At 39.2% G+C, this 50,485-nt stretch overlaps 2 protein-coding genes across 5 annotated transcripts; both read right to left on the bottom strand.

Annotated features, from left to right (window-relative positions):
* Positions 1-4,437: 4,437 nt before the first annotated feature.
* Positions 4,438-39,978, bottom strand: LOC127466734 (cytochrome b5 reductase 4). Of its 4 annotated transcripts, XM_051777951.1 has the most exons (17): positions 39,839-39,931; positions 39,148-39,200; positions 38,570-38,723; positions 35,666-35,766; positions 33,545-33,629; positions 29,460-29,501; positions 27,046-27,100; positions 25,622-25,679; positions 25,424-25,517; positions 24,803-24,835; positions 23,917-24,039; positions 14,296-14,436; positions 12,979-13,131; positions 12,226-12,376; positions 7,742-7,828; positions 6,212-6,376; positions 4,438-5,295 (listed from the first exon to the last, which is right to left on the bottom strand). In XM_051777951.1, exons 2-17 carry the CDS (start codon positions 39,190-39,192, stop codon positions 5,241-5,243), a joined length of 1,542 nt encoding a protein of 513 aa, XP_051633911.1. In that variant the 5' UTR covers positions 39,193-39,200; positions 39,839-39,931; the 3' UTR covers positions 4,438-5,240. The 4 variants fall into 4 exon arrangements, with proteins under 4 accessions (XP_051633911.1, XP_051633909.1, XP_051633910.1 ...); XM_051777949.1 differs by lacking the exon at positions 39,148-39,200 and having other exon boundaries at positions 39,839-39,978; XM_051777952.1 differs by lacking the exons at positions 39,148-39,200; positions 39,839-39,931 and adding an exon at positions 39,637-39,751 and having other exon boundaries at positions 4,439-5,295.
* A 444-nt stretch (positions 39,979-40,422) lies between these two features.
* Positions 40,423-43,871, bottom strand: RIPPLY2 (ripply transcriptional repressor 2). Its single transcript, XM_051777994.1, has 3 exons — positions 43,297-43,871; positions 43,093-43,157; positions 40,423-41,359 (listed from the first exon to the last, which is right to left on the bottom strand). Exons 1-3 carry the CDS (start codon positions 43,627-43,629, stop codon positions 41,194-41,196), a joined length of 564 nt encoding a protein of 187 aa, XP_051633954.1. The 5' UTR covers positions 43,630-43,871; the 3' UTR covers positions 40,423-41,193.
* Between the last annotated feature and the right edge of the window lie 6,614 nt (positions 43,872-50,485).

Below are 50,485 nucleotides of genomic sequence, written 5' to 3'. Positions count from 1 at the left end.
GACTGCAGACCACCACTCTCAACCAGACTGCAACCACCACTCTCGACTAGACTGCAACCACCACTCTTGACCAGACTGCACCAGCACTCTCACCAACAGGTTTTTCCCCTCTCCTTTTACTTTGGACTCAGGGGGCCCAACAAACACCACTCTGTTCATGCCCCAGGGTGCTGGGTTATATATTTGGGTTTTGTGGGTTAAAACCAATTGTTTGTCTGTATAATCGTACTTATTGTATTATTTTATTAAATTGTTATTCTGACTTAAAATCTCTCTTTTTGAGTTGGGTTCATTTCCTCTGCTGGTTTACCTTTAAACCAGCACAGTAAGTGATTCAAACTTCTTTTTTAAATCTACAATGACTAGATCTTCCTTGCCTCTTCTCACTGCATTTGAAATGCATTCCGTATTTCAAATAGGAGAAAATATTTCCAACAGGACCCTGTTTTCTATCTCCAGATGCAAATATAGGTAGGATTGCCAGATGGTACATTTCAATTAGAAACATTTGCAAGTTGGTGACAAAAACCAGACATTCCTGTTTGACCTCTACAAGCCCAATCATCAATAACAGAATCTATAAATCCCCTGGGAAGCTACAAAACACACAATGCAAGTGCATTTCTCATGGTTAAATGCAGAAAGATATGCAAGCTGGGAGGAAGATTCTGCCATTTTAAAGGCTTAAGGCCATCATCTGCATCCTAGAGTCCTCTCCACTCCCTTCTGGGGCATCCAGCACCTGCTACTGGCAGATGCCAGATGCTCAGACTTAGCAGTCAACACAGACTCAACATTTTCTACACCTACTAGAATTTCTTACCTGTGTTGCCACAGCAACTCAGCATGTCCAGTTTGTGTGAAGACATTAGTCTGTTTCCATGGGAACTAAGCACCCAGGCCTGCCCTGAAACTTCTGCTGGCAAAACATGAAATTTGTCCAATAACAGGAAAATCAAAAAATGAAAGGCAGGTAGTTAACTGAGAGAATCTGTATTGCATACAACTGTGTGGCAAAACAGCCAGGGAATATTTACTCTGGCCCATGACTAAGTAAATTTGGATTCTGACTAGAGTGTTAATCCACTGATCACACACTCCAAGACAGATCTGTAAAAACATGAATTGAGGGTTTTTTCCTTCGGTGATTGGCAATTTTAATATTTATATCTGCTCAAGAAGTTGAAAGGGCAGAGATACAGAGAATTTGGAGTTTTTTCAATCTAAATTTCTCCAGACTAGCCTAGAAAATGACATAACCCCTCCTACAAGTAGATTTAAATATCTGTAGAAAGGAATAAAATGAAGCAGGATTATTCTTGCTGATGATTGTGTGAAAACAGTTATTTTAATAAGACCACTTAAAGTAATATCAGGAAAATCATAAAACTATTAATCCTTTAGCAGTGAATATATATATATTTAATAAAAATATACAGGAAAAACCTGAAGACAGTTAAAAAAAATTAAGACCTACACCTGCTTTCACAGCACTTTATAACTATTGTCACAGAAAGACTCCAAAGGATACAGCCAAAGGATGTAAAATGCACAGGATTTTTCCAGACACTTGGAAAAACCTCTACTTCAGTTCCAGTCAGATATTGTTGCATTACATCACCAGTGATCAAAGACCTAAATAGTGAGACAGGAGATTTAGGCAGTGAACTGGGCTTCAGATGTATAGCAAACATCTCAGCAGAAAGTCCACTTTGGAACTTGGAAAAGAGTGTCCCTCCACTTAACTCCACTACAGATATCAAATTATTGCTGCTCGCAATTACTGTCTTGGATGTGATCTGGATTTCAATTGATGCAAAAAGATACTTAAACAGGTATTTTCTCAATTGAAAAAATAGAATTCCACACTAAAGGAGGTTGTCCTGAAGCACTCTAGAAGGAATCCCCATAGAGATATCATCCTTGACAAAGTCAGAGCAATGAGGACTGTGCGTAGAATCAAAAATATTCTCCTTTTCCCACACCATGCAGCTGGAAGAACCATCTTACAGATCTATCTGCAAGAGAAGAATGAGACATTGTAATTTAATGTGCAGATTTTGTGGGTTTAACTTCCACACATCTGTGTGGAGGGTTAAGGTTTTCGTTTGGTTATGGTTGGTTGTTTTCAAAACAGCAAAATTAGGGTGCAACAGGCAGATTTATTTCCAAGATACTGACAATATACCTTGTGAGGGAGGAGATCAAACTTTATTTCAGCTGCACGCAGCATAAACCACTGAAGAGGTTACCAATGCACTAAGTCTGTGACCATGACAAGGTGGGTGTTACACAGGTCTGTAAGGCAGGAATTTTCCTAAAAAAAGGTTAGTATGATAAAAGATACACCTACATGGTGGTTTCCATGGCTTCTCCCAAATATCAGTTTTGCTTAGGAAAAAAATGCATGCGAGGAGACAATGAACACTGTTCTGTTCTTGTCCCAGGGGACTGGGTTATACATCTGTCTTTGTGGATTAAAATCAGTTTTTCTCTGTATCATTGCATCTATTGTCATTTACTTTTAGTAAATTGTAACTGACTTATAATCTCTCTAGAGTTGGGTCCATTTCTCCCACTGGTTTACTTTTAAACCAGCACAAGGTCCCTTCCAACCCAAGCCATTCTATGATTCTACGATCATCCCAAAGGAAAGTAAAAATGGTCACTCACTATTTAACATGTCACACCTCAGGATCATCAGCCTTTTTCTCTCCCCCTGTGTAACTGTGTCCTCGCAGCACACTGGTCCAAGTGACAACTTCATGTTGATTCATGGATGATATCATGCAGGAATCTCCAGCCTGTTCCCTTAACCAGGCCAGATTTAGATATTCCATTTTTATTACAAACAGAAACACTTCTGAATTCAGTGCTTGTTAGTGACTGACAATGAACGAATCAGAAGCTAACTAGGAGCAGCAGTCATTCAAAAGTTTTCAAAGGTAAAACATTTGCATATTCAGACCTCCAAGGATGTATCTTTTGCATGTCAGTCGTCATTTGCTCTTCATCAGTAACATCAGCATCTCAGTATCATTCAGGTTTTGAGTAGGAATATTTTTAGGAAAAAATAATAAAAGTCAAAAGTGTTTTCTTTTTCCAGCATATCACTGATGCTTCTGCTCTGAGGAAGAGAAACCTGTTCAGAACTTCATAGTAGAAATATCCACAAATATGGCATTGCAAAATTATAACTGAAAATGACTAAATTATGACAATACCACCATCTCTTCTGAAATAATGTTGGTGTTTTGTGTCACTGAGACCCCACGAAACCCCCACGACATGTAAATCAGGTTTAACCCCTTAAAAACAGTCCAGTTCAGCTGCAGCCATCAGCATCTTGCCATGGCTTTTTAATCTTCCCTTGGTCACAAAACTGGTAACTTGATCACAATCCAGTCACCAGAGACCCCAGTGGTGCTTCCTCAGCCCCTTCTGTGGGCACTGGGATTTGGGGAGTCTCTAATGCCATTTCAGTGCTGGGTTGCTGAGGTACCACCTCAAATGCTGTGTCCAGTTCTGGGCCCTCACTGCAAGAGAGATGTTGAGGGGCTGCAGAGTGTCCAGAGAAGGGAACAGAGCTGGGAAAGGGGTTGGGGCAGCTGAGTGAGCTGGGAGGGCTCAGCTTGGAGAAAAGGAGGCTCAGGGGGGACCTTCTCGCTCTCTGCAACTCTCTGATAGGAAGGTGGAGCCAGGTGGGGCTCAGGCTCTGCTCCAAGAGAACAAGGGACAGGATGAGAAGAAAACTGCTTCAAGTTGTCAGGTTGGATATTGGGAAAATATCTTCACTGAAAGGGTTGTCAGGCATTAGAAGGGGCTGCCCAGGGAGGTGGTGGAGTCCTTATCCCTGGAGGTGTCCAAGGAACGACTGGACGTGGCACTCAGTGCTCTGGGTTGGCTGACAAGGTGGGCATCGGTCACAGGTTGGACTTGAAGATCTTGGAGGTATTTTCCAACCTTAATGATTCTGTGATTCTGTGAACTTGTTACCTATAGGCAACGACTGACAACAAGATCCTTTTCTAACTTCAAGTCCAATAAACATGGGGCACTGAAGCGATGACAGATCAGTTTAGCATAGCCAGTCACTGTCAGATAGCTATTTAACCTTTCTAAAGGGTTTCATTAAAACATTTTTCTTGAATGCTGAAGTATTAATGACACAGCTACAAGTCTGGCTGCTTAGGAGGAAGAAATACCCATTCAACACAACAGGAAGACAAAGAGTCCTGCATGTCATACAAAACAATGCCCACAGATATTACTGACAACATCTAGAAGGGGAAGAGCTGCTTTACTGCTTTTTTCTCCAAACTGCAATTAGACAGCAGATTATTTTCTCACAATAATACACTTTTAATAATGGAGTAAAAACCACACTGATTTAAATAAAATAACCTCATGTAATACTAGTGCAACCAGTCAAATACTTATATATATTTCTATGGTCCTGACCCTGGTACCTGTGGGCTATAAGCTGTTTTTACCCTCAGAATGTCTGATGCCAAGGGTTGCCCAATACCAGTGAGGTTACATGGGAAGTTTTGTGGGAGACCAAGACTCTGTGTCTCTGTTTTGAGTTCCCAGATGGTGTACCAAGCTTGTGGAAACCCTTCTGTATGACATTATAAACTGAAAATACAAAAAAAAATTACAAAATGCATAAAGTAATGTAAAATTATTATTTTTTTATTATTTGATGTAAATTTTATATTTTACCAAAGGTACTTTTATTCTTTGTTTACAAAGCCAAAAATGTATCTGGATCACTTGCAAGTCAAATAGAGACATCAGATGAAAAAGAACATTTTTCAATGACCAGTTACCTGAGTTACAGTGCAATATTTAATTTCAGACAGTATTGCTCTTAAGACATTTTACAGTAAGAAATAATAAGCTTTATCAAGTCAAAACCTAAATCAGCACTTTTCATAAATTCAAGAATTCTCATAAACCAACAACATGAAATATCTTATGTAATGTATAGTATAATTTTTTGCTTGCCTCTACAATAAATTAATACCCTGGATGACTTAAGTATTGCAAAAATATTTACAAAAAGAAGATAAAACACAGTATAAATTTTTTTCAAAGGTATAATTCTTCCGAGAAACAGTTTGGTACCAAGAATGAAATTTCAAGTCTTACAAAATTGCTTCTCACTTATTTAAATTCATGAAGGTAAATAAATAACACTGAATTATACAAACAAACATTGATATCCTCATATGGGTTTATGCAGTAAAAGCATGTATCTCTTCTTGGGAGTATCCAAGATTCTTCAGATATCTGAAAGTCACAAATCAAGTTGGCAATATTAATATTTGGAACCTAAAACCCACCGCAGTCAGCACCATCTTGTTTTTATTCAAACATGCACCATGACATTTACCCCCGCAAATATATTTAGGAAACAATGCCCAGGAGCTGAGATATACTACAGTAACTTTTTGGATCCTGAAAACAATTTCTAAAAATAAATACAGACATAATTTGAATTATCTCAGATTTCTCAAGAGGCAGCATTATTATTGGCTGATTCCACCCTCCATTAAATCCACCTTAACTTCACTAGGACTTCAGAAATGCAAGTGATGCAACCATATTGGTTCAATATTTTGAAGGTGGGCAAGAGAAAGTTAGCAGACATATTTATCTCTAAAAATGCATACAGAATAAGAAAAGTATTAGGTACGGCCATAAACAAATGCAGTGATTAAAAAAATAAGCAAGAGAAATGTTTGTATAGAACAATTGTTTTGAACTTTACTTCCCTAGCTTAATTTGTCAAGCTAACACCAACACAGAAAGCTTATTTCCTGTTACTGCAACTTTTCTATGAACATCAAATTAAAAGCAGCATTTAAACCTTGGGGAAAACCAGTCACTGTGAAAGGGATGCTCTTACAAAGTTTTGGACAACTTACTGGAACTCATGAAAATTACATATTTCTGATACTTACTTAGCTACACACTAAATATAAACACATTCCTCAAGTATGATACCAGGTGATTTTTTTAAATTCCTTTTTTTTATAAATTCTTTTTTTTTGTTTACATCTTAAAACATTTTTAAAGTTTTCTTTCAAAGCAGAAAATGTAAGGCCATTTTTGAAAGTCTACCAAATCAGAAACACTATATCTAAGTAGGTGATCAAATTTTTTAAAATTCTTTGCTTTCTAGTTCATCATTCAAAATACTCACTGTACTCCTTGTTCTGTAAAAGGTGTTGGACCACAGATGCAGATAAGCACTTTGGAGTCTTTTCTGCTTCTTTTCACAAACTCAGAGAGAAGAGACGAAGAAATGTTCCCCTGTTTACCCACCCAGTCCTTTGTTGGTTGTGAAAGAATGAACTGAACCTCAAACCTGGTAAGCAGAAGAATATTTCATAAATATTGCCTCTGATTAGAAATCTGCTACACAAAATGCTATTGATCAAGACATGGATGACTTTACATAGTGTCATTACGTGACACTATGATTACTTTCCTGTTCTGCTCAGCTCCCCACTGCAGTATCAGATCTGAGAGATATTTAAGTTGTTCCTATCGATCAAGTCAGTCAAATTGCCTCTAATATTGCATATTTAATTATTTAAACAAATCTTTCAATGTTAAAAATGCCAGCTGCATATTTCACCTTTCAAAAAAAAGGTGAAAACCAACCAACCAACCAAAACCCCAAAACAACAACAACGAAACCAGCTGGGACCAATTAAGATACCAAAGCACAGATTTTACTGTGAAAATGCCAGCACAATTTAATTAATGAGAAACTATTATAAGTGGTTTCAAAAACTCACTAACAGAATAGTAAAAAAACAAGCACTTGTATATCTGAGGCTCTTACTGAAAGGGAGAAAGGGTTTTTACTGTAAATTTGCACAATGTCTAGACTATGGAGCTTTGAAAGTGCCAGACATCACAAGGGTATGAAGTATTGATTTTTCACTTCAGTGTTGTGAAAGAACAAGTGGTTTCAACCAAGAAACAATTCAACTAACAATTAGGTAAGCATAAACAAAACATACTTTTATCATGTAAAATCTAATCAATGACAATTTATCTAGTGATAACAGCAAGGAAACTGAAATTAAAAGGTAATCTGATAATCCTGTGTTTCCTGACAAAACTATGGTCTGCTAAATTAAATTGACATTACATGGGTACTAGTGCATTTTAATCCACAATTAAAATGTAATTGAGAGAAAAATGCAACAATTAGTAAGGAAAAATGAAAGTAATAAGCCTATTTAAACTTTGAATTTCTACATAAATATTTTCCCAACAAGTGACACCAAAAAGACTTTTCAAGATTTCTCTAAATTCAGAGTGGGGTACACTATCCTCTATCACTTCTATGCCTCTTTTGCATATCTGTGTTTTCTATTGTTAAGGCTAAGGCAAATTTTCTTCACCATCAAAAACTTCTCAGTCTTAAAAAATCACTTCATCTAACATGTAACTAACCAATAACCATCTACTAAACACTGTCCAATGAAATCCCTGGCTTTCTCTGGGAACCTACAGAACATAATGACATAATCTCTGCTATGCATCTGTGACCAATACAACTCCTTCCCCTCCCTAAGTCTCATTATATCCTTAGCTAAGAACTTACGGAATCAGAATCTGTCCTTGTGCCAAAGCTGTACAGTTAGTCTAAGTCCCAAGACTTGTTCTCCTATAGACTAAGATGGTACAAGTTGTTCTCCATAAGACTTTTAAATACCTTTCATCTTTAAGAGCTAATTGCTCTAGTTCATTTCTCCAAAGTATGTCATCTTCTGTTTTGTTGAAGAAGATCAGCTTCGCTGTCCTTAAAAAAAAAAAAAAGAAAATTTAACTGCAGACTGTTTCTGTATTTGAAACATGTTAAACAATCAGAACTTATTGTATCATACAGAAACCTTTTACTTACATTTTTTATTTCTTTGGTTTTTTGCAACTCTTCAATCCTCAAATCTTTTTGCCACTAACCCAATATAATGTCTTTCTTGCTGTAACTGAAAGTCTGTTGGACTAGTGGCCTTTCTTCTAAATGCCACAACCCTGCCTGCATTTGCACCCTCTAGTTCAGGAATTCCTGTCCTAAGAAAAATAAAGTCTCTTAAAGTTACTAAGACCTGTCTGAAATTACAATAAAACTTGTCAAGTTTTATCTAGTGGTTTCTCATTGTTTGAGCACTACACTTAATAGCTGGTATATGAACTCTGTACACCTTCTTAATATTACACACACCAGCTTGTAGAGGTGAAACTGGAATTAGGAAGGTTATATCAATATTAATTTTATAAAGATGAAATGTTAACACAGAGAAGAAAATTAACGCATAACTTCAAGAGCTAACTACAGCTCTGTACCAGGTCCAACCCTTAGCCCTGCATAGGACCATCCCCAAGAGTCACACCATGTGCCTCACAGTATCATCTAAATGCTTCTTGAACTCTGTCAGGGTTGGTGCTGTGACCACTTCCCCAGTACCCAACCACCTTCTGGGTGAAGAACCTTTTCCTAATATCCAACGTAAATCTTTTCTGACACAACTTCAGGCCATCCCCTTGGGTCCTGTCACTGGTCACCACAGAGAAGAGATCAGTGCCTGCCCTTCCTCTTCCACTCACAAGGAAGTTCTAGACTGCAATGAGGTCTCCCCTCAGTGTCCTCTTCTCGGGACTGAACAGACCAAGTGACCTCAGCCGCTCCTCATACAGCTTCCCCTCAAGGCCCTTCCCCATCTTCAATGCCCTCCACTGGATGCTCTATAAGAGCTTAATATCTTTCTTATATTGGGGTGCCTAAAACTGCACACAATATTCAAGGTGAGGCTGCACCAACACATAAGACAGATGATGTACTGTTAAATGCAAGTGGTTCCTGAATTAATCCCAGAGGGCTTGCTTTTTCTACTCAGGCACAGCTCTGCACAGAGAGAGCACGTTGCTGTGCTGCCAGAAGCAGTAAGCTTGGTGCCCTACTTGCAGGAAGCCAGAGCACTGGGATGCATGCAGAACCACCAGCGTACCTGTCAGCTAAGCTTGCTGGTCTTGCACATCACACAGTCCTGCAATTCCAGTTCCACAACATGGCACTCCACTACCCAGTGTACCATTTACAAGCCAAGCTTGATTCTAAGAGACTAGTGCTAGACACAGTATGTTTACATGATCCTGCACAGGAACTATTAATTCCTATCACCTCCTGCTCTATACTTTGCAGAGAGCAATCTTTCACACGTACTTTCACACATCTTTCACATATGCTAGGGCTTCTGCAGAGAGTTCATGACCTCCAGCTGTTCTTCAACTGCAGGTTAGAAGCCTATGTTCTCCCAGTTTGAAGAAACCACATGTTTCTGATTTCTAACCTTTTTCCCCCTTTGCAAGCACTTCAAGATACCAGCAAAACTCTTATAAGCTACATCAGACACCATCTTGTATTTGAGAAACATTTCATTTTCTGCCGTCAAAATACAAAAACTCATAAACATATAAAATACATATGTTGTATATAATACACATCACCTGTAGTGTTACTGAGAGAAACAAGTTCCAGATGCATTACAACTCAAAGTGAGATACAGTGAACAAGATTTGAGAACACTTGCATGGCATAAAACAAAACAGCCCCAAATCAGCTACACTGTATCCTCACTGGGGCCCTCTGAAAACCCAGAAAACAAAGCTGACTACAGGAAAGAATGCAGTGCTCTAAATGCCTGCATGGTGCACCACAGCATCAAGGGTTACACAGGTGGGGAAAAAGTCAATACAAAGTGCATAGGAAAATCATGCATTTTGTTCATTGGGTACAAAGGTACAAATTGGTTGAGACACCCTTACTGATACTTCCCAGTGTAGACAAATATGTCTGCTGCAGTGCTGCTCAGTACTCGGCACTACCAAGAGAACAGAAAACCCAGCTAAAATGAAGAGACATGATCCTCACCAGTAAAGAAAAGCTGGTTGAGACAATGCTGACCAAAGTTTAGATAACAAATTAGAAAGTTCATCAGCTCTTTGGAAGGAAATAGGGTGAATCTGGCATACTGGAAGCTACTTCAAGGGACGTAGATTTTAATAAAGTAAAAAAAATTGGTATGTGAGGTCCTATAGAAAGCTGTACAGAGAGGAGTTAGAGACCCTTATAGGATTTTAGGAAAAAGAGGAGGTAGAAAGTTACAAAATCACCTTCCAAACAAGAATGATGATGAAAGTGGGATACTATACTAAAAGTGAATATGAGGACAGAGTGGTAATTTAGGAATGAAAAGCTGGAGACAAGGGAAGATGCAACTATCAAGGAGAATCAATAAATGACTACAAGCATCTCATACTCGAGAAGAGCATTAGCCCTCCATCTAGTGTTTAGTGCCTTTTTAAAGAAATGTACCTATTAACTGATAACTGATTGCAGTTATACACCATCAGTAAAAAAGGAGCAAAAAAACCTCATCTTAAAAAGAAAGCGTAGAGGACCGCTATTCTTTTTTAATTAATACTTTGGCCAAATACAATTTGGCCTGTAAGAGAGGAAACAAGTCATTATGACTTCAGGATCATTATCCTTCACAAAAGGATAATGCAGGCAAGAAGAGAACAAATTGTTTTCCCCATTTACCATAGGCAAGAAATAGCAGACTTAAAAGATAATAGGGAAACTTTAACTAGACAGTAAGAATGAAAATCCATTGATCCTAGCCCATTGCATAACAGCAAATGCTGCTTAGGGAGGCTGCAGATTCTCCAGCACTCACACTGCAGCCCCAGAAGTTCAGCAGCACTCGCACAGCACTCCAGACAGAGGCTGCTTTGGCACCCACAGGTGACAAGTCAATCACTGCATAGATTATTCCTCAGCTTTCTGCAATTCATGTTCCTGCAAGTGCAATCCAAGCTTAGGACAACAGTACTTTGCTAAATAAGATAATTCTATGCAAATCATATTTATGTTGTTTACATATACATGTATCTCATACATATAAATGTACATATATTAAAGACACTCTTGTAATATTTTCCCAAAAAAGAAAATGATGGTTAAAGAGCACATATAAGGCCAAGAAACTAAATTGCCCAGAACAGTCAGAAAAACAAATGTTTAAGTGTCTGCATATAACCAGAATCTGTACCAGATAAAGTCATTCACCTAACAAGCCTCCACAGCAAGAAGGAAAAATTTGTTTACTTTGAATTGACTAGTAAAGGAAACAGATGCTGCTGCATCCTAAACTAACATTGAATTCCCATAAGAAGTCATGCTGAAAAGTGTAAAAACTGTGCTTCCCAAGCATTTTGTCAGATGATAGATTTACCCTTTGGATTGGCAAGGCCAGCCAGCCACCTGCTATTTGCTACTGACAATACAGGACGCTTTGGAAGAGCTAGACAGTACACAATCTCTCTGCTCACAAAAAATACGTCATTGCTGAAATATAAACAATATAAGAACAGAGTCTCGATTTAGGGTTTGTTTGTTTTTTTAGAAACAAACTTCTGCAGTGCATCTCATCCTTTTTAGCTTTAGCATGAAGATTAGTGTCCAATTAATATCTCTATGCTGTTTCAAAAGCAGAAGTACTAGTTCTGGGGTTCTGAACGAAGGACATAACAACCTGTTCCCTTACCACGTAAAAGTAATGCTTTCTTCTGTAGATTTTACAAGCAGAGTATAGAATGCATATGCAATACACACCTTTCTATGCATTTGAATACACTTAATGCTCTGCTTATAGAAGTGGTACTTTTTTTAAAACTGGAGCTCATCCGGTAACAATGTGTTACTGTCGCTTAGCAGGTGAAAACAATATGCTAGCTATTCAAATATATCAGAGAGAAGTTATAAGTAAACAGTTTTAGCCCTTCTCAGTCCAAAAAACAATACCTACATTGAAATATTTCAATACTAAAAAGAGACTGAAATGGAAAGCTAGTTAAAAAAAACCTCCTCCAAGTCTTTACCCAGTGAGCTCATTTGTACCACAACTAAAATCCAAAATGCAGATCAGCCCATTATGTTGAGGGTAGCCAATAACCAAATATGTGCAAATTGCCTAAGTTTCTGACACTCTTCCCTTAAGCATGCCAGTTCTTGGCATAAGTTGAAGACAAATGCTTTCATACCATTTTATTTTGTTAGTTGTTTTATTAACACTGAGGTTTGCCCATTATGTTTCTTCCTTCTGACTTGGGTTAAATCACAAGAATCGTACATACCTGAGACAACTAACTTCAGTCAGAGCAAAGTTCAGTAGTTTAACCATTGGTGTGAAGCCTGTGCCTCCTGCCAGTAAAATGAGATCTTCTGAAGCTTGAACTTGTGACTTCTTGAAGTTGCCTTCAGGATTGCTGACAGAAACATAGTCTCCTTTATTAAAAAAAAAATGAAAAAAGAAAAACATTAATTAGATGAAAACAAGTTAATCAGTATTCTGATTTTTTAAAGGCTATGTCATATTGCCTTCATCTTTGTAGTATTAAGGTTCATTTCAGAAAGGTACTATTCACTTCACGTAAGAATCACTCTTGTTAAAAGAAGAGATATACAATTAAAAAGTTTTGTCTTGATGGATTTTACAAGATATGAGTACACAAACATTTCCGAAGTCAGTATTAAAAATCTGCCTCTGTATCTGAAATGAAAAAGGAAGTGCATCTTAAGTCCCATAAAACAGACCTAGCTTTCTTTATGTGAAAGTACAAAAACTTGTTCTCAGAGCATCAGGCATCAAAGTGATCAACTCTAATGTGTGATAGTTCACACAGATCAGTCAGGAGAGCTTTATGTAATGGACAACTCCTAGTTACAGTGAGGATAAGACTGTACATTTAGGGAATGGAAAACAAGGATTAAAAAAAGTTGTAAGTATGTCCCAATGTATAAGTAGGTAAATGATAAGAACATCAAAATACTCAAGCAGTGAATCTTTAAAGATAAGGCAAACACAAAAAACCCCACCATATACTTACCAATTTGTAGGTGGTCAAGTGCCTGTGTGAACAGCCCACAGGAATAAATTTTAATCATTAAATATATATGCCCACCATCATGGTGAGATGTTTCTTGGAAATCCAATGGCAAAAAAGGCAATACAGGTGTGTATGGTTTTACTGCCTCTGTCCCTAGAGAGTAGACCAAAAGATAGGTGAAATAATATGAAAAGCACTCTAAATCCAGCTACTACAAACAAATACCAAAATAAACAATGAGTAAATAAATAATCTGTATATCCCATAAAAATAACACCATCTCATACTTGCTTTTATGCAAGTATATTATTTTCCACTGCACCAGAATTGGAAGCCTTCTACTCCCAATTAAAAATTTCAGGTAACTGCACAACATGTTATTTCTGTGCTATCTAGCAATTCAGAACACCAGATTAAAAGATCTTCAGTCATCCCTGAAGAACCTGAAAATCTAAACAATTTCATTTATTTTCATTTATTTCAAGAACTTGATTTTTTCTAAATTTAAACAGCAGAGTTTTAGTACTGTACAGTTATATTTTCTTGCAGTATAATTTCAAAAATCCATTGTATAATGATAGAAAGAAAGATCACAAGAGTTGGACACCAGCAAAGCATTAGGCAGGGAGGAGGAGGAGGACAAAACAGTTCTCAATTAATGGATATTTAATAATTCTTCTGAGAAATCTCTCTACCATGCATATTGCAATCCAAGTATAGTGACCAGTATAATCATTAACATACATATTTTAAAAAGTACTTTAAAAAAAATAAACCAGATATTTCTTTGGCCTTTCATTTCCTTAAGTCCACCTTTTACAAAATTTTGATGAATAGCACATAAACATGCTTTTCAAGATACATTTGTCTCACAGCCTTGTGTTATCATTAATATTGTGCAACTGGAGTATAAAGTAGTGCTACCATGACTACTATAAATCCCTCAGAAGAAGGGGAAAAAAAAAGAAAAATTGCAACAACACCCTCCTCATTTCAAAAAATTAAAAGGAACTGACTAATGACACATAACATGTATGATAAGTTTTCCCCCTTCAAAGATGAACAGCACTACTTCAGTAGAGAGAATGTTCTAAAGAGAGAGTTGAAAGCAGAGACAATAAGGTCAACAGTAAATGCCAGCCACCTCAATAGTTAGCTTTCCATCAATATTAATCCAGTCAGTTCATTATTAAGCACTGATTGTGATTCTGGAAGCAGAGACTTTCTAACTACGGCAAGGGAATTTGTGGCCGTGGACTTGGCATTCTCTCAAGACTATGAAAAGGAATCCATTACTACATTCTCAATTTTTCTTACCTGTAATAATTTGTTTGAGGTAAACATGTTGTCCAGTGGGAATACGGAGATGTGTGCCCTTTGGCAACATAAAGCAGAAGAGCTTGGTGTCATGGGTAACTTCTGTCTTAGAAACCAACTTGCATTTTCTGTAGAACAGTTCTATAAACATGATTTTACTTGTTAGTAAAGTCTCAATCTGTCTTTTTTTCTTATATATCTTTCAGTAAGAGATAGAGAAATATATGTATTTCAGTATATACAATTATAAAAACACTATAGATGCTTCTTGTATAATTACTTAAAATTATTTTTACAGTTTTGGACTAAGGACTCATTTATAGCCTTACTTTGGGCCTCTGAGTTATCAGCAATGACTGGGAAGAAGTAGAAAAGCATCAGAAACTGGCAGAAAACAGAACCCCTTGTACTACACTGTAGCTGCACTGAATTCACCTTGTAACTACAGCACGAGTACATGTATGCAGACCAAAACCAGCTGGCGTAACACAAATGAAATATAAGCCAGCAGAGCACCACAGTCCTTAGCAACAGACTATCCAAACCCACCCAGCATCTCAGATATTTATTGGCCTGACCATCCCATACTGTTGCACTTTGACTGTTATTAGCACAAGAAGAATTTCTGATACAGCTTTGCACAATTTTTCAGGTACACAATTCCAATGCTTAAACGCTTATACATGAAATAAAATGAAATGAACATCTGTGCCTACATAGGCAAGAAACACTTCAGCATTATCAGTAAATATTTTAAACATGAATTGGTGCCTTTTGGCTAACTAGGAATTATGAACTCCAGTTATATGTTCACATGCTCACTTAAATCAACTACAAGGTCTTATGTACAGCATAAATTTTTGTTAACACAGCTGTTTTGGGGGCGAGGACATTGGTTTCAAATACAGTACTTTTCAACCTGTGCATCAACTAAATGTCTGGCAAAAAGTAACTGAAAAAAGAAAGCATTTAAAATAAATAAATAAAAGCACTATGTAAGGTTTGCATTTCAGACTGCCTCTCTTATAACAGAGATAATAATCCATCATTTATACTGGAAACAACCTCTGTGGCAAAGTACTCAGTGTAAGGCTGGCCAGCCCTGCACCCATTTTAACTAAGCAGCCATCCTGAGCTCTGTAATCTGCATCATTACAGCACTTGGGGGTCTAAGGGAGGATTTGAAAGCACAACAAAGTAGAGGGCTATGTCCTGTTGATTACAGCCAGAGACTGCAGAACATTAAGCTGGGATGAAGCAGCAAGGAAGAAGTACTTCAAAGAACAAAGGGCATGGATGTTTTCCTTCTGGAAATAAAAAATGCTTACAAAGGTTAATTTCACAACAAATGCTAAATAAAGGAAAGTATTTCTCAACTCTCAACTATAATATAGAGGAGGCCTACAGGGAAGCCAGAGAGGGATTCTTTGTCAAGAACTGATGAAACGATAGGACAAGGAATAATAGATACAAACTGAAGGAGGGGAAATTTAGGTTAGATATTAGGAAGGCAGAGGCAAGAGTAGAAAGTACCAGCTACTATAGGAGATCAGGTTCGAGGCCATCTAAGAAACCTGAAGGTGCACAAGTCCATGGAACCTGACGAGATGCATCCTTGGATTCTGAAGGAACTCGCAGAGGAAGTGGCCAGCCACTGCCCATCCATGTGGCACTCTGGTAAAGTTCCCACTGACTGGAAAATGTGAAGCGTAACCACTGTGTCTGGCAAGATCACAGAGCAGATACTCCTGGAAGTTATGCATGGAAGATAAGGAGGTAACTTGTGACAGTAAACATGGCTTCACTACAGGCACAGATGTTCATTTTATTTTATGTACATGGCGTAAATCCTGATGTCCTTCAAAATTCTTTCTTGAGTCAACACAATGACTCTTCTTAAGTGAGTCTTGCCTGACAGAAGGTTTATGCAATTTTCCAGTGAAGTCTCCCTTAAATACAAGACAAAATGTAAAGGAAATTCTAGGCATTGCTGCAGCTCCAGCAACCACTGACATTGCTTCCTTGCTCTTACTTCCAAGAGCACCAGAGAGAAGCCCAAGTCAGTAAGCCTGGCTGATCTTTATGCTTAACTAGGGCTACAATTCACAGACACTGATCACTGGACTTAAAAAAAACAACACCAAAACCAACCACCAACCAAAAAAGGTTAGAGGGGTTCGCAGTAAGCTAGCCTGTCCATTCTCCTTCACCAGTGTTCCTCAAGAGTCATTTAAGGACCACTTTGAGTACTTCAGTAATTTCATGTAATGAATTATCATTTTCCAAGTCATTTATCTGTACTGCAGTTTCCTTAGTCCAGGATTATTACCCCAAACATTTTGCTCTTTCCAGATATTCTGGATTAAAAACAGAGCTAAAGAGTTTGCTGGAGACTAGTTACAGAGTACTCTGTGACAGTGCAGTCAACTGCTGCCTGAAGGAACAGCTATCACTACCAACATTCCCTTCTTCAATAAGTGCAGGATCATAACTTGTCAATTCAACCACAACAGAAACCAAATAATTTTAAACAGGGGACAGCTTTCAAACAAACAATAGTTATCCACCAATTGTTTAAAAGTTAAGGATTTAAACAGTATGTTCTAGCTCAGCCATGCTTCTTTCTAATTGACTTTATTTCCAAGGGTATAAATACTCTGCTAGAACAGTCAAACATCTAAATACATGCAGTTATGCCTGAAATATACACTCAGATTACTAAATTTCAGCTGCACATGCACTTTGGCAATGGACTAAATTAGCAGCAAATTCCTTACGTACCAGTATTGCCACAGTGGATGACCATGGCATTTTTATGCATACACTTGTTTTCTTAAATTATTCAAATATCTACTAATGAGTTTATCCACTAAAAATGCCTGCACAGACACAATGTAAAGCCTCTGATATGGAATAAATCTTCTTGATTAAGATTTTCTCACACCTTTCATTTAACATCCTACAAATTCCTTATTTTGAATGAGCAAACATTTCAGATGAATCAAAAGAATGCCTAAAGCTCTGAAAAAATTGAAGTCAATAATTCCATTTCATACCAATCTTGAAGTAAAGCATCTCTCCAGCTATATAAATATTATTAAAAGGTTTTTTGAAATTAGAAAAATAATACACTGTAAGATTGCAAAATACAGTATACAAATAAATACGCCAAGATTGCTGTCAGTTCTGCAGACTTAAGAATTGCTTAAAAGAATGTGTGAAGTTGGTAATATAGCTGTAGTGGGTTGACCCTGGCTGGACACCAGGTACCCACTAAAGCCGCTCTCTCACTCCCCTTTGCAACTGGACAGAGGAGAGAAAAAAACCAGCCAAGGATTCATGAGCTGAGATAAGAGCTGGGAAAGGTCAGTTACTGATCACCTTCACGGGCAAAACAGACTCAAAGCTGGGATACTAATTAAATTTATTACTACACAGGATCAGAGCAAAAGAGCGAGAAGTAAAATAATCTTAAAAACACCTTCCCCCCACCCCTCCTTCCTTCCATGTTCTCCCTCCTCCCCCCCAGCAGTGCACGGGACGGAGAATGGGGGTTACGGTCAGTTCTTGTTTCTGCCACTGCTCAGAGAGAGGTGGAGGTGTCCTTCCCCTGCTCCTGTGGGGTCTCTCCCATGGGAGTCAGTCCTTGATGGACCTCTCCAGCGTGAGTCCATCCCTTGGGCAGTAGTTCTTCCCAAACTGCTGTCCTGTGGGTCACTCCTCCATGGGGTGCAGTCCTTCATGAATGAGCTGTACTGATGTGGGTCCCACACAGGGGCCACAAGTCCTACCTGGGAAAAACTCGTGCCAGCATGGGCTCCTTTCTCCACGGGCTGCAGGTCCCTGGCAGGACCCTGATCCATCTTGGGCCTCCCACAGGGTCACAGTCTCTTTCATGCATCCACCTGCTCCAGCATGGGCTTCTCCATGGGCTGCAGGTGGGTCTCTACACCCTGATGGTCCTCCATGGGCTGCAGAGGCATAGCTGCTCCACCATGGTCTGCACCACAGGCTGCAGGGGCCTCATTTCTGGCACCTGGAGCACCTCCTCCCCCTCCTTCCGCACTGGTGTCTGCACTGTTGTTCCCATGTTCTCACTCAGCTCTTCCCTGGCTGGAATTTTTTACTGTGCGATAACTTTTTTTTCTTAAATATGTTATCACGGAGGCGTTACTATCACTCTTGATTGGATTGGCCTTGGCCAGCAGCAGGAAGCCCATCCTGGAGCCTGCTGGCATTGGCTCCACCAGACAGGGGAAGCTTCTAGCAGCTTCTAACAGAAGGCACCCCTGTAGCCCCCCCTGCTACCAAAACTCAGCCACAGAAGGCCACTACAATAGCCCATAATACTGATCATCTAATATGCTTACAGATATTTGGGAGTGGAGAGAAGCTAAAAAAATGATTCATTAACTGTTTCCTGAAAATTTTTTGACCTTTACAACCTGACTAATTCCAGCCTTTTCCATATAAATAACCTTTGCCTCCCTGTTTTTCTTTTTATTTTGCCATACAGAACTTTTGTCCTGATTCACTCAATCTCACCTTTAAAAACAGAGACCTGCCTAGGTCTAAGTAAACTTCTAGTTTAGTTTGTAGCCTTTGCTGTATTAACTAAAATTAGTTCATTATCAGTGTGTTGTGGTTTAACCCTAACTCTATCCCTGCCAAAACTAGAACACAGTGGTTTCAATAAAATCTGGAGTCACAAGCAAAAACAAGTGGCAATGCAGAAAAGCCTTTCAACAAGAGAATACCAACCCCTGAACACTTGCTTTAATCAGGCCATGAAGCCAAGTTAACTGCCAGATGCAAAGACACATGATTTGGTACTATACATAAACAAAAGGTATTCTTCTCTCAATTTTGTAGCACAATGAAGCATCCAGAAGCAAATCGTAATTTTCAAAGTGGAGAAAGTAACTACTGATGAGGTTAGCTTGATCAAGCTTTCTGCAGACATCAAGTGCCAGCATCACAGCGCCTGATCTCAGAGAAGCACTCCCGCAGCTCCCTCCTAGCAAAGCTTTGCCACAAAAATCCAATATTATCACAGGGCAGAGACATCACCCTTCAAACTGAACCTCTTCCTCTGCTGGAATCAAGAAATGCAGCACATTGATTCATAGGCATACAAATTTAATTTTACTAACAAAACTGCTGCACAGATAATGATACCTTTTGGAGAGTATTAGCCTTTTGCCTGTGTTCTTCCTTGTCATGAAAGGGAGTTTAATTTAAGCATTTCTCCTTGAATTATGTTTTTTGCTTTTCTTCAATGCTAAAAATTCAAAGACAATTCTTATTTCTTACTTGTTAGTCATAATGCTAGGAATGCTAAAGCAGCAATATTAGCCTGTTCGCTTGGAATAGAGTTTCAAACTATAAAAGCCGAATCCCTCCGCTGCCCCTCCCTCTCAAGTAGAGGATTTCCACCCCACTCCCAGCAAGCATGTATCACTCAACAGAGTCCATCAGCCAGATGAACATTAATCCTTACTTTGTTCAGGTTATTACATTACAGAGCCTCAGGTACTATTAGTGCCAACATAATGGAGATTAGACCACACAGCTGAAGGAAGGTGGCTGCCCACCACTCCTGGCAGCAGCCTAGTCTTGGAGTTAAGACAACAATGAACCCTTACTGCTAACCATCAATTTGTCAGTATTCTCAAATGCTTCAGTTAATTACTAGATATCACAAGCTAGTTCCTATTATCCAAAAAGGCCAGCCATTCTCTTCCCAGATGGTCTCTCTCCCCTCCCAAAATAAGGTTTCCACTGAATCATCATCTGCTAAACCTTCCCTAATTATGCAGCAAATAGCACCCTGTCACAACACAAGTCTTGCTGATATACATTAAGTGCTGCATCAGCATTCTGTTTCCTTCTGGTACTTTCAACAAAAAAAGGTTTATGATCTTTCACTTAACGTGGACTAAAACCACTCCATGAAAGAAAGAAATTACATCCTATTTCAGCCCTCGGAGGTAACAGCACCTTGCTTCTTTACTGAACACCCTACGCATCTGCCAATAGTTGCACCCTCTTTAAGAAAGCAGAAGTTAGTTATGTTCCAAAACAAGGATTTGATTAAAAGTTCAAAATCATTTTCAGAATTATTCTCCATGAGGAAACCCCCCCCACACACACACATCCAAAGTCACCCGTACTAACATCATTTTTCACTTTCATATGGCTACTGCTTTTGTATGCATGCCCCCTCACAAGTCGGCTTTCATATCTTATTTCCAAGAAAAGGCACCTGAAAGAAAATCATGTCAATACCTATGAGAAAACCTGCACTCTATTACTGTGCTGTGTGCTAATTTGGTCTTTTGGCATTTGGTTTGGGGTTTTGTTTCTTGGTTGTTCTTTTTGGTTTTGTTTCTTGGTTGTTCGTTTTGGTTTTGTTTTTTCTGTTTGTTTGGTTTTTAAATACTACTTTTAAATTTCACAGGATGCCAGCATGGTGACCACTAGTTTTTGTTTATGCTTTTAATGACCAGTTTCATGATAGCTAGCAAAGAGTAATGACACTAACTTTCCTACACTGACAAGCTAATTATATTGAATTGTGTTTTCTATGCAATACTGTGGGAGTATAAATAATTATTCCTCCAGAAAAGCAAGCACTTCCTTCTTAAGGAGTAGAAGTGGTATTGACTATTTTTCTCAATCTCCTGATACATCCTAAGATACAGTGTAGTTCACTCAAATTGCATTAATTTTTCTTAAAAAATTCCTCTCACCTTTGAGGAAATTCAACAATTTTGTTCTTTCCTTCCAATTAACTAAGACACACTGGCCAAAATGTTAGTATAAATTCAGTGGAAATTTGAGACTACATAGGCAATTTACCTGAGAGTAGGACTTTCCCAGCTTAAGGGGAAAAAAGGAGAGGTTTATGCTAATTGTTTCTTCATAACATAAAGTTATCATAAGCTTCCAGTACCATCTCTGCATTATGTCATTGTCCCTGAAGAAAAGCTTCATCGCTTTTTTGTAGAATTTAGACTTAACTGTTTCAAAAATAAAGATTAAATAATTTTGAAGTGTAGGGGTTTATGCACAGAGGTCACCCATCCCTCCTTTACAAACTCATTCATGAATGCTGTCATGTGAACAAGTTATAACAACATAAAATCAAGGAAAGTTTTCAAGTCTTAATCCTGTTTTTCAGCCTTTCTTTCTGTGCTTTGAATAAAAAGGAAATATTTGAAATGGTCAATACAATGGAAATACTGGAGAAAAACTCAAAGATAAGAAAACCCTGAGGAATTAAATATCAGTGCTCCCATAAGCACTTACTATTCACAGCCTCAGAACAACCTTACCACCAAACTGGAAGCGTGCAAACATTGCAGGTAAAATGATTACTTTTCTTAGAAAATGTAAGCTACCAAAAAACCTACAAATAAACAAAACTCAAATAAAATAAACAAAAAACATGTATAACAAGATAATATAACCACTTTCAATTCTATTCCCAGATTTTCAGAAGTGGAAGTTATCAGTTACACTGCCTTCAAACAAGACGCACATCCATCAAAAATAAAAGGTAATGCTGAGAATAAGCAGAGGAAGATACATAAATCCAAGTGAAAAAGAATCTGAGTATTTAAGGCAGCATATCTGTGCTACCCTATATATAGTGCCATATAGAAATACCAGATAAAAAGTTTTTTGTAAAATTATTTTTTTTAGTTATTAATTACTTATTCTGTGCTCACACTGAACAAGGTATGACTTTCTTCAGTCATAACATTATTTTGCTTCCACAGAAGCAGAAGCAAATATGAAAATTCTGCAATTTAGTGTAAGGGAGCACAATTCTAAGCAGAAAAGGAGACTGTCTACTTAACACTAAACTGAATAAATAGAAGCTACAACATGTAGATTTTATGGCTGAGCTGAAAGCACAGGACTGGAATGAAGAAAAGACATGAAGGCCAGAACATTCTTCACCTATACACCTTCTGGCATGCTCAATTTTAAATTTGGAGGTTTTAAAATTAAAAAACTGCAGAATAAAAGTTTCTGGAGTAGGTATTAAAAAGCCATAGATATCACTTTATTTGGTGGATTCATCACCTTTTTAATCAGGGAAGTGAGGAAACAGGTTCAGCAAGCCCTTTAACTTAAGTTTTCTGAAGATTCAATTTAAGCTGATGTGAACTCAGTCACTGATACATAATAAACTATATTATAAATTATATAAAAAGTCTTATACCTTATAACTGTATCTTATACCTTATAACAGTCCTCTGCATTACAGGACAAATACTATGTTGGAGATTGACTTCTTAGGAAAAAAGTGCAAAATAAATAATCTAGAAAGCACTGGTTATAAATGCTCAATATGCACTTTTGTCAGTTGCATCCAATCATCCACACCTTCCTCATTTGCAAAGCCACCCTATTCTGTGGCTCTTGTTCTTTCAGATTATTTTCTCTTTTTTTTTTCGAAAAGCGATAAGGCAGGAGAAAATGAGCAATGGACAGTGGACAATATATTAGGTCAGTCCGTAAGCCCTTAAATACAGAGGATTATACTGAAAAATCTAATGCTAAAGGGGATGACTTAACAGTTTCTGAAACTCTCATATGGAAAATTATATTCTACATAAGCTAAAGGTTGCTAGAGAGATATGCTTTTATGCAGTCTTCCTTTTTGTAACACAGTAATCTCTTGATGTTGAAGGCCTACATAGCATAACTGAGAGGCAGTAGGAGGTGTACGACATGGTGATCAACACGTAATTAGCTCTTAAAAAGGTACAGCTTTGCTTTCACACATAAATCGAGCAGACTAATATCAAACAGTCCATTTCTGAGCATTATTAGACAGAGGGCCAAGAAGGCTTTTGAGAAGCTGGGCAATTTGCAATAATATCAGGAGCATGCTTATACTAGACAATGTAATTGTGCAGAAATTTTTAATTTAGGTGAGAAGAATCAAAACCACACTGATCACTGTAATATATTTTGATGCTGCGTCAAGTTCATACTATTCTGTTACCACAAACTACACTCATATATAACATCTACTGCTTCTTGCAGACACATCAGCTTATTCAGAGCTGGCTTTAATACCTACAGGTGCCTTGAAGTCAATAGATCAACTTACAAAGATGTAGTGTGATGGAACAACATTACATTGAAAGATGTTACTATATCTATAGAAAAAACTGGAAGTGAAGGAAAACCTTCGCTACAGTTACTTCCATAATGATTGATACAAATCTGTGCACTGTCCCTCAGGGTCTTTTCACACGGACAGAGAGGACATTAAGCACACAGGCAGCCATGAGGTGGAACAATACTCAAGCAGTCTTCACCTTACATTATTAGGTTCTTCCAGTCTTTCCACAAGCCTGAAAGACCTTCAACTCCTATGTGGGACAAAATGAACCACCGAACCAAAGCAAGGCAAAACAACACCTCTAAGTTGAATCCTTTCAAGGAGAACTCCTGAGTAGCTTTCAACAAGATTAGACATCAATCATGAATGAATTGAAGGTACAACTACAGCAATAGAAAATCCTGAAAGAAACCAAATGACTAACAAGCTCCAAGAAGTCAGAAAACAACTGGTAACTTGGCCATGAAATTGCTTACCTCTGTCTGTGCGTTTGATAAATGTATTATGACACCCCCAGGGCTGTCCCAGCATTTTCCAATGAATGTTATCCTTTTTCTTTAAGATAATTTCTACTTTTCCTATTTTTTCAGCAATATTTACTGGAAGAGAAAAGGTTTCACATTGTTACTTTTAGTTACGCTTCGTAAAAAAAAAATTCATTCCTTGGTTACAACTAAATTTTAGAAGAATTTAGAAGAAATTTCTCAAGACACATGTAGTTAATCCACTAAATTAGAATATCAAATTAAATATACTTCTACCTATCACTCTATAATGTTTTTGAGTGCAATTAAAACAACAAGCACTAATTTAATATGCATAATTAATATACTTTATTTGCTAAATAGATTGTGGAACTAGGACAGCTTCACAGCCCATCTGGTCAAGAAAAATGCTCATGAACACAGAGTCCTCATGTACTGGAAATTGGTAACTACCACTACTTAATACTTTCTTTTCAAGGCCATTTGAATGAATAATTAAATACAAGAAAATCCCAGTCTCAGCAAAGAACATTTTACAAATACACAACAGAACTAACTTCTAACTATTTTAACATTTAATCATATTCAGAGGGATCAGAGCACTATCAGCTTATACTTTCACAGCGCCAAATGCCATCATTTAAAAAAAAAATTATTCATTGTTATGGTATGGTTTGATTGACTGTGTCAGGACCTGGTGGTAAGCAAAACTGTAAAGTATCCAAAGAGTCAGAAAAATAAACTAAAGTTCCACATTCTGATATTAGAATCATAGAATATCGTGACTTGGAAGGGACCCACAAGGATCACTGAAGTTCAACTCCTGACTGGACTATCCTAGAAGAGATACAGAAGCGCTGCAAGAGACAGAAATTACCAGCCACTTCTTCTGAAACTGCATGATCCAAGTCTGAAATAAAGACAAACAAATTCTGTGTCAAGCAATAATAAAATTATATTCCAGTCATCATATATACATATATAGACACACACTTATGTATACACCTACACTGTAAGTCTACGAATATTGAGTGAATTAATGAGCCTAGAAACCTATGCATCTTTATTTGGCCTTGAAATTTTACTCATGACTTCTACAGGCCTCATACATAAAGGCACCATTTTTCCCATTACTTTTAACAACGGCTCATTTAACGCTACTAATCTTCATTTATGTAAATTATTGCACTTGTCCTTTTGAATAAGACCATTTTAATAACCATAAAAAACACACTTGAAGAAAAATTTTACACAACTTTAAAATTGATTTCTTACTTCACTTTAGTCCACATGTAAAACATTTAGTACATACTTAACAAATGAAGATGTGAGTTGATACACAATGTAATTAATTCACATCAAGGTACTTTAATCATCTTAAATGAAAAAGGAATAAAATATTAAGTAGTACACGTAAAATGTGTATGGTCTAATGAAAGGGTTTGAATAAAGTAGAATGAAACTTCAGTATTTTCAACCGCAAAGTTACAATACCTACCAACTTCTACAAGATATGAGTAGTCATCCATGATGATCTCTCCCCTTAATCGTTTATCTTGACAGTCAACTATCACCAACTCTTCATTTATATCCTTTCACAGTCAAGGGGGAAAAAAAACCACAACAATTTTTATGAAGTTCTTCCAGAATTCAAGCTAGATCACAACTGGATTTTGTAATCCTCCTTTTCACTTACCTTCTGCTTAGTATATATGACAACGGTGATCAAACTATCTGTTTGGAACCAATCATAACTGTAAAACAAAAAATTCAATAACAAAAAAAATATATAATTTCTTTGGGCATATCAAAACATATTTAAATTCAAGTCTTCAAGAAGAGCATCTTTCATGAATTTACAAGCCAAATACATGACTTACTATTTTTGAAGAGGTAAGTCCAAAGCCAGTAATTTTGAAAACATTACTAATGTAACATCTAATTATGCATCCTGATAGTTAGCAAATTGAAGTTAAAATTATATGTCATTAGTTTTACTTAAAAAGCATATGCACCCTCTTTGCAGTATATGAACCTTTCTTAGGAGATGATTAAAATCTTGACTCCAGACAAAAGCATTAAATAAGCAGAGTGGCTTCCAAGAGTTAAAGATCTGACGCACATACCACAAAACCATCTCCCTTCATCTCCCTGAATCTAGATTTTACATTCATTCCTATGTTCCCATGCTGTCCAAATCTCGTAATAAATCCAGGTAAAGTAAAAAAAAAGGAAAGCCTTCAGATGCTAATTATTTGTATGGCTTTACACTTGCCAGGAAGTAACTTCTATCTACTGTTTAGACTACTGGACCAGAAAAGCAGGCAGAGAGGGAGGATGATCCCTCCGGCAAACATTCCTGACAGCCAATACATTCTAGGTTGCACAGCTTCCAGTCACATCCAGAATATGCCAGACACACGTGGGAAGAAAGGCAGCAAGGTTTGGGGAGCACTTCAGAAGATAAACCACATTCCAGTTGCTTACAAGCCACAACATTTTCTGACTGCATGTAACTAGCCCAGAGATCACACACTCACAGGAGATTTTCGTGTCAAGTGAGAAACTGAACCTTGTTGACTCAAGGCATCACGGAGTAAAATGACACCTCAGTGACAACAGTAGGCATATCACAATGAGATTTTAGGGCCTGCTTCGCTTTGCATATTGTAGAAACTTGAATACAGCTATCACATTTTACTATATTCCAGCTTGAAATGAAGCACATTTTCAAGGCATGGCTATTTGTACATCTATGGACAAATTAACTAAAGTCAAAAAAAGTAATCAGCCCAGTTGGAATCATTTTCTAGAAGTTTCCTCAAGAAGCAAACCTAAGGAGTCTGCAAATATAAGTCATACACTTTTATACAATGCAAGGAGGTGCAAGTGTTAGACATCAACTGAGCAGGCCAAGAATAATCATTTGCCTATATGACCTTTGGCAAGTTGTTTAAACATAAACCTCAACTTTCCTACTTCTGAGAGGATGGTAATGACATATACTCATTTAGCTGAAACACTGAGAGCTAACCATCGAAGAAGTTGCCTGCATGTACTAAGAATTGCACAGAATTTTTAAATAGAATGCTCAACGGCCAATGAAAGACAAAGGCTTACCTTGGAGTTAAGTCTTTAGCGGAAGAAGCTAGTACTTTCTTCTCAGGAAGCATACCTACAAAGAGCAGACAGTCAATAAAATGGCTGCTGGGATGCTTGCTTAATAGAAATACTTATCAGGTATATCTGGGGTTTGGTTTTATTTTTTTTTAATTGCATGTTCTAAATATCCCTGAACAATATTCAATGGCTTTATTTCCACAGGCAGCCAAAAATAACCATACTTTATTTTACTTTACTAAAAAATACTTTTTAAATTTAGTTTTTATTCAGTATTTTCTCTTGGAGATTAGGGTCCTAGAAAATGAAATTCTACTTCAGAAATTAAGAGTTCCATACAACACAGTACCTGTGTCTGCAGCCCTTCTGGTACATGTGGCTTGATCTCAGTTTCACCTGTAACTACCCTGTGCTTTTACACTTTGTGATAGTGAAGCACAAGGTTATCTGAACAAATTCCCTTTAACAGAACTATTTGTTTATACAATTCAGATGAGTAAATTCAATTTGGGATGTCTGATCTAACCTAATTCACAAGTAAAACTTCATGTCAGTCAGTTAAGCAAAGATATCAACCTTAATCTTTCAACTTAGCACTTTCCTAGGAATTTTCACAGAATTCAGCTACTCTAAGTATTAAACTTCACAAAACAGTCTGAAAAGGCCTTTGCTAGGAGGCAACAGTTGATCAGTCTTTCAAAAGTCAACTGTACTAATCTCTGGCATGATAGAAACTGAAAATATTTGGCAAACACTTGAGCACAGAGACAGATAAAAGCAACTGCAACCCTTCATCAGTTTTAACACAAAGAAGTTAAATAGAATAATGATGGAGGAAGCTGCAGACTGAACAGCTGGTAAGTGCTGGTTCCAAGCCCATTCAAAGGCAAACCTTGCAAACTTGAAATGGCTATGCATAAAATAATTAGCACCTGAATTCTCAGTTACCCAGATTACTATCTTCTAATTGCCAGTAAGTTTTGTAGTATGACTACAACCTTAAACACGGTGATTGAGTGGCTTCACCATGTGGGAAGTAGATAAAAACAGAGAGCCACTCCGGTCCAATCTGTTGAAAATATTTGATCATCCAGATGGGAGAATTAACCCAAAGCAATTAAAACTCAGTCAAATTACTTATTCTTTGATCCTTAATTAGTCCTGAGTACACACCATCTGCAGCTGCCAAGGAAGCTAAATGGCAGAGCAGTCAGATCATTGCAAAAGAAAACCAATCACCTAATGATAAAAGCCTTCTCAAAGGCTAAGCCTTTCTTGAGGACATACATCATATGCTTAGGTTGGCCCCCACAGATAACAGGAATTCATGGTCATACACACTCCAGTTTGCTTTTGCAGGTCAACAGAAATATATAAGCAGCCACAATAAAATAGAACATTCTGGCAAACAAAGTTATTTATGAATTATTCTGAAATACTGTAAGATGCTACATGAAAACAAGAATTAACAATTTAATAAAAAGACAATGATTCAGGTGATCAATTAAGCAAAGTGCTGTACTGGTCATGGTGATCAGAAAGGAAAGCTGGTGGTGAAGCCAAAGGCTGATGGCAGGTATGAAAGAGTTTAAGGCAACCAGATGAACAGTAGAAATACAATTCCGCATCTCAAGGGAGCAAACTTCAGCTTGTTCTAGGAATTGCTTTGCACAGTCCCATGGGACAGCAAGCGTAATGACAAAGGTTCCCATATTATCCTCATAGCCACACTGGAAACAGCTGGGTTTGACAGGAGGATTACAACCTCGATAGAAAATTAGTAGAACTGACAGTCACAAAAGGTGTGATCAGCATGCAAAGTCCCACTAGGGGCTGGTTACTGTTGGCATTCCCTAGGGAACAGGGAATGCTGATACTGTTTCATACTGTCATTAGCCACCTACAGGGAACCTGTCCTACATTCAGGAAGTACATGAGCAATAACAACTCGTGGAAAGCAGCCAAACCATGCAAGGTTATGGCTACCATTCAAAGGGACACAAACAGACTGAAGCAATGGACTGACAAAAGCTCCATGAAGCTCAAAAGAAAATGCACAATTTTGCACCTTGAAAGAATAAAAAGAAATTGATGCAACCAAAAAAATGGGAGACCTGACAGGAAACAGGATAGAAAAGACCTTTGCAGAAAATCTTCCAAGCACTTTGCAGACAAGCTGAACTTACTTGTTCATCTCTTACCTCCCTTATCTACTCTACCGCAGTCTTACAATACTTCCAGACATGGAACTCACAATACCTGATTAGGATTTTGCCTTTTGAAATTTCCACGGTTCACTGGAGCCTCAGCATTTGATTCAAATACAGAGAGAAGTCTGGATAAACACTGCTCATTCAATAATATTCAAATAAGTTTAAGATTCATTCCCTATTTTGCTCCAGGTGAATACTTACCATTGAGCTGCTTCTTCCCTTCAGACAGAGTAGAAGAAATCTCTAAAAGCATTAAGAAAAAGCAACAAGCATGACAGTTAAGAAGTTACAGCACAGTACTTGCACACATCATGCCGAAGAAATTAGCCAAACTAAGAATCTCCAAATAAACCTTCCAAAACATTAACAGATTGACCAGGACACTTCAGATATCAGGAAGTGACAAATAAATGCAGCACTGATTACCATTCCAAAAGATTATGTCTAACTGAAAAACCAGTATGTTACAAATGCCAGAAGCTGCACAGCACTGAAAGACAAACATCAAAGATTTTTGTTTGTTCAAAACAAACATCACAGATTATGTTGTACAACTATAAACTTCACAGCTACAAGTTTACTGAATCTGTTAAGAATTCCAATGACACTTGCCTCATGACATCACATAGTAGAATGTGAATCTGACCATCCCAACCCTTGGAAATGTAAACCCAATCCTTGGCAGAAACACAGGAAAATGAATATCTTTCTATAAGCTTTTTCTGCCAAATGATTTTATTTGTCAAGGTAGTATCTGAATTCTTCATTAAATCTACAGTTTGCAGCAACTATTAAAAAAAAATTCAAAAAAACACTAGCAGAAAAAAAAAGTACCAAATGGATGATTCACAGTGTCAATTTATATACAAGGTGCTCAACTCTATCAGAAAGGCACCGCAGCCCCATATCCTTTGGTTCACAGCAAATCTGTGGGGAAACTAGCCCTCTAGATACCCCTAGGCCCCTTTCTGACCTTCTCTACATTGCACATCTCATAATGTCCCAATATGAAGGTCCATTTCATATTCTTTCCTATGACAGCCAGGTTTGGGGAAGGGAGAGAAACAAATGTGTTCTTCCTGCTCCCTTTTACAAAAACCAAAGTGGGAATGTTTCTCGTATGTTCTTCCAAATCCTTCCCAGTGCTCTGCGTCACACCAGCCAGTGTTAGAGGAAAAATGCTAGACAGAAGTTAAGGAAGGTTCCTAGAACAAAGCATCAAGCATAGAGCATTGCAAAATTATTTGAGAGACGATCAAGAATTGCCTTCATTAGCGGCTTTCATGTTGTGCCATTATAAAGTAAAAAGAAAACTCTCCACAAATTCTTGGTTGAGGCAATATTTGTCTGCAAATTCTGCTATACACTACTTTAAGCTTTCTGCCAGGATAGCAAGTCATTCACAAAAACTTGTTTCTAATGAAAGGTAATTTTTTGCATTCAGAAGTCTACTCTCATTTCACTACATTATAACAGTGCACTGAAACTGGCATTACAATTTTAAGGACTGCGTGAGGCATATTGAAGGCAGAGCCCTACCTCTCTTCCTTGGATGACACCACAGCTCTCAGTCTAATTTCACTGAATTAACAATAACACAACATGTATTCTGATTCCCAAGCTAAGTAATCACTGAAGCAATACAGGGATGTATACTGACGTGTCTATGCAAAACATTAGCAATATTAAAAAATACCAGACAAGAAACTGCGCTAATGTTTACAGCTGAGTGCCCTGAAGAGAAGGCAAGCAGTTTAATTCTGCACAGGTTTGCTGAGAGAGATTCTGAAATCATCTCTTACATACCTGGGTACTGTGCTGGCCTTCTCAGCATGTACAAACGCTACATGTTTCAGTGCACAGATCCACTGTAACACTATAGAAGCAACACTTCAGAATTTCCTGTCAGTCACTACCATAGCATAAAGCAGCATTCCCAAAATACAAGTCGGCAAAATCACTATCACCAGTATTTTCAAAAAACTCTTCTTAAAAAACCTCAATTGTGTAAAGACAAGCTTCAGTTTTCTCAAGCAGTTCAGTGAGCAAATCATCACAACATCTTCCAGAAAAACCCACCACAACATAGGAAACAAAACCTAAGCTGAACGACAAATCTTCCAGCAACACTCCAACAAAACTACATCTACCTTCCTAGCTCTGTATTGGGACTGCACCAAGCATCAAATACCAATGTTTGCCCTATTAGCAAACACTCACCCTCTGTCACAAAAAGAAAGTAATGCAATCCTTAATTTGAAGTTTTGTGTTCCCTCTATACTTAATTTAATCCTATATTCAAAAACATGCACCTTAACTTAGTAACTTATTCAAATGCAAACTTTGCAGAATATGGTCTTCTGGAAGGATGTGAGACTAGAATTATTGCTGGCTAATAGTGAAGTTAGCCAATCACATTTTTTGATAATTCAACAGAGGAAGAGGAATAAAATAAACTTTGAGAATTTTACTGTGAAGAATTTCAGAAAGTCCAGGAGAGCGTCCAGGAAAGGTAATGAAACTGGTGATGGATTTAGAGAGTAAGTCATATGAGGAGCAGCTGAAGAAGCTGGGGTTGTTTAGCCTGGAGAAAAGGAGGCTAAAGGGTGACATTATCACTCTCTACAACTACCTGAAAGGAGGCTGTAGCCAGGTGGGAGTTGGCCTCTTCTCCCAGGCAACTCGTGACAGGGTAACAGGAAATGGCCTCAAGCTGCATCAGGGGAGGTTCTGGTTGGACATCAGGAAGAACTCCGTCATGGAAAGGGCTGTTAAGCATTTGAATGAATTGCCAAGGGAAGTGGTGCAGTTACCATCCCTGGAAGTGTTCAAGAAACGACTGGATGTGGCACTCAGTGCCATGGTCTAGTTGACAAGGTGGTGATCGGTCAAAGATTGGACTAGACCTTGGAGGTCTTTTCCAACCTAAGTGATTCTGTGCTTCTGTAATCAGTTTCTTAATTAATGAAATTACATTTTTTCAAAAGGCTAAAAGACACACAGGCAATAGAACTGGTTTTATATAGTTGGCAACCTTTATCCTGTAAATTTTACTACAGCAAAATGGAGAGAAAAGTCCTATTAAAGAGCAAAGCAGAAAAAAGGAACAGCAGAAAATGGACTGTCATAGCTGGCAGGGGAAAAGACGTGTTTATGTTTTACTGACTGGCTATCACAAGAATTCCTTCCAGTTGCAGAAAAGTTAGATTAATGAAATCAGAAAAATTCAGGTTTACTTTTAAATTTCTAACTCAGCTGATAAAGTAGCAGTAATGTATGTGTAATGCCTCAACTCCATGAGGCATTTATGCTGTCCAGGCTTCTCCATACTTTGTAGCATTTAACTCAAAAGTTTAACACTGGAATTAGCTACTAAGCATCACGGAGATGGAAAATACTATTGCCCTTCATATACAGATCAAACTCAACCTAACTGCTAAGGGGATGTGACCTAAGCACTAAGCAAGTATGCAGTGCACTTTGTCAGAAGCTGAAGAGCTACAGGATGGCTGAATTTGTGAACTAAAGGATGCCACAAAATTGGAGAAAAATAGTTGCAACCATTAATTCTTCTATGTTTTCACAGCAGCTTTGCTAAGGGTCAGTATTGAGTAACAGTGTCTGCTTCCCAGATAGTAGGAAGTTTTTGGCTGTGGCCTACAAACCAAAAGAAAAACTGCAAATTAAAGTCTCTGGAAACTATCACCAGCATTTTAAGACAATATACTACATTTCTTGCTGTCCTGGCTCAGAAGAGTTTGTTGTATCAGCAAAAGTTTCTCTAATTAAATTCAAACTAAAGGACCCAATGAAGTGTTCTGGAAAGGATAACTGCCCATAAAGTGTATTCAAATATGCCAATATATATGCAACTTGCCAGACATATGTCTACTGCTGAAATCATGAGATTGAAAATATTGACTGTTATTTCAAGATGAGAGCTGCCTATGACAGTTTGTCCCCAGGGATCAGAAGAAGAAAGAGAGATCTTGAGGGAGAGGAAAAAGTTTCTTTCTATACACACACACACACATAAGACACACATCTGTTTTCTAATGACTAAAAGAAGAAACTTAGAAGTACATTACTTTAAAAAGTCTTCATTCATAAAAACATTTCACCCTCAGTTGTCTGCTGCAAAAAAACCCAAATATATGCAACAGCCTTCACTCTATGCAAGAATAGAGACTCTCCTTATAAATATGATGATTTAGAATTTCTCATAATTTCCAGATAAATTTGGAATAAAGCATCACAGAAAATATTTCATTCTTAAAAAGTCTCACCTTTTGGAGCAGCAATAGGCTTGACAGCCATTCTCCCAACAAGACATTCCTTCAGCATCGATTCGTAATTGACCCAACGATGCACCTATGTTAACAAAATATTTTTTCACAAAATTGGTAAATCTGACCATGTTGTTCTATGCACTGAAATAGAAAAGTTCATTTTTGTACAGTGACTAATATAATTAATTTAGCAGATTATTTTTAAACAAATTAAAACTCATTATTGCATCATTCAGTACTTATTTTTACTTCTATTACAGATAGCAAGTGTAAAAAAGTAGGACCATGAAAATGTCACAATTTATTTATTTATGCTTTGCAGTATCAGAACATCATTACCTTGAGCTACAGAATATACTTCAGAAGAGCATTTTTATGATGTATGCTATGCAATTACAGAATAAAAACCTTGTCTTTACCACAAGGGTTATTAGTCTTGTTTAGACAAGTGAAGGGAAAAGGGATGACGGAAACAAACATAAAGAATAGTAGTTTAGACACAAAAACTCTTCTTACTAAGTTGGTGTATTTCTGTTTGTTTCTGTCTTACTATCACTGAATCATTTAGATATTACCTATTTTAGAAAGTCAAATAAAGTGAAGAAAAAGCAGTAGCTTTACAGACCAGAACTGGAGAACTTGCAGAGGAAATGGATGGCAGAAAAGCCAATTCTGATAGGGCATCCAGGATAACATCACAAGAAGAAAAAAGGAAACAAAGTGTTGCATGACAAATTTGAATGGTATCTAGACTTAAATTAACTTCAAACTGAACAACCTAAGGAGGTGAGATAAAGAATCCCATTCACAAGTTACAGTTTCCTCATACACAAATAACAGAAAGAAATAAAGGATTATGAATGATAATTAATTTTCACAAAAATTTGAGAAACACTAACAACCTACCAAACTCTCTAAAAGATCGATATCCAACAGACACAGAATGCTAAAGCAGAGAGGAAACCAGAAATGCCTCTAGGAACAGGAAAGACATCAGCCAGAAACAATAAAAGCGAAAAGCATATTTTAAGGGTCTGAACACTGCTTTCCATTCCCACGACAAAACAAACTAAAAAAAAAAATTAAAAAAATGCAGCAAGCATGTATATGCAGTTAGTAACAACTAGAGGAACTTTCCCAAATATTCCTGATGTCAAGACTCCTGTTTCCGAGTACATCATACAATGACCCAGCCACATAATTCCAGGTCACAACTTGATACTGGATGAACTTTTAGGAGAAAAAGTCCATATATATGGAAATCAAAAAATTATGCCCAAATCTAACACTTCATTCGTAAAAGGACTAACCAAGGATAAACTCAAAGCTAAAACATTATCACATCTTTACATTGTTAAAAACATTTTGCAAATAAAGGCATGACATACTCTGACACACAACATGTAAGGAGGTAACAGATTTCCTTTCAGGAACAGATGAGGCTTTCTTTCTGCTCTTTCTCAGTTTATTAGATAAACCTAGTGAGTCAAGGAGACTCAGAGAATGTCTGTTTCTAAAAAATACCAACTCAATAAATCAGCTTTTAGAACAACACCAAGTTTGCAAGCGATTCCTTGCAGAAAGCACACCCATGCTGCAGCCCCTTTATTTTCTGAGTGTTTTCAAAATATTTAAAGAAACAGTAAACAAAGAAGAGACCAACTGTCATCTTGTGATTTGTTCACAATCACTTAATAGCAGATCCAGCATTTCTTCTGATAATGTACTTGCCAAGTGAATAGACAATTCTACAAGCCTTTTTCGAAAAGTGAAAGCTCTGAAGAAAAAAGGTCTCTCAAATTACAGCAATTAGTCATTGTAGCAATTTATTAAGAAGGTGGTATCTCAAGTTCTTGCTAGCTTTATTGCTACTTCTGCTAAAAAAAATGGTCTAATTGAAGCATCATTCCAACAACATAAAGTGGTATTTTCATTAGTGTCTTTTGGTACAAAGCTTAAACTCTTTCAGCACGTGTCATTCTGAGCAGTAACCCACTGCCTTTCCTTAGGACTGAAAAAGTTAAAAATCACCATTTCCACTGGAATGCCCTAAAAATAATCAGAAAACATGCATTCTTCACAATACAGTAAGTGTCATTTGCTGCCAGTTGTTCTCACCTGATCAAAGAGATCTGTACCATCAGTTCCTGCTGCTTTCATTAGTTCATCCTCACCACCAGGATGATATTCCATGTATGGTGTGACATTATATACAAATCCTGAAAAAAGTGGAATATAAAAACATGAGCAACATTTCTGTGATGCCTCTTATCTCCAAAACCAGTGAAAAGGTTAGCACACATTAAAGAGTAAAGGCAAACACTAGGCATTTTTTGAACAAATAGTGTGACTTTGCAAAAACAGAAACATAAGCTACACAATTGTGTAGGGCACAAGAGGTATCTTATTATACAGAGATGCCAATCCTACAATGCTGTATCACTTTTCCCAGTGAATGTCTCAAGATATCTGTTGGGTCAAGACTTCAACCTAGAAGTTGAACATGATGTATCCTAGCTCGGGGGTAAAAGAACCTGAGGCTGGTTTTAACAAAGACATAAAATTGAGCCAGCTAGTGTATGGAATTATTTTCACTCTCCCTTCCAATTAAGTTATGCCTGAATTCTTGTCATAGTTGTTTCCCTACCACCCATCATCTATGGAATAAAATGCCTAAAGGAATAAACTGTCTTCCATAAGGAAAAACTGTCACCATCAGCAAGAAAACTTCCATTCTTCAGATTCAGCAATATAAGAAATTAACATAGCTTATGTTCATTAAAGGTTTGCACCTCTGGTACAAAATCTGTCCCAGTAAAAGGGGTCAGCATTCTTTCTGCACTTCCAGAGAGATAAAACAATGTTTCTTCACAGGTCTGAAATGATGAACTCTAATTACTGTTGCTATGCAACCAGGATAATTAGAGCCTGAAAAATTCAGCTATAAACAGATTTCACTACATGTTAACATGATTATTACAGGCCTACCTAGCAGTATAGTTTAACATATTTAACATTATCAAAACAGGAAGCTACCAAAAGTAGAACTATGCCAGTACTTTCAGAGGGAGCTTTTAAGATATTAAGAAGTGCACATTAATTACATCAGAAGGAGAGAGAGGCACTCAGCACTGAGCCGGGGGAGACATACTAGTTGAAAAGAACAACCATCCCAACCAAAAAAGGAAGGATCTTTGTATATTTTGTTGACCTGCTCTTCTGATGGCTGTATTCACTGTGCCATCTTGTGTGCAGCACCGATTACTGCACACAATAAAACATAAGTATCAACAGAGGTAAGACCTCCCGAATATTAGTCAAATTGATCATCAAACTTGCAGAAGCAAAAGAAATCTCATTTCTATACTCTTCATGCTTTTTTTAACTCCCCTGCCATCCCTCTTCATATATAAATTTGGGGCACATATGACAGCTTTCTTTGATGATTATCACATTAGATTTTTGATCAAAGTTAACTCTGTTCTTGTTTTACTTCACATTCTTCTCATGAATTTCTGCTCTTTAGAGACACAGTCTAACTATGACTGCAGAGACCTCATTTAGCTTTTACACAATTATGTTATTTTACTACTTGTCCACATATGAGGTCTACAGATAATCTACCAGGATTCTCAGTTATGATGTTTTTATATTAGTCGTCTGAGAACAAAGGAAAAGCAGAGATGGAAAAATTTAAAGAAAGATACAGAAGCAGCTTGACAGAGTTCTTGTGAAAACCAACCTTAGAGATGCATTCAAGGAAGAATATGAGACTAAAAACAAAACAAAAGCATTTTAAGCAGTAATTCTGTCTGCGGTAGTACATGTCCCTCTTTCAGAGAGAAAAATTAACAGACCTCCTTACTAAACAAGCTTCCTTTAGCTCTCCTCCCACTATAGTTTTGCTAGCACATGCAAGAGCAGCACAGACCATTAACAATCCTATTATTTTGTCCAAAGGACAGTACTGAATGACATTTTACCCTTACTTTCACACTCATCCCCTTTAACACCCAACAAAAAGAGTCACCATCCAAGAGAAATTCTTAACTGCCTTTTGCTGAAGTTAAGACATGACATTATATCAAATATCAATGCTGTTCCTTACCAGATCAAAGTTACCACTAAAAGAACCACTCTTCCTATAGAAATGTCACATTAGCTATGCTGATCCCCTTACCTGTGCTGTTATTTCCTAACAAATTTAAGGCAGTATTAATGTATTTTAGCCTCTAGATGATTAAACTGGACAGCAAAGATTTTACTCCTTTCTGTAGGACAATTAGGAACTCCATTTGCAGCCTTGAAAATCCTCTTCTAGCCACAGCTGTTGCTCCAGGCCATCTTTTATCCACTTTTAACTTATAACACTTTCTACTTTTGAGCTAATATTTAACTAAAATAATACCATAAATAGAATAGCATAGTTACACAGATGTTTGTTACACTAGGCAGATTACAACTGCCTTACATGGCAACTGTCATTTGCATTGCTAAGTTTTATGAAGCAGTGTGTGGGCCTTGCACAATTATTTTCCAAAGACCACTCTACTGGTTTAGGAAACATTTTTAATATTTATATATATTTGGATGCTTTAAAGCAATCACTAAAACCAATCAACTGCAAAAGATAATAAACTGTCCAAGACTGAGGAGTGTAACTACATGCCAGCATTTTCAATGCCTTATTCTTGCTAAGCCCTTTTTATTTGATGCATTGCCTACAATCTTGTGTTTTATCACTTTCATTTGCAGATATAAAAGAGGTACAAAATATGCCCACTTGAAACACTTCTTATGAAAGTTTTGAAAGCAAAGAATATCTTTGTGATACAAAATCTCCAAGTCAAAGAGAGTTGTGTCCAATTATGTCAAGATTACACCTGGTCTAAACACTGAAGGTACATAGTTTGGTTTTGAGTATGGCTTTTGTTGTTGTGGTTTTGGTTTTGTTGCTTCTTCTTTAAGTACAGAAAAGGGAAGCTAGGTAACAAATGCAGAAGCAATATCACAACAACCAACCTCTTATACATATCCAGCAGTCCTCCCTTTTGTTGTGCTTAGCGAGCTCATCTTCCGTCACTTCAATCAGCCTCCCTTTCAGACCAGTCAAGTCCTTCCCACTTTTAGTTAATCGAATCCAATCCATAAGACTCCTTCCTGGTTTTAAAGGTACCTGAAAAATAACAAATGTACAAACATCACTAAACTCTAAAGGAAGAAAAAGCCATTAAATACACTCTTCTAAGCTCCTTAGGAGTACTCAGACAAAAAGGAAATAACCTAACTCGTATTATTCATTAATATTTGGGAGCCCTACTCAGTAGTAAGGGTGCTTAAGGAAGTGTTCTGGGTAGTAACCCATATACAGAAATTATTGAACATCACCAAACATTCAGACTCTTCCCAAAGCAAACTGAAGTCTGCCTGTGGCAGTAAAAATTTTTTATCAGCATCATTTTGAGATATGGCCTGTAAACCTACAAGCAACAAAGACGGGAAATTTGAAAATCATCATAAGGTATGACAAGGTTGGAAAGTTCACTTTCACAGCATTCATAAAGACTTTCCCCAAGCCCTAAAGCCACTGGAAAACTCACCCAGAGAAAGCTGGGACTGAAGTCTAGTAGCTTACCAGAGGCCATGGCCTGCCCTGAAAAGCAGAGCAAGATCTTCAGGATGTTTAACACGTGCCTTTTCAACACCACCACAGACTGTGAACCCCTTTGATCCAAACTTTAACAGCAGAAAAACGTTTAAAGAACCCTGGACTTAAAAAACTACAGGAAAAACAGAAGCAAAAAAACCCTACAGCATACACAGACCCACACCGCTTAATGCTACTTCAGTCTAAGTACAAGTCTGTTGTCCAAGTGAGGTCTGCAGACAACAAGTGTTCTCAAAACCCCCCCACGGATGAAGACACAACATATACAGCATAAGCTGCACGCAGGAATTCCAGGCTGAAAGTCTCCATCTCTGCACAGGGTGAACAGCCCGGGCCGGCAGCGCAGGAAGCGTTACCACCACCGCCTTCAAACCAGAAGTACCAAGTGTTTTCCAGCGACATGGCTGAGCTGGCCTCTCACCCGGGGCCCTGCCGCGGTCCCTCGGCGGCTGCCGGAGTACGAGACCGCTCCAGGGCAGTGTCCGGCGGCAGCCGGGAACCGACCGGCAGCCAACACAGCCCCGCCGGGCGGGGCCAGGCCATGCAGGCGGCACCAACGCAGGGAAAGCGCCGGGGCCCTTCACCACCCCCAAAGAGACTGTCGGCGGCCAAGCCGCCCCTACCTTGCTGCGGCCGCCCGCTGCCGCCCGCTGCTGGGAGCTGGGCGCGGGGAAAGCCGGCGGCGGCACGTTCAGCATCCTGCCGGGCCAGGCCGCGGCCGGGCTCCCGCGGGCGGGCGGAGCTCCGGCACAGCGCGCAGGCTCCGCCGCGCCAGGCGGGGCCGGGGCCGGGCGGGGGTCAGGGGTGGCCGGGCCGCGATCGGGGCCGGCAGCGCCGGCTCGGGGTCGGATCGGTGGGAACCTCCAGGGGCTGGACATTTCTGCGGGGAGGGAGCGGCGTGTACCGAGTACACCGCCGGGGGTTGCCTCCCTTCGCTCGAAGGTTGGCTTTACGTCCAGGTCTCCCAGCGCCAAGTGCTCGAGCTGGAAGGTTGTCGTGGCTGACACAGCTGCTGCTGCCCACGCCCTGGAGGTTAAATGCTGAGCCCGGCTGTGTGTGAGGGCCCGATTCGTTCAGCACCGGGTCCCTTGGGAGCAGATGTGATGGGGCAGCCGCTCCAGCGATGTTGTTGGCACACTGAGCCAGCCCTGCCTGCAGCGACACACGCAGCACTCGGGCAACAGTATATCCAGGTATGTACAAAAGCTCTACCTGACAGAGGCACTGGTGTTCAAGTTAAAATTTTGGATTTTTGTTGGTGTTCTTTTAGGGCCTTTGGCCTTCATGATGACTGGTACCAAACTTTGCTTCAATTATTAAAACCAAACTCACACTAAGAACTCACATTAGGCCTTTTTCTCATTTCTTGTTGTCAACTTTACAAACAAATGCAGTGGGAAACTATCATGTATAACAATACAGTACATGTAGTATGTAGTATGAGGTATGAAGGTATGAGTAACTTAAGCCAAACACCTTCTTCAAAAATCAAAACCTAGAATAGAATTTGGACTCTTCTCTCCATTTAGAAAACAGCTATATTATTTCTCTTCTCCATGTTTGGAACTCAGTTGTAACAGCAAGCACATTAGAATACTTAATCCAATGATTCCTTGATACACTTCCATATGGAGCCTACTAAATCACCATGAAAAGCTTTCCTTGTGTCCTCAGACTTTGACAAAGTCAAATAACCATAGAGCCCTTTAAAGCAAGGCATCTGTTCTCTGCTCCTAAAATTGGTGTTCAGGTTATGGTCAACAAAACATAAAATGTCAGATAGAAATAATAATCAATACATTCCCTGCCTAGACCAGGACAGGAATAGAACAAAGGAAAAAGCTCAGTTAAATTATAAGACATCTCAGTTTTATTAAGAATAACTTACATAGAAATAAATTATATTTAAAAATACTATAATACATATTTATATTAAGTTTAAATTAAGTCTTAGAAGTGGCATTGGCCTTCCCTGCAATCAGCAATCTGATTCTGTTCTTGATTCTTGTTCCAGTTCATCTTCATCATCTTCACTATCTGAGTCTTCATAAAAGGAAATTGTAGCTTGAACTGGAAAGTTTTTCAGAAGTGCTTCAGCTTCCTGATACAAGTAATCATAGCATCTTGATTTGGGCCAAAATAGTCTGAAACAAGTATACAATAGATTTGCTTATTGCTATTACATACTTTATGTGGTGGCTGGCAGAAACCAAAGTGAAATTCTGTTAAGACAAGCATCCTACAGAGCTTTTCCTCACGTGGTCAATTACTAAATCACTTTCTACATATGATTAGGAAAAAAAACAAAACAAAAAAAAACATTCCCTGGATTCTGTATTTTCATCTGAAGACATAAAGATGCACTTGAAGTGCTAGATTTGCAGCAAAACTACCCTAAAGCCCAAGATCCAACGTATGTGAAATTTCACACTCCAGTACCTCATTAACAGTATTACCAGGGATCTGATTCAAGTAGTACTGCCCCAACTGGAACTATTCCTAGAGAATATAATAGGTGTCAAACAGAATCCAAAATATATTTGGATTAAATTAAGAGTTTCCTTAATGAAGGTCTCCAGCCTAGATAGTTGTTTACAATGGTGTGAAACAAATCCCAAACTGAATGGAAAGATATTTCCAAGAAACTCCCTATTGAAGAATGCCCCGTGGATCTAGATTTTAAAGTAGTCTGTGTTGTATCTAGAAACTACCAAAAATTGGTGATATCATAGTTGACAAGGGCTATCAGCTAGTGATAATATATTGCAATTAATATACTCCACAGTTCCTGTTCCTTTTCAACTAACATCCTCTTTTACTTGCAGTTTGGAAATAGCTAGAAGAAACAGACCATGGAAGTCCCATGAGCTAAGAGACTAGCACACTGCAACATAACGAAATGCTGACTACAGATTGTTTATAATAGAAATGCTTAAAGATACAGAACTAGACAGCTTTCTAGCAATCACAAGAAATACTTTCTAGGCTACTGTTTAACAGAACACTGCTTTTCTTTTCAGCACAAAGTAACTGACACCAGCTTTGTAACGTGTTCATTCCCTGAAGCAGAATTCACTCATACCTAAGTATTGGAGCAGTCACAGTGAAGTAAGCCTGTGCAATTGCTTAATCTGGGCATCAGTATTTGAAGGATCAGCACCTAGATTTGGGAGAAAGCTGCATCTTGTCTGGAAGAACTACCTGTGCAATTACTTTAAGCCTCTCTTGACACCTATTAGTATTTCTGAATGTAGACTCTCCTGCAGATTCAACTGTAGTTATTTTCATCATTTCCTTTTCAAAACTTACAGTGCAGATACTATCATTACCTTCATCATTAAAACAGTAGTTACACAAGTATTTTCCTTCGCAATGGTTGCTTAGCCAGTCTATACCCTCTCTGCCTGCCACTCTCTCCCGTGCCTGTACCTGCTTCCTTGGTTTGTGAGGGCGCTGAATGTCTGCACAGCAAGACAGCCTAGGAACTACACCCCCGTTCCTTTTTTAATCCTGGGCCCAGGAATGAGTAGCTGGCTTCAGCCAACTCCTCCACCACAAAAAAACGCCCACATAACTGCGTAGCATGTCAAGTCCCACACCACAGAAGCACATCAACACCTCAAAGATGTTAAATTCACAAATGCTGGCAATCAATGGCCCAACGACCAGTTGCAAAAGCACATAGATGGCCAATTCGCTCCCCAGGGACTTTAATCTCTACAAAAATATATGGGTGGAAACAAAAGGGGCGGGAGATGGAGCGGTGCGGCACTGCGCTGCCGAGCAAAGGACTCTCCTCCTGGCCGCGCAGCGCCAGCGGGCCCCGTGTGCCCCGAGCTCCCCGCGGGGACCGGCGGCGGCCCGAACAGCCGCTTACCTGACGGGGTGCGTGTACTGCGCCACTTTTCGGGAGGCGTCCGCCAGCCCGCCGGGGCCGTGAGGCTGAGGAGGAGAGAGCAGAGGTCAGCCCTTCGGCACGGCACAAGGCCCACCCCGAGCATCCCCACCCCGCCGGGACTCCCCCGTCGTTCCTGCGGCGATGCCGGCGGCAGAGGCTCCGCCGCGCCCCCGCCACACTCACCGCTGCGGGGCCGGGGTCGCTCCGCGGGGCCGCCTCGCCCGGCGCGGGCAACCATGGTCTCCAGAAGGGCGCCGGGCTGCAGGGCAAGGGCAGGGCCGTCAGGGCAGGGCCGGGCCGCCCCCCGCACCGGGGGGAGGAGGAGAGGCGCGAGTACCCCTGCGGGGGCAGCGCCGCCGAGAGCGGGCGGGGGCAGGCGCACCCCACGCTGCCGCCCTCCATCCTCCGCCTGTCCGCGGCGGCTCGCCTGGCCCTGCCGGCTGCGGGCCCGGAGGCTTTTATAGCCGGTGGCGGCGGGCGCTGTGCGGCGCGGAGCCCCCACCTCCCCCGGCTCATCTGCCAGCGCCATCCACAAAAAGGCTCCGCGCGAAGGCGCCGCCGTGTAAACACGGGGCGCGGGCGCGTGCATGCCCCAAATGGCCCGGGAAGGGGAAGCGGGGGGTGGGGGATTTGGCGGGTCGGTGTTAATCGCACTTGAACAGACACATGGCAGCTGCCAGGGGGCGGGAGGGGGCAGCCCCTGTGGGAACGGAGCGGGGGGCGGCACCGGGGGCGTGCTCGGCCGCTCTGCGCCCCGGCGGCTCCAGCGCGGCCCTTTGTTGTTCAGCCCGTGTTTGTTTTTGCCCTGAAGCAGCGAGGCACGGCGTGTGGGCAGGGAGGGCACTGCGGCTCGCCCGGGTGAGGGCAGCGCCAGCCGCTCTCCGCGGGAGCGGGCACGGACAAAGGGATCTCATCCCGGGGTGGCGGGGAGCATGATATCTTTTGGAGGGGTCCTTCCTTAATAACGCGTCACCCGCAGGTACGGTCCCTGACGCGTTCCCCCTAGGACTACATTGTTTTCTCAGTTAGCATGGTGGCTCTTTACATACATACATATATACACATATACATATATATAGGGTATTTTTACGGAGGGAATGTTCTTTCCTTTATTCTTTTTCACGTGGTCCCAATATTTCACTCCACTGCCAGCATCAGACGCTGTCACTACATGTGCCAGGTTTTATGCCAAGCTCCTAAGATTTCCATGTTCCCTGGTACCAAGGGAGCTTATTTTTGTTTCTGTTTTTATTTATTATTTTTGTTTCCCCTTTTCTTTCTGAGATTGCAATCAGTGATGCATGTGACGGGCAACAGAAACAACAGAGTTATGTAAGAGCTGGTAAACAGTGATAATATGAGCCCTGAGCAAGCTAGGAGGGTTGGTGGGATGGAGCTGCCCTAGATGATGAGGGAGAGCTTAAAATCCAGGTAATTTATTGTACCATTTAAGACTGAGGCACCACAAAGACTGAGGCACTCTTTGGAACAATATTTTGCCTTTTTGAGTGTAGCCATAAGGAGTGTGTGTACTTTAGCACTGCCCAAGCATAGCTGCCAGGTGACTTGAGCCTTCTCCACAACATCTTCTGCACAATCCATTTCACTTAATAGTAGCGGCAGTACCAGTTGTAAAAAAGTTACATATTAGAAGCTGTATGAGAAATGTAATCAGAGTAATCTTTCAAATCTTTAAGTCAAAACCAGATGTAAACTGAATTGCCTTTCTGAAGAAAAGCAGCCACTTACTTTGAAATAGTTGGAAGAGTGCATGCGTGCAAGCTTGTGCATGCTGTGATATACTCCAGCTTCATCAGTGGACATATTCTGTCACTTTGGAGGTTTCTGCCTCTGTCACTTTGGAGGTTGACTGCTTGGAAAAATTGATAATTATGACTTTCAGAGTTATTAAAGGAAAATGTATTTTCTGTTAAAAAGTCCAGTTTAGTAGGACATGTGATGTTTTTTAGCTGTTTGCATTTTTCCCTGCCTCGTTTTCTCTGTGGCATAGAGTTAGATTAATTAAATTCAGAGTGAACCAATGGCTCAAACACCAGTAAATATTCCTCTTACAGTTAAGAAATGGAGAATAGTGCAAAGTAGCTTGTGCATTACACTGAATGTGATCATAAGCAAAATTGTTTCTATTTTTCCTCTTTTTCCATATAGCTACTGCAAAGCCTTGTCAGATGAGGTAAACCATAAAACAAATCTTTAAATACTGTCTGATGGTAGATTCTTCTTTGGCCTAAATAAAATGATGCAATAATTTTTATATGTTATATTTCTCTTTTGAGAAATGTAAGAGAGGCTGTATAAGGAAAAAAAAGAAGCAAGGTTCAATGTCTAGAGAAGGAAAGCAGAAACATCCTCTATCACAAAGGACTAAGAGAACACATCAGTTTTATCTGTTTGATAAAGCATAAAAATTAGGTTCAATATCTACAGTAAAAGCAACAAAAGACAGGGTGTCTTTGGCCAATGACTCTTAATTGTCTCAGGACTCTTTTTAGTACCTGCCTGACATGAGAAAATGTCCTAAGGAGAAAGTGTGATTTACCCATTAGAGGGCAAATTGAAACAGAGGTGTTGAAAGGATAAGGAGAAAATAATGACTAACAGCTGTTGTTCCCCTGCATATTTTCACACTGTCTTCTTGGCTTTACAGTTCAGTAATGCAGTCCTGTTTATTGAGAGAAATAGAAAAGTCTGTCATTGAATTAATAACTCGTTCTCATTGACACCATAAAAAAACCTAACCCCAAATCTTAACATTTTGCTATCTTCCCCCTGACCTTGACATACAGGCTAGAAACTGGTAAATCAGGGATAGAAGATGCTTTGTCTCTTACAGTTTGTGCACAAATCAACAGTAACAGTGTATTGGTAAGTTACTATCCGAGCCACAGTTTCATCATGCTAAAATCTCTCTGAGGAGATTGGCTACATACAGCTGCTGAGCAAATAGACAAATGGGAGTGCTGGGACACACTTAAATCTGGTTCTTTGCATATAGTAGTGGAATGCATAGTGCTGAATTCAACATGAAGTCTGATAGAGGTAGTCCCCTTATGCATGTTCTTGACTCTTTTAACTAAAGCAGTATTTCCCATTCTGTGCCTTAGTTCCTGCTTTTTTGAATTTCAGCTTTTTAAGAAAACTCCAGGTCCTGAGTTGAAGGTTGTTGTTGGTTGCACCTATGTAACTAGACAGCCTTTAGTAAAGCAAGGCTGGGAGTCAGCTGGGAGTCATTCCTTTATACCGGAATGAAAACTGAAATATTATGTTATATAGTTTTATTTACTCTCTTATGGAATAGTAAAAATATCTGGGCATTCCATCAGTTATCAGCTTCTTGAAAATTTCTCTCAAGATCATATATTTTTGAAAATTTCCTTATACCACTTTCCAAGCAGGTGATAGCTGGTCATTTATGGGGTTCAATCCTGTTTAGCCACAATTGAATTTTTATAGGGATGCAATTGAAGAATTTCAAATGCAGTACAAAAAATTCTTGTACAGTCACTCTGGATTTACAGCAGTAGAACTAAAACCCAATTTTGTTTTGTCAGAATTATACCAAGCAGTATTTATCCAGAATGAAAGTAATTCACTTGATTATGTTTAGGTTGATTAAAAGTGCTTTTGTAGCTTTCTGCAGTATGACATCTTGAAACGTAGTGCACTGTTAATAGGATACACAGAAGAGCAAACACAGAAGTCTTTGGAGATTTCAGTGTGCTACTATAAACAAAGAAGGTGTTCACAAATGGCTTAGAGCTAAATTTGACAAGACAGTGCTAATCACACTTGGACATGGGAATATCTGGACAGAGGACACTCAGATGGCTTTATATTCACCTCTCTGAAAGCAGAGCAAGCTCTCACTAATAAAGCAGGGAAATTACTGCATGAAATTATTGTATGAAAATTATTGCATGAGTTGATATAGGGAGAGGATTGGCTTGATCTTTTTAGGACTTCGTTTTAGTGGAGAAAAGCAAGGTCAAACGTGGAACTGCTCCTCTGCTTACTGAGACTGAACTGAGAAAACTGATTAACTGAAAAAATTTGATCTTGACTATGTTATAGCCTAGCTTCATCTTGATGCTTTCACTTTTGGCAACACTTCAGGACCAATTTTTGGAAAATAAGTCTAAGCCTGATATTTGCATATTGATATTGGCTGCGCATGCATACGTCATTTATTTACAGGTTTGGTCTGTTAGCTCATAAATGGATCATTTTTTTGCGAATTTTTCACGGGAACTTTATGTGGATAGCTTTGGTAGATGTTCATCTGTGTGCAATTACGAACACTTTACTGAAAACTTTGCAATGGTGTGTTATGAAGCCTCAAGCATTTCTTAGTTGTGATATGACATGTATGGCATTTTTTTCTGCTATAAATTGAAAGTAAAACATCAGTCTGTAAAGAACAAAGATCAACACAGATATCTTTGCCAACTTTTATCCTTACCATTGTTTGGTCTTGATACAGTATTTTCAATAGATCTAATGTACCTGAAACTCGGTTTCATTCAACATTTCCACAAAATGATTTTTTTTGTTAGTAAATAATATGAGACCCAAACTAGATCTGAAGAAATAAAATAAATACAAATTAACTTTTCTTATTAAAAAAAATAAAAATAAAAATAAAGGAACAGAACTTAATCAGCAAATTGGTCTATTCACATTACCAATGATACCAATGGCTATAAAACTATTGCTTGACTGATAAAGACTGTGCTCATCCTATTTCTGTTGTGTATTTTTCCATCCTATTTATACACAAAAATGTAGCACATATTCAAAGAGTGTTATTCCACTTAAGCCCAAGTGCCATGTGGTTCCTACAGAGGGGTATGTTTGGAGGCCTGAAGATGGAATGCCCTTTCATGGACACATCCATTTCACTTTGCCTCGTTTCTCCAGATTTTGACTAGGCTGTAATAGCATTAAACATCCTTCTTTCATTTTATAGAGAAAATTATTCTTTCCCTTCCTCTGTTAAACTGAAATAGTGGAAGGAAAACTTTGTGAAAAGGAGGGATGCAGTTCCAGAAAAGCACATCTTTTCATGCACTCTTTGCTATTGGCAGCCTAGCTCCTGGTAACAGGCTAGAGGATTCAGCGGTGAATGGCCGCACTTGAAAGAGCGCAGCTCTTACACTCTGCTCTGTCAACAAGACTGAAAACTTCCAGTTTTCCTAGATTTACCCCAGTCCTGATGCTGTTATAAACTTTGTGGTCGGGTGATCGTTGGTATCTGCTGGGAGTTGAGCAACGGGTTTGTGTTTGTGGCACACACACAGTGACTTGAGACCTCCATGTGGCAAGGTGTGACTGCACACAGCAGCTTGGGCTTCCTCATTTCCCTCCCCCATTGCACTCCACTCCCAGGCCCAGGCTGGCAAATGGTAAGGGATCCACATTGGAAAGCAACACATCAAGGGACTGAGAATGTGTAATGGAATCAGCCACCGGTTACAGGGATCTTTCAAAAAAATTAGAGTATCACTTGCTATTGAGTTATGGGCACTTTAAATTCCATGCAGATAAACAGAGACATCAGTGCTGAACACCAACCTTGTTAAACTCCTTTAATAGAATAGGAGTCAGTGAAATACTGATACATCACTGATGTCAGCACTCAGCAGAAGTGTCTGGCTGCCTCAGCATAATGCAGCATAATGTCACAGTGTTTGCTGCAGTTGGAGCACACAGTGCTGCAGTGTGGCACTGGCAGGATTTGTCCTCTTGCCTCTGGAAGTAAGTGAGAGGCAGCCAAATGAAATGAAGTCAAGAGCTATTGACAGAAGAGATGAAGAAATTAAGATAATCACTGGAATGTCCTGATCTCACTCCTCTGGTAATACAGTCCCTAGCAATGTCATTTGTCCTCTCACAATGTTCCATTCAGTTAACTGTTTCTTCAGATTTATTGCTTTCCTGGCTACGAAGATAGTAATGGAAGCAGAGTGGTTGTTTTTCAATTTCACTTGTCTCTCCAAGCTATCAGCACAGCATCAACTTTCCAAAAGGATACATGCCACTAATCTGGTGATGTATATAATGCAGTATTTAACCTCTGCCAGGAAGGAATGAATGGCAAGAAACGGAGCTGTACCTCCGACAAACAAGCACCTGAGAAAGGTGATGTAAATCCTAAAGATAAGCAGTGCCAGCCCTGAGGAGTACACACGGTGTCTTGTACTGCACTGCAGGGATGTCAGAGCTCTCACACTGGCGCCCAGAGATAAGTGCTGACAGAGACCCCCTAAGCCTGCAGTTCTCCCCTGGCTTCTTGTGACTGATGTTACAAGGCTGCCAATTCCATCATGTCAGAATTTCAGCACTCCTTCATGGCATGCTCACATCTCAGGGTTCCTTAGTGGTAGCACTGAGCACGAGGAATAGGCTGGTAGAGGCTGCTAGTCTGCCTGTTTAAATGAAGATGCAGATAAATGGCAGAGGTACGAAGAGTAAATATTGGTGTCACTTATTTTTAAGGCTGCTTATCAGTGCCCTTAAAAATCACAATTTCCATTGCTTATAATTTTCCAAGTTTTACTTGGGCTAAATTTCCTTGTCGTAGGAGAATTAGTTTGGGGGGAAAAGGTACAATCAAAATGAGACAGCTCAAATCATTGAGCCATTTTCAAGGATCATAGAATGGTTTGGGTTGAAAGGGACCTTAAATATCTAGTTTCAACCCCCCTGCCATAGGCAGTGATGCCGCTTACTGTATCAGTTTGCTCAGGGCCCCATCCAACCTGGCCTTGAACACTTTCAGGGATGGAGAAGAAATGGTAGAAACATCATATTGCAACATAAAAAAGTTCTGGTCCTTTTTTGAGGGAGGAGTAGTCTCCAGTAGATAGGGGGAAGGGCAGCTTTAGGGTGTAGAAAGAGCAGACCATGTTTGAGCAAGCAGACTGGACCAAGTCCCTAGTAGGCAGTAGAGAACAGGAAGAAGGAAGGAGTAGGACAAGTCACCAAGGAGTAAGTTTGCAGAAGCAAAGCAAGAGTGACTGACAGAGGAGCTGGCAAAAGAAAGCACTGAGCATGGAAAGGACAATTTGGACTGGAAAAGAGTAAATTGGTGATGTCAGATAGCAATAGGTTCTGTGAAGAGGGAAAGATGGAGGGAAGGAGAGACTGGGAGAGAGAAATAACATTAAACAGGGTAAGAAAACAGGCAAAGGACTGAGGACAGGAAGAGCTCCAAGTGCCTACAAATGGAGGAAAGACTGGGAAAACAGTCAGAAGGCTTGAGACAGGTTCTTCCTAGTGAAGGATATTGGGCCTGGATGTCTTGGTCCCAGAGGTAGTCTGAAGAGAGGAGGTTAGAATTTGGGGCTGATTA

The sequence above is a fragment of the Manacus candei genome, unplaced genomic scaffold (genome assembly GCF_025592945.1).
Source record: "Manacus candei isolate 608988 ecotype Guabito, Panama unplaced genomic scaffold, ASM2559294v1 h1tg000011l, whole genome shotgun sequence".
NCBI classification, from domain to species: Eukaryota; Metazoa; Chordata; class Aves; order Passeriformes; family Pipridae; genus Manacus; species Manacus candei.
The sequence above is the reverse complement of the archived record's forward strand: the minus strand, read 5'-3'. Positions and strand labels throughout refer to the sequence as shown.

What these genes read in the sequence shown, in the direction of transcription:
- LOC127466734 (XM_051777949.1), bottom strand. Translation starts at nt 39,913, where the DNA reads ATGCTGAACGTGCCGCCGCCGGCTTTCCCCGCGCCCAGCTCCCAGCAG. An exon ending in TCATATATACTAAGCAGAAG is followed by an intron (nt 25,518 to 25,621) that starts GTAAGTGAAAAG and finishes TGACTGTGAAAG; the next exon opens with GATATAAATGAAGAGTTGGT. An exon ending in CCTCAAACAAATTATTACAG is followed by an intron (nt 13,132 to 14,295) that starts GTAAGAAAAATT and finishes TCTACTCTCTAG; the next exon opens with GGACAGAGGCAGTAAAACCA.
- RIPPLY2 (XM_051777994.1), bottom strand. Translation starts at nt 43,629, where the DNA reads ATGAGCCGGGGGAGGTGGGGGCTCCGCGCCGCACAGCGCCCGCCGCCA. An exon ending in GCGACCCCGGCCCCGCAGCG is followed by an intron (nt 43,158 to 43,296) that starts GTGAGTGTGGCG and finishes TCTCCTCCTCAG; the next exon opens with CCTCACGGCCCCGGCGGGCT. An exon ending in CAGTACACGCACCCCGTCAG is followed by an intron (nt 41,360 to 43,092) that starts GTAAGCGGCTGT and finishes TACTTGTTTCAG; the next exon opens with ACTATTTTGGCCCAAATCAA.